At 36.0% G+C, this 69,834-nt stretch overlaps 5 protein-coding genes and 3 long non-coding RNA genes across 23 annotated transcripts; 4 read left to right on the top strand and 4 right to left on the bottom strand.

Annotated features, from left to right (window-relative positions):
* Positions 1–5,821: 5,821 nt before the first annotated feature.
* Positions 5,822–9,639, bottom strand: LOC139773079 (SCY1-like protein 2). 4 transcript variants are annotated; one of them, XM_071707304.1, is made up of 9 exons: positions 9,548–9,639; positions 9,048–9,115; positions 8,430–8,655; positions 8,175–8,286; positions 7,913–8,087; positions 7,591–7,832; positions 6,967–7,508; positions 6,494–6,872; positions 5,822–6,417 (listed from the first exon to the last, which is right to left on the bottom strand). In XM_071707304.1, the coding sequence occupies exons 7-9, from the start codon at positions 7,172–7,174 to the stop codon at positions 5,904–5,906; spliced, it is 1,101 nt and encodes a 366-aa protein (XP_071563405.1). In that variant the 5' UTR covers positions 7,175–7,508; positions 7,591–7,832; positions 7,913–8,087; positions 8,175–8,286; positions 8,430–8,655; positions 9,048–9,115; positions 9,548–9,639; the 3' UTR covers positions 5,822–5,903. The 4 variants fall into 4 exon arrangements, with proteins under 4 accessions (XP_071563405.1, XP_071563406.1, XP_071563404.1 ...); XM_071707305.1 differs by lacking the exon at positions 9,048–9,115 and having other exon boundaries at positions 8,430–8,584; positions 9,548–9,580; XM_071707303.1 differs by lacking the exon at positions 9,548–9,639 and having other exon boundaries at positions 9,048–9,385.
* LOC139773081 (uncharacterized) lies at positions 9,453–15,483 on the top strand. Of its 11 annotated transcripts, none has more exons than XR_011718262.1 (9): positions 9,456–9,597; positions 9,703–9,786; positions 9,929–10,178; positions 10,252–10,599; positions 10,736–11,038; positions 11,392–11,588; positions 11,671–11,775; positions 12,082–12,286; positions 12,472–15,483. It is a non-coding gene; the product is annotated as an uncharacterized lncRNA (long non-coding RNA). The 11 variants fall into 11 exon arrangements; XR_011718260.1 differs by having other exon boundaries at positions 9,923–10,178; XR_011718267.1 differs by lacking the exon at positions 9,703–9,786 and having other exon boundaries at positions 9,453–9,597; positions 10,108–10,178.
* Positions 15,484–20,309: 4,826 nt separating this feature from the next.
* LOC139773129 (inactive tyrosine-protein kinase 7-like) lies at positions 20,310–26,469 on the bottom strand. Its single transcript, XM_071707387.1, has 3 exons — positions 26,449–26,469; positions 26,333–26,366; positions 20,310–20,746 (listed from the first exon to the last, which is right to left on the bottom strand). Exons 1-3 carry the CDS (start codon positions 26,467–26,469, stop codon positions 20,310–20,312), a joined length of 492 nt encoding a protein of 163 aa, XP_071563488.1.
* Positions 26,470–32,695: 6,226 nt separating this feature from the next.
* On the top strand, positions 32,696–41,003 carry LOC139773135 (uncharacterized). The gene is made up of 6 exons (XM_071707388.1): positions 32,696–33,205; positions 35,678–35,875; positions 35,950–36,002; positions 36,080–36,157; positions 36,243–36,317; positions 39,433–41,003. The coding sequence occupies exons 2-6, from the start codon at positions 35,704–35,706 to the stop codon at positions 39,655–39,657; spliced, it is 603 nt and encodes a 200-aa protein (XP_071563489.1). The 5' UTR covers positions 32,696–33,205; positions 35,678–35,703; the 3' UTR covers positions 39,658–41,003.
* A 14,181-nt stretch (positions 41,004–55,184) lies between these two features.
* Positions 55,185–55,643, bottom strand: LOC139773078 (uncharacterized). The gene is made up of 2 exons (XR_011718256.1): positions 55,520–55,643; positions 55,185–55,350 (listed from the first exon to the last, which is right to left on the bottom strand). It is a non-coding gene; the product is annotated as an uncharacterized lncRNA (long non-coding RNA).
* A 127-nt stretch (positions 55,644–55,770) lies between these two features.
* LOC139773077 (uncharacterized) lies at positions 55,771–57,237 on the top strand. Its single transcript, XR_011718255.1, has 2 exons — positions 55,771–55,907; positions 56,087–57,237. It is a non-coding gene; the product is annotated as an uncharacterized lncRNA (long non-coding RNA).
* A 4,291-nt stretch (positions 57,238–61,528) lies between these two features.
* On the top strand, positions 61,529–67,378 carry Pitslre (cyclin dependent kinase 11B pitslre). 3 transcript variants are annotated; one of them, XM_071707299.1, is made up of 7 exons: positions 61,529–61,874; positions 62,702–63,076; positions 63,205–64,202; positions 64,492–64,818; positions 65,100–65,376; positions 66,137–66,367; positions 66,454–67,378. In XM_071707299.1, the coding sequence occupies exons 1-7, from the start codon at positions 61,783–61,785 to the stop codon at positions 66,746–66,748; spliced, it is 2,595 nt and encodes an 864-aa protein (XP_071563400.1). In that variant the 5' UTR covers positions 61,529–61,782; the 3' UTR covers positions 66,749–67,378. The 3 variants fall into 3 exon arrangements, with proteins under 3 accessions (XP_071563400.1, XP_071563402.1, XP_071563401.1); XM_071707301.1 differs by lacking the exon at positions 61,529–61,874 and adding an exon at positions 62,213–62,351; XM_071707300.1 differs by lacking the exon at positions 61,529–61,874 and adding an exon at positions 62,222–62,384.
* Positions 67,371–68,474, bottom strand: Pdf (Pigment-dispersing factor). Its single transcript, XM_071707302.1, has 3 exons — positions 68,366–68,474; positions 68,006–68,156; positions 67,371–67,701 (listed from the first exon to the last, which is right to left on the bottom strand). Exons 2-3 carry the CDS (start codon positions 68,135–68,137, stop codon positions 67,576–67,578), a joined length of 258 nt encoding a protein of 85 aa, XP_071563403.1. The 5' UTR covers positions 68,138–68,156; positions 68,366–68,474; the 3' UTR covers positions 67,371–67,575.
* Positions 68,475–69,834: the final 1,360 nt, after the last annotated feature.

Here is a 69,834-nt window from a genome sequence, read left to right as displayed (position 1 = left end):
CTGCATAGGGTTGAAATTAATTAATTAACTCATGGAGCGCGCGCGCAGCGCTCTATAATTCGTTACACAATCGTCAAAGAATTAGGTGCTCGCGTGATTATGGTCCCAAAATAATCCTGAGACATTCTACTTTAAGAAAATATCACGATTCGAATTTAGTGCTAGCTGCATAGCGTTGAAATTAATTAATTAATCCATGGAGCGCGAGCGCCGCGCTCTATAATTCGTTACAGGATCGTCAAAGAATTAGGTGCTCGCGTATTCTTGGTCCCAAAATTATTTTTTTATAGTTATTACTATTTATTTATTTTATTAATATATCTATTTATTTTATATATATTTATTTTTTTATTTATTAATATTTTATACATTCAATATTTATTAATATTTAATAAATTTCATACTTTTCCAAATATTTATTTTACTAATTTATTATTATTTATAATTATTAACATTTACGTTAATATAAAATAATTAGACTAATATAGGATTAATGTAAGAATAAAAAAGATTGTCTTGAAAACATGTAACTATAAATTCAATTCGTAAAAATTGTGGAAAATGAATAGAATAAAAAATATTTTATTCTTACCACTAAGTACTGGAGTAACTATATTCACAGTTTCACAGTTCAAGAATTACAACAATATGCTTGCCATCATCTGCTTACTCCTGTCCGTACAGGTAAAGGCGCAGAATGGTGAGTAACTTATTGTTTTGCAATCGTTTTTACTAATTTTTGTTTTAATTATTTTTTTGCTTTTTCATAGAGAAAGCTTTGTGATGGTGGAAAAATTTTTTTCCCAGATTTTTATGGAAATAGTGTTTTACGCTGTAGCTTTCTCAATATTTGAGATATCGGTCTATTTTTAATTCTATTACATTCTTCAGTCTTTTCTATCCCTATTCCATATATTATTTTTTAAGATTTGGTTGATTAGACCCAGCTTTATAAGGCTCCTATATTTGCACGGAATCCTCGAAATTTCAAACGTCTGTATTCCAAGAACTAATCAACCAAATCTTAAGGAATTCTATATGAAATAGGGGTAGAAAAGACTGAACAATATAATAGAATTATTAAAAAATTGCTAACTTCAAACGGTTATAGCTCAAGAACTAATCAACCAAATTTTAAAGAATTATATATGAAATAGGAGTAGAAAAGACTGAAGAATATAATAGAATTAGAAAAATTTCCAATAATTTTTATATAGGTATTTAAAAAATTATTTTAAAGTATAAATAAAAAATTAATGTATAAATAAAAAAATTAAAAACTTGCACATTGCTTCCTCATCATTACAGATCGCTACCATTGCTCTTATTTTATTTCGCTCACAAAGCTCCTCTTATGAGAAAGCTTGTATTTTATTTGATGCATAATTATTAGTATTTATTAGTTTGGCTTCCTCATAGAGGAAGCTTTATGAGCGAAATAAAATAGGAGCAATGGTAGCAATCTGTAATGATGAGGAAGCAATGTGCAAGTTTCTAATTTGCGCACTTTTTTTCATTTTAAATTTAACCTTTTTATGAATTGAAAAAGGGTCACCTTAGTAGCACAAGTGGGGTTTTACAATTTGTGTTACAGAATTCAACGGAACCTACAAAATAAATCTATGCTTATATTTAGTATGGTCCAGCATTGTATTGATATGTCTGATAGGCATATGGTTGTATGTCTGTTTTCGACGACGACGATTTTCGACAAACACCGGGGTTACGGAGACCCCGCCGGAGACCACGTCGGAGACCCCGCCGGAGACCCCGTCGGAGACCACGCCGGAGACCACGCCGGAGACCCCGCCGCAGACCCCGCCGGAGACCCCGCCGCCGCAATTATATCGATTAAAAGTACGTAAAATTTTGTCGGCCGTTAAAGGGTTAAAAAATAATCTCGATAAGTCAAAAACTATATATGAAATTTTTCGGAAATTGCAAAACAATTTTTTAGATTCCGCGTATAATATTTCAATTTTTTTATTAACAGGTGGTTGCGTTCGGCACTCTTCGGAAACACCATCACCGAGTGACAGATGCTATGTTGTACGATAAGCCCATGCAATTGATAGTATCTGATCTCCCGTTGCAAGATATCTGTTGTAACAATTAAAAACACAGTTAAATTATTTAAAGGTAAAATTTTATAGTACGGCCTATATTCGGATATTAAATGAGCTTCAGTTTGAAAAAATATCGTACCTAAGTGTTATAGCGAGACGTTCCTCCGGAACCAAAGCTCGGTGACTTCTTTTAATTAAGGATGGTCTCATTATTTCTAATAATTTATTGAAAATTGGAACTGTCATCCTTGTATATCGGAAGAACATTTGTGGATCATCTTTCATTTCTTGAAGTAGATGACAAAAATCGCCTTGATTAGGGCGCATACAATTAAGGGGATGCTGGAGACAGGTCTGTTTTACCGCGAAATTTTCAGACACACTAATCTTTTGATTGATGTCACCGAATTAAAAATTTTTTGTCCAGAATTAAAGTATCCCTTAAGAAAAAATGCAGTCAAAACTGATAAAAAAACTGGGCACTAACTGGTGGATAACTGATTATTGAAACTGATGACAGCACGATCAGTTTATTGAAACAAGTTACTGATAAAAGAAACAGTTATACTAGTTACTGATTAAAAAAACTGGGCATTAACTGGTGGATAACTGATTATTGTAACTGATGACAGCACGATCAGTATATTGAAACAAGTTACTGATAAAAGGAACAGTTGTACCAGTTACTGTTAAAAGAACTGGTCAATATTGGTCCAGTTTTATTCAGTTTTATATTGATCAGTAACTGATAGAACTTCCATGTTGTTCGGTTGATCAATTGAATCAATTGAACTTTCACCAGTTCTATAAACTTGCCTGAAGAACATAATCAGTATCTGACAAACCGTTAAAAAAAACTGAGGACCAGTCATTAGTTACTGATGGCAACACTCAGTGTCTAACCAGTTTTTTAGATTAATATAGAAACTGATTATTAAAACTGGGCGTCAACTGAAGAACATAATCAGCATCTGACAAACCGTTAAAAAAACTGAGGACCAGTCATCAGTTACTAATGGCAACACTCAGTGTCTAACCAGTTTTTAGAGTAATGTAGAAACTGATTATTAAAACTGGGTGTCAACTGAAGAATATAATCAGTATCTGACAAACCGTTAAAAAAAACTGAGGTCCAGTCATCAGTTACTGATGACAACACTCAGTGTCTAACCAGTATTGTAGAAACTGATTATTAAAACTGGACGTCAACTGAAAAGCATTACCAGTAACTGACTCTCGTATTCAGTCACTGATAGAACATCACAAGTTACTGATTCAACTTCATCAGTTACTGGTGCAACTGCTCAGTTCTTTTTCTTAAGGGAAGTTATAACGTTATAAGTTATAACGTCGCGTGAAGATTAGTCTAAACGCAAGAATATATAAGCTTAAATTTATATATTCTTGTCTCAAGATATTAAGTCAATCTTATTTTATTCGAGAGAAGAGAATAGTAATTATTGATTTAATCTCAATATTGTTTCATAACGCGCGATGTTAGAGCCATAATATTAGGCGCGATCCGCGCGACGGCCGCGCGCCGCGAAACGCCTGAGATGCATCTAAATATCCATTATTCAGATATTATTCCTGAAATAGGAAACTAAACTCACAAATACTTCGAAATCATAGCAGTCACGCAGATAATAATAGTAGAGTATTAAACTAACAAATAATATAGAATAAAAACTATGAGGAAACAATGTGCAAGTTTCTACTTGCACACTTTTTTATTATTTTAAAACATCATTTTTTGAAGTCTCAATTATTGAGACTTGAGATGTTCTAACTGTCCCCCTTAGAAAGAGATGAATAATGAGTAAACTAGGTTTTTTTTTTAAAGTTAACCGACGTTTGTAAAATCATAATAGATTTCTTCGTCACCCATGAGGTACTACTGTTAAATGAAATCAGTAACTTATACAGTCATTTATAAAATAAACGCTCGACACTCGGTCAGCTTCGCAAAGTTCAAACATCGATTTCATACCTTCTTAAAAGGGGATTAACATTTAACACTACACTGTGTTTTTTATATAACTAAAAAACTAATCAACCAAAACTTAAAGAATTATATATGGAATAGGGGTAGAAAAAATTGAAAAAAAAACTCAAAAAACAATCTTTTCTTTGGTTTCTTCTACCCCAATTTTATATATAATTCTTTTAAATTTGGTTGATTAGAACCAACTTTATACACAATCAAAAGTTCATATACGAATTTACGAAAACAAAGCTTCCTCTATGAGGAAGCAATATATAATTTACCTGTTCTGAGACCCAATCACAAAATCTTTCTCGACGGAGCAATTCTTGGGGGAGCAACATTTGAGTTGTGTGTCTCTTGTAAGGATGCATTCTTAAATTCGGTTAGTGGAGTGTCGGAGGTGCGAGAGAACTGCCGGAGAGGCCTATCATCCTTCTCTCCTTCCCCTTTTGATCCGTCACACGGCCCGGAGATATATATATTAATAATCTGAAATAAATGTTATTAGGCACGAGATCCGTTGATAACCGTTTCCATCGTTATTTATAACGATAAAAACGATTATCAGCGGATCTTATGTCTAACAACATTTATTTCAGATTATTAATATTTCATCATTAACATTAATAATTAATTCAATATACTGATGCTAATAAGCATCTTTATGTAAATAATGCTACTGAATCTCATTTAAATCTACAAGGAATTTATTACTGAAAAGTATTCATTAAATATTATGATAATTTGCCTTATATAAACTATTTATTAGCATCATATTTAAAATGTATATTTTATACTAATAAACCTCTTGTTTATGAGATTAAGATTAAGATTTTTAAGATGCAGCAGCATCATTTATATAAAGAATTATATAATGCTCATTAGTATTGATATATTAAATTGATTATCAATTTAATGATAAATTATTTATTAATTAAACAAAATGAATATTGTAAGATTTGTTAATGGTGATTTCTGCCATTATTTAAACTTACATTGAATGAAATTTATTAGCCGACTTATAATTTAAATTTGCACACATATACTAATTGCTGACTTTTGTCCTGTGCATAAACATTGTGTGCAAAAAATAATTTAAGTAATAAAATTATAATATATAATGATTATGATGGATTATGGTACGAACTTTTTTCGTAAGAGAGAAGATGTCTTTCGTTTTCTTAATAAAATTTATTTCATAACCTGTATTGTCATCTCGACTTCTGTTTTAATGTTACTGCTACGGAAATCCGTCACAATTGTATTGCAACTTCGGGCGCTACAAAGTCCATTTTATTGTAAAAAAGATATGCGAGTGGTTATACGTGATGCACCGAAGTCAACGCAATTGTGAACGACCATGCGCGCCTGCTCGAATGGGCAACCCGCCGTACCGCTCTGTATCGTCATGAAACTGTACGTATACACAAAAACCTGGCAGCTGTCTCGGAAATACAATAATACAATAAAGAAGAATCCTGTGCTTGCAGAAATGAACTGCGAGCTTTAGTATAAGAGAAAAGTGTGTTTGAAAATTTCATATGCACATGTTACGCGTCTCCCCGAATTCAGCCAAAAACATACGGATCAATATAACGGGTAGCCCTAGAGCAGGCGCTCTGTATGTATATGTAAGAATCGGTGAGCACTTCTTTATCGACGCTGATCGAGTTCGCCTGCGGCTCCAGCATCCCTTTAAGGGGACACACATATATATGTATATGTATATATATTTTTTTTATATAAATAAAACTACTTTTTTATGATAATTAGTGTAATGCATATTTATTGAACTATTTAGAAATAAATTGTACAAATATTTATTAATGTTTGTATTAGAATTAAATCTATTAACTAAGCAAATCCATGATATCTTGCGTGGGTGAATTAGGTTTGTTCGTATTGGTTTGTATATTAGTGGACGACAAAAGAAGTTGCAAAGTTCCAGGAAAGTTTAAGTTTGGTTTAACTTCTGGTTGTGCTGCAAAATTTACATTATTCTGGGGAATGATAGAGTTCCACATCAAGGTAGATTGTGGCGAGTTCCAGTTCATGGGCGCGTTTATTCCATTGGAATTCCAATTCATTGGCCTATTCAATGTTTGCGAATTAAGCGTTGGAGATGTTAAAAATTGTGATTGCGTTAGACCAATGTCGTTATATTTATATGCATTTTTAGTAGCCGAGTAATCCGGTTGTGACATGGTCGATCTTGACATAGACAGATTTAATTTGTCTAGATTGTTTTTTAACAAAGTCGCAGTTAAATCCTTTGGCTGCGACTTTACAGGTTGTGGCGCAGCTTTAGGAGTCAACATAGACTGAGACTGCAATCTTTGATGCGTTTCTTGCTGTTGAATTAATCTGGAAAGAAATCAATGTAAATAGCAATTAGTATGTCGAGTAAAATATGAAATTTTTGAAAATAGCTGAGACAAACCTGTACTTGTCTTCGATGGTTAATCCATTTTCAATATTTACTGTTTTAGTATTAGCGTTCAGGGATAGAATTTGAGGCGATAGATTAATGTCGCTTAGACTGTTGTTTTGCATAAAAGTGGGCGACGTCATTTGAGAAAGTGCCTGATCGAGTTGTTGCGTCTCACGGCGCACCGCATCCAATTGTCGTAATGCCTTTCGATGCTCGCTGGTTACTCGATTTATCATATCGACGACTAGCGTGGAAAGTGCCTCGTATTGTGTCATGCTAAGATTTTGTTCTATGCAGAAGAAAGGCAACAGAAACGGTAGTACTTTCGTTGGCAATATTTCTTTGCCCATACATAGCTTACCGTGAGTAAGCAACATTCTGTAAATACCTGGCAACATAAAAAAAATATATTTTTATCAATTTTTTTTCGGAACAAAATTGGACAAACTGCAATAAATGTAAAATTATCTTAAAAATATTACCTATAATAGCCATCAAAATTGCTGGTTCGCCAGAATGAGGAACTTCCTGAAGGAATATCCGCCTGCCAGGACAGTTCTTGGAAGAATGAGAGACAGCCAACAAAGCAGACACGGAGGACCTGATCACCAGACTACGACGGACAATGGAACAACTAAGTCCGAAACTCAAACGCCACGGCCACAACGCCACATTCATCTTCAAAGACATACAGACTACACCAAAAGTCTTCCTGCGACAGGATACACCAACCGGAGCTCTACAACCTCCGTATGACGGACCATACGAGGTACTCAACAGAGGCGAAAAAACCTTCAAAATACGAGTCAGAGGAAAGGCAATCAACGTCTCGATAGATCGACTGAAACCAGCATACACACTGACAGAAGAAGAGGACAAATCCCGAATCCAGCCATCTACGGAAGAACGAGCCAAACAAACCAGGGCAGGCAGAACAACGAAGCCTCCCGTCCGGTTCAGTTTCACCTAACCGGGGCTTTTCCACAACCAGGGGGGTCCTGTGGCGGTCAACAGACCACACACACTGTAGAAAAGATTTATAATTAAATTCACGCGGTAAAGGGCATTACAGTAACAAAAAAGAAAAGAAAAAATACAATAATTACCTTAGCGTCCAGCGCACTCGATATAGAAACTGATAATTCTGATCTCGTATCTCGTTCTAATAATCTTCTGCAAGCTGCTATCAATCTTGGGACTGTCACTGTAATTTTCAAAAACGGCAATTTGTCATTTCTCCGTATCCATACACCGATTGTTTATAGACCAATTCGACTGCTAGGATGGCGTCTTGTATGTTATCTGGATTTCATTTCATATCCCTCTTCACAGCTTGATTAAGAGCCTCCTGTATTGAGAAAATTCTTATGTCAATTACTTTTCAGATTAACGCGAAGAAAATAAATTTTTCTATTACAATAAACATACTTTAAATGGCCTACAGTGATTGTTCGTGAAATTCGATGGAGCCGATACAAACAGATATGGACAAAAGCCATGGACGTGTCACAACAGACGGAATTCCCTAGCTCCGTAACGTCAAACATCCTCATTATCGATACAGGTCCTACCTTACTGCCTGGCATTCCCGGAAGGGGTTTACCTACATACAAATTTTGCAATATTAGTATATTTCTAATTGACAGAGTTGCTGTTACTTTTAACACATATTTGAAAAATATATTATTACCTATATAATGGTCAATTTCAATTTGCTGGAATGTCAATGTATCAACTTGTGGATTCAAAGGTAGCGGAGGAGCCCTGCTCCATTTTGCAGATGTATTTTCTTGTTCAGGTCCCTGTGTGCATAAAAGAGAATTATTAATAAGTAATATAAACATATACAATTAACGTAGTATCATGAAAAACTGTTGTTAATAACTGGAAATATAATGAGGACAGAAGTGAGATGAACAAGTTCAATAGTGAAATGAATGATTACCTAAATTTGGGCTTCTTCTTGGGAAAACCGGTTTCCAATTTATTTCACTTATGTTTCTCGTGCATGTGAAGGTGTTAGAACCTAAAGCTGAACACAACTCTTGCTCCACCCTAGCAGAGGAAGGCTGACCCAGGAAGCTGCGTGCGCAGCGAGGGCTGCGAGGGGAGTTTCCACAGCAGTAAGTATGGCGTTCTCAATTCAGCAATTGAAGAAACAATGGCAGACACTAGAAAACAATAAAAACAATATATTTTAAAAACATTTTATATAAATAAATATGAATAAAGAAAAAAACAAGAAAATATATTCTTTTGGGCTTCATTTCTCTGCTGTTTTCTGCGTGAAGTTCGCGAATTGATTCAAATGCTATGAACACCAGTGCAAAACAAATTAAAGCAAACAAAGTATTCGTCGCATTCAACTTTTTCCATAATACTTTATTTGTTTATGCGGTCGCGACCATCATAACTCCACACTCTTGATTCACTCCGCATAAACAAATAAATTAATATGGACAAAGTTGAACCTCACTAATACTTTGTTTCCTTTAATTTGTTTTATTGTATGTACGTAATGGTAATTATACTAATTATTTAGTTTAGAGTTTAGGGGCCTTACCTCAAATATCGATGAAATTATGCTCAATCGACGCGTTTTTGCACGAAACGAAAGAAAAAAGTGACGCTCTGCCCCGCGACGCGAGATATTAAACGTTTTAAAGTTGACAGGAATCAGGTTACAGGTTATGAATGTTATGATTCTTGTCGCGTAGCAACACTGAACGACACATGCGCGCGCATTCATCGAAATATCAATGTTCGACCACATGGGTTGATATTTCGATGAATCGCTAGTAACCCGAGGCAGAACGTGTGACGTCATTAATCGATCTCGGGTCGATCAAATCCGCTTCAATCGAAAACGCTAGCCGGTTTCACCATCTCCGATTAAGGCCCAGTTTCACAGTGGCCAGTTAGCTTAACTAGTAGTTAATTCTCACTCTCCGTCTCTTTCTAACCTTTGAGGTTAGAAAGAGACAGAGAGTGAGAATTAACTACTAGTTAAGCTAACTGGCCACTGTGAAACTGGGCCTAACTGTAACCTTCGATTAAACTCACGCTTCATCTCTTTCTAACTGTCCCCCTTATGTCCATTTCTATCAACGCAGGTTAATTTTAATCTTGGTTTAACTTCCTGTCATCTTTTCCTAGTTCTAAAAGTTAGAAAAAGATAGAAAGTAAGTTAAACCGAGATTAAAGTTAATCTACATTAGGCGATTTTTGGCGATCGTTTGGTATGGCTTGGTACATATACCAAAGTCGCTATCCGTGGCTGCTATTGGTTCTGGTGCAGTTAGGTACCCGTTGGTTGCTTATACCAGAGTCACGCCAAAAATCGCCTATTGGTAGAAATGGGCATAATGCCCATTTCTACCAATGTAGATTAACTTTAATCTCGGTTTAACTTACTTTCTATCTTTTTCTAACTTTTAGAACTAGGAAAAGATGACAGGAAGTTAAACCAAGATCAAGAGACACGGTAGTGTCTCGTGCCAAGTACACGCGGAGCGAGACCGACCGTGACTCTTTTACGCGACGCGACGGGTTGCGAGTACCCAAGATGTTGAGATCTCGATAACGAGTGAACGGATCAAGTTCTAAGTAGGCTTGATCGATAGCTTGGGGTCGACTTTGGGGGGGTATCTCCTATAATATTTTCCGCTACGTGCCCTACGAGCGGATAACTTTGGCAAGTTATCAATGTAATTTTATTATATTCTTGATGATTATTAGTTAAACAAACGATGACGTTAAATTTCCAGCGCCAGCGCGAGAGTCACTGTCCTGGATAGACCAGCACCGCCGGAGAAGCCTTTGGACGTCAGCAATGTCACCAAAGAGGGTTGCCATTTGACCTGGGGGCATCCTCTCGACGATGGTGGCAGTCCCATTCTGCACTACGTCATCGAGAAGATGGACATGTCCCGTGGAACTTGGTCTGATGCCGGCATGAGCATGGTGTTGAGCCATGAGGTCAGCCGTCTGATTCATCTCAAGAAATATCTATTCCGCGTCAAGGCTGTCAACAACATCGGAGAGTCCGATCCGCTCGAGATCACGAGGAGCATCATCGCGAAGAACGAGTTTGGCGAGTGACTTGATAAAAAAAGGTACTTTAAATCTAAATAAAAATGACATTTAAAAGTTTTAAAATTCGTGCACATTGTAAAACCCTAAAACTAAAGATATATTTGACAAAAAAGAAACAATGATATTATTGTTAATAAATACGTCTGCGATTTTTAGATGAACCGGACGCGCCTGGCAAGCCGCAGATCACGAATTGGAACAAGGACCACGTGGATCTGCAATGGCCAGCATCGAAGAACGATGGTGGATCACCGATCACTGGCTATATCGTTCAGAAGAAGGAGAAAGGCAGCCCTTACTGGGTGAATGCTGTGCACGTGCCGGCTGGTTAAAACAGCACGACCGTTCCGGACCTGACAGAAGGTCAAGAATACGAATTCCGTGTGATCGCTGTCAACGCCGCCGGTCAATCCGAACCGTCGGAACCCAGCGATCTCGTCACTGCCAAACCTCGTTACAGTAAGTTGTGAATTTCCATAGTATTAGTTTAGAAAGCGACGATTTGATTAAAAATTATAATAAGAAGCAGTAAATTACATTTTCCAATTTTATAGATTTTATTAATTAATATTTTATATAGCTTTATATAATTTTTTATATTCAAAACTTCTAATATATTTTGTTCTATATATTGTCGCGTTTATATACATATAAAGGAGAAGAGGGGAAAGTATAGGGAACCAAGATTATTGATTTTTCCTGATCCAGTTGATCTTATACGGGGAGATATAAATTAGCGAAACTTCAGGGACGCAACACTATATTTATTTGCGTTGAACATCGTTGCATTCAATTTCCTTCAACTTTTTTAGTGGCCCTGAAGATCAAGACGCCCTTGCAGGACGTTCGTACCAAGGCTGGACTTATCTTCCACGTGGATATCGACTTCGTCGGCGAACCGACGCCGGAGGCAACATGGAGCGTAGGAAGCAACGAATTGACTTCCAACGACAGGACGACGATCACATCGATCGGCTATCACACGATCGTGCACATCGTCAACGCTAAGGTATCCGATTCGGGATTGTACCATTTATTGCTGAAGAACAGCAGCGGCATAGATGAAGGCAGCTTCCAAATGACCGTTCTAGATAAACCCGGACCGCCGGAAGTCCTTTACAGTACGAGGAAATCACCAGCCAGTCCGTCACGCTTTCGTGGAAGCCACCCAAGGATAATGGAGGCAGCGAATTTACGTAAATAAATTTTTAATATTTGGAAAACGTCATCCATGAAATAAATTTCGCGTCGCGAATAATTTTTGCGATACATATATTTTTATTTAATCTAGTTTTAGCTGTGTATATCTTCCATATATTTTTACTTTAATTTATAAATTCTCTTTGTGATTTCTCTTATTAGAATTATAACTATTAAATTACAATTTCACGTAGCAGATTTGTCGTATTAAAAATTATACGTTGTAAGATCCAAAAGTTTCTGGCCCAAGGATGTAGAAAAGCAGTAAAATGACACGACTATTTGCAATTTTTTATTTACAGTGGATACGTCATCGAAAAACGCGATCTCACGCATGGTGGCGGTGGACACCAGCTGTTACACACGTTAATCCCAAGTTTAATCATGCGACTGTGCCAAGGTTGCTTGAGGGAACCACGTACGAATTCTGTGTGTCCGCGGAAAATCTTCAGGGTCGCTCCGAGCCATTGACTACTGATCGATCTGTTGTTGCCAAAAATCAATTCGGTGAGTATTATTAATAAAATATTAACTTTATCTATCCTATTGTTTCTAGCTTTTTTAATATAATTACCATTTCAAAGATTAATATATTAATATAATAAAATTTCGAATTGCAAGTTTATAAACATATAAACAATAAACAACAATAAACAACATATAAACATATAAACAAGAGCGATCGAACGCAGCTACTGATCGAGAAATCCATCTGAGATGACGGCGGCACGTACACCATGACCGCGTCGAACGAGCATGAAAAGGATTCGGCTGAGATTGAAGTGATAGTTGTGGACAAGCCTGGACCACCGGTAACGATTGTCATAGATAAAAAAACATATGTTGATCAGATGACGTCGTTGCTTGAAGATCAAACAACGTATAAGAAATTAAAAAATGACCCAATTAAACGAATAACAACGAAACTTAACGAACTGGTCAAATCATGGCCCGCACTAATGGCATCGTCGATGATCGTACTTATAAATGCCTTAATTGTACTAACGGAAACCTCCCGAGATGCTACGGATTATTTAAGATACATAAACACGGTTTTCCACTGCGAATCATTGTCTCCGCCGTGGGTAGCCCTCTCTACAATGTGGCTCGTTTCCTCTACAACATCCTACATGACTCCATACCGAAACCTAATTAAGTCATACATTAAAGATAGCTGGACCTTCGTGACTGATTGTGAGATCAGCAATTTCAAGATTAATTCTGACGAATTGCTGGTTTCTCTTGATGAAACATATTTCCCGTAAGACAGATTTTAATTTAGAACAATTTTTATACGCGATTGGACCTCATTTTATCTTCTACGAGCTTTTAATTTAACGGACAATTTTATGGACAGGTTTATGGTAGCCCTATGGGGTCCCCTCTCTCTCCTATCCTTACTGACATTGTAATGGACGACTTGGAGACATTCTGTCTGAAACAATTAAATTTCGTGGTCCGGGTTTTTTATCGTTATGTCGATGATATTTTTGCTGTGATTCCTAAATCAAAAATCAATGAAATTTTAACTGTTTTTAACAATTATCATCCCCGACTGAAATTTACTTACGAGACGGAGGAAAATAACTCAATCAATTATTTAAATGCGAGTGTTATTAGAGATGGTGATACGTTACTTACTAATTGGTACACGAAACCTGAGAGAAATACTTTTTTAATTATTAATATACCATGAGTTTAGACTTGATATCTTTGTCAGAAATATACAAATGTCAATGTAAATTCGTAATATTTAATAATAATATACGTAACTGTATAGTAAAAATACCATCAATTTATATGAAATTGTATGTATATTAAATGTAATGTCTTTGTAATTAACAAATTTATATTAATTATTAATATAAGTATAATCAATAATCTCAAATAAATTATTTTATTTGTCGAAATTGATAAAATATTTTACGCAAACATACATTTATTTATGACAAAGAAAGTCAATGTTATATTATTACTTGTATACAAATTGTTTATGAATATATGTGGAGTTCAATGGAAACTTGAAGTTTTTAAGTATAAGTAAAACTATAATTTCTTATAAGTTTAACATTATTAAAGATAATAAAAATTTTGTGGATAATACTTGAAAAGCAAACGTAAATATACTCAAATTTATAAGCAATTTGCGTGATTTTGTAATAAAGCACGGACTGCGGTATGCAGTAATATTATTTTTATACTGATAAATGTAGTTATATTCAGTGATACGCAATATAGCATATATTAATTATGAAGAAATATTTATTAGGGACGGACATAAAAAATTCTTACATTAACGACAAAGCATGTATATTAACTATTAATATACTGTTCTCTCAGTGTACCTTCTCGGGTCGATACATTAATTATTTCTCTAGTCACCCGAAGAAATACAAATTGAACACCATAACAAGTTTGGTCGACCACGCAATTTTATCCGACAAGCGCTTTCACGACAGTAATATCGACAAAATAAAAGGAATACTGTTAAAAGGCAACAGTCGCCCCGGGAAATTGCATCGTCCCTTTGTATTTGACCTACGGATTTTGTAATGCTGACCTTATGGAAATGACAGCGTAGCTGGACTTTTATTGTTTAATGATGGCGTAACTGCATGTTAGGTATTAATTTTATTTCTGCGTCACTGAAGAAGGTCCAAACAAAGGACCGAAACGTATGTGTTCGGAGTTTAAATATACTATGTAATTGTCGCCTTGTAATCGGCGCTTCGGTTCTCATTTGCCCGTATTTCACGTGTTTGTTTATGCGAGAGCCTTAACCTTTTATATTTTATGTTAAATAATTGTTATCCCCCACATATTATCGACAAATGTATCAAGGACAGATTGAAAGTACTTAGGTACCGCGATAACACATCTGACTCGAACAGATACCGGAAAATTGTATAACAGTTCCTTACATTAAATGTTTCAGCGAGAGAGTTTTGCGCATTTTAAGAAATTGCGGTCTTCACGTTCTCTATACAGTCCCTAAAGCACTTGATTGCGTCATAAAGAAGGGGAAAGATAGACTTAACAGTTTCAAACAAACTAATGTAATTTACAAAATTAATTGCGCAAATTGTGATGCCACTTATATTGGCCAAACAAAAAGACATCTTGAGACACGCATCAAAGAGCATAAAGCGCACATCAAGAAGCATGTCAGCAATCATTCGGTTGTCAGATAAGCACCGCACTACTTACAATTACGAATTCGAATGGTCGAAAACAGAAATATTGCGTTGCGAAAAACAAATTAGAAAACGTGAGATCGCAGAAATGTTTTTCATCAAACAACACAATAATACAATCAATTTACAAAAAGACACGGATAACTTGACCGGGACATATGATATATAATAATAAAGAACACTTAACGTCGATCGTGATCAGTGTGCTTTTGTTAGTCGTGTGTTGCTGACATGCTTTTTCTTTTACATTACTTCTTTTACATATGACGCACCAACTAGTAAGTTCTCTAATTTTAGAATTTTTATACATATATATTTTTGTTTTTTGCTTTTCACTTGCATTTTATCTAACTTTATAATTTATTCTAATTTTAGTTCTTGACTTTTGACTTGTTGGCACAATGCCAGGACTAGAATTGTTTGTACGATACATGTAGCTGTAACACTTGATAAGGACCGAAATTTACGGTCGAAACGTCGTGAAACATAATAAATCTATATTGCCAGTTAGCGTCGAATATTGCTTTCCTTACAAATTTTCCAACTGTGTATGCGCAGAAATTCTGCTCTTACAGAAAAGTTGTAAAAGCAGAATTTACGCATATGTTTCTCTTTCGAATGAATTCAAGACTCGAGCCCCAAAATCGCTCATTGACCAGGACGCTTGGCCGTTCGACAGAATTTAGTCAATCCTAGGATTGCGCTAGGATTTCGGACTTTGATCATAACATTATATATCAAAATGCGAACCGAGCCAAGTTTTTATGCTTTATTTTAATTTTAGATCTGTTTTAATGACTTATTCTTAAAATTTGCCTGAAATCACAAAAAAAAATCACAGAAAAATAAAATAGAAGATTATTAATTAAACATATGTAGTTAAAAATGTTATTTTTTGAGATTTATATTTGTCTTATTGTTAGTAGTATTTGGCTAATTAAATTGATTTTATAACGTTGTTTAATTGTACCGTTATACCTGATCAGTTTATGCCTATTAGCATCGAAAAACTCAATCAACATCCGTTCTGGTAAGAGAGTGAAAGAGACGGTCGTGAATGTAATTAAACTTCGACTTCAAATAATTCAAGTGATGATTCAGATCTTTGATCTCTAAATTTAACATTGCTTTTTGATATCACTTTTTATGACTAATAAAATTACGTTTCGCGGTGGAACTTCTCAAATTAATGTTGGAGCGTAGATATAGAATGTGTGGAGGTAGCACGTCGTGTCGTCTACATCGGAGTAAAAAGATTAGTTGCTGTCTTGCTGTGCAGATCTTCCTCCTGTTATTAATCCAAGATTTCAACATAGTTACCGCATTCCTTCCAAATTGATTGTTAATGGTATGGAAAAATCCTTCGTTGTTAGACATCATTATTTAGGTCGATGATGTGTAATAAACCAAAAATGATAGAGTGTTCCGCCAATATAGATTAACAATAATAACAAGTTTTATTTCGACTCAATTGGCTAATATATAAAGTTAACAGTTGTTTAATTTAATCATATATTATAATTGTAGGTTTATCGACGAGGGAATTTATTTATCTATATGCACAAGGACAAGTCGATTGAGCGAATAGTTTTTGAGTTATCACGCCAGCCAGTTTGAAAAAAGTGGTTTTGAGAAAAACGCATTTAAAGTTTTGGATATCGAAAAGTTATAATTTTTGGAAACTTACAGCTGTTTCTTGCTAGTCTACTATTCCAGGCCCCTACAGCAAATTCTATACCTCGTAGAACTTGTTTAATTCAATTTGCTCTTGTCGGTGAGACATTCGAGTCTCCTTAGTGCTGCTTAGGCTGCGTTCCAATATTCACTGCCAGTACTAAAAATCTATAGTATACGTGACGTAAACTATAGATATTCAGTATTGGCAATGAATATCGGATCGCAGTCCTAGACTGCGGCGTTCCCGCCTCGTTACCCGCTCGGTGTCATACGTGTCGACAAAAAATTTCCGTTCCGTTTGATTTCTGATATCGTTCGACGTTCGTTCGTATGTGATATCTAACGGGCTGTTATTATGTTCACATCGTACTTGATTTTCGTGACAATCATAATTTAACGTTTCTAATCTATTTACGCGGTCTTGCAATATGCGGATCTCTTGTATTTCATTTAATATTGAATCTCTCTTGGCGGAATTTTGTTTATTCTGGTATTTTGCTACAATTATTCGTTGGGGTTCTATATTGAGATAATACTCTATAACCCAAGTAGCAAAGTGACGTCAGAAGACGACATAATGACGTCTATTTTTAGTCATTTTTGGTCTAAAGTCGATTATTCTCCTTGAGCTCGAAGAATAATCGAGTGTGATTGGCAATGGCCTTAACTCGGTTACATGTCTTCATATATCCTTTACATATGTCATGGTCATCGGCAACAATGTTGATTCCATTATTGTATAATTAGTTGGATGTGGTGTCAATAAGTCGGTAGAAGGAAGGAAGGATCTATCTTTGTCGTCCAAGACTGGAACACGCTGACTATCCGAGTGTCCTTAATTTCTCTCCAGGAATACGTATGTTCCAGTCGTTGGTCTAAAGTCTAACAGCAAGTGCTGCGTAATACCCGGCTAGTTCGCCAGCCCTTCTATCGAATATTGACTTATGTTAAATTTGAAAAAGATGGTGACTAACAACGACGGAACATGTGAAAGAATTTGATTTTCAATTCTAGCAACACACGATCGTAAGAAATATAAATGGTAGTTAATGTGTCACGAATTTCAAAGTTTAACAAGGCTCTGGAGTACCGTCTCTTAGATTTGTTAAAAATGTTATTTATACGGTGTTACTGTGAAAAGCGATGTTGAAGCGCATATTGTAGATGTGTTGTGGCAGAACATCATAACGTCTACATCGTAAAAGAAAGATAAGTTGTTGGCTTCATTCACATGTTTTCATGTTGATCCAAGACTTCAATAAACGAGTGTTCTTATATCCAAATTGTTCAGTAATCATTTTAAAAAAACTTCCGTTAGGACGTGACACCATTCTTCGGGTCAAAGGTGTGTAATAAAAAATGGAAAATTTGTGTTAAATATAACATAAATAACATGTCCAAACGGTCCACTCAAATTTTTGTATTAATTTAATATAATATAGATGTGTTAAATGGTAACATTGATACTATGTTAATATTTCAATTTAAAAAATGTAATTTTGATCGTAATTTGAAGTTAATTGTGTGTACAAATAACATAACTTTTATGTTGAAATTAACATATAAGAAATGTTCTTTTTACATTTTACAAATGTAACAACTCAAACTTTTGATTGGTATAATGTGTAAAAGTTACACTGTTTATTTGTTAAAAGTTTATTTTTTTACAAAAGATTTATGTTAACGTAACATTTTATTTTTGTTAATGTAAATATAAAAAAATGTTATTTTTACATTCTAGAAATGTTAATTTTTTATTAATATACATATATAGGGTGTTGGGTTTATAAATTATATACATATTAAATAATTGAAATACTTTTATTTCAATATGTTTTGCAATTGTTATATAAATTGTTACATTTGTTTTAATATGTAAATATAAACTGTTTAAGAGGCTACATCCACCTAAAGGCCCGAAAAATAGGTCGAAATTCAGATTTTTTTTTCAGAAACGATTAGTGAGAATAAAACGAATTTTTTTTGTACTTAAAGATACATATGTTTTGAGAGCTTTAAAAAAAATTTTTTATTAAAAAATTTCCAAAAACAAAAAAGTTATGGCCGCCGGCAGATGATAAGTTTTTTTTCGACACGTTCGGCGGTGGACACTGTCCAGTTGAAACGGTCGATCTGAAATAAAAAAACCAAAGAGGTTATTCAAGTTAACATCAGTAAAGACGAGTCGTTGACGATCGCCGATTTTTAAAATCGATTTTTTAAACAAAATGGCAACGAATTGAAACTCAGGTATGGAAAATCTGTGATAAAATGTCGTCATTTTTACGTAATTATTAAAAAATAAAGATCGATTTTAAAAAAGTAAGATCGTCAACGACCTCTAAATGTTTCTCAGCGTATTTTGTGTAAATTTCAAAACGATCCATCGAGCGGTTTTCCAGATATGATGTCCACCGGCTTCGAAAACAGTGTTTTGAGAAAAACGCGTTTAAAGTTTCAAGTATGGTTCTACTATTGTTAAGTAAAGAATTTTTAACTTTACCTCTAGTCGTCAATTCCAGGACCATATAGAGTACCCTCAGCAGCAATTGCAGCTTCATGGGAAGAGGATTGTTTTTGTCTGCGAGCAATTCTCCCTTCGCGCGTCGCCTCCTATACTCGAATTTCAACTAAATTGATGCGCGCTCGGTCTTGGCTCTCGCAGTATGTAGCGCAATTTCGGCCAACATCGATATTCAATGCTTGCATCATCATATGTAGCACCTTCGTTGAAAGTGCATGCGGCAATATTTGCAGCAATTTTAACAATCGATGCACTGCTGTTCTGGATTTTCGGAGCCACTCGCCAAATAATGTTGTCGCTCCCCTAGGCCCCTAAAAGGGACTCTTTTGCCATGAGCAACAATACACAATGAAGATTGAGAGGACAACTGAAACCCAAAATACCGCTAGAGCGTCCGTACCGCGCGCATTCCGCGACCCCCCTCGAGCAAACACGCATTTCGGGAGTTCAACGGATCGAGAAAAGAAAACATTGATTTGTGGTAACAAATTAATCTGCACAATTAATTAAAGTAATAAATATATCAAGCGTACACAATTGATTCGCTGCACTAACGAGGCTGGGAGAGAGAAACGCGGCTGTTTGAAGATAATCACCCCGGTCTTACATATTTCTCCCGTGGATTTTTCAAGTTGTCATGTAAAAAATTCAAGTAATTGTGCGACATAACGCGCATTACATATTAGTGCGATTAACAAATCATAAAGATTTACACATAGCCAAGAAAGCTCGCTGAGAAATATGCAGATCCTGTTGGTTTTGTCCTTCAACGACTTGCAAGATAATTAGCGTCCACGAGCGGAAAATTGCTATGCGTATGCCACGCATGCCTATCGAAACGTAGCGCGAACAAGAATTCTCTCTCTCTCTCTCTCTCTCTCTCTCTCTCTCTCTCTCTCTCTCTCTCTCTCTCTCGTCTTATGCTGATAATTATCGCTAATTACAATACGGTGAAACGGAAATTAAAATAAGTCTACGTAAGCCGCTCTTGTGTGTACAATTAGAATCTCCCTGTCGTAAAAAAATAAAATATTATTTGTATTTCGTCAATTAAGGTACAGCTTAGATAATTCAGGCAAGCGCATATGCTACAGACGCATTGAGGTATCTCGCTCAACCCTCGAAAACTGGCCGCTCACAGCTGTTCGTGTCTTTTGTTCTCGGAAACCGCTCTGTGTATGTGCAGCTTCTTCTTCTTGATGTCGACACGATCGCTTCGCGCTACGCTCATTGTATTCTTGAACCACTCGTATTTCATGTCGCCGGAACCGTCAACGTGACATCGTAGCTCGACCTCGCTGTCCACGCGGATCGCGGACGGTAATTTCGGCTGTTGCAGCTGCACGCTCGCCTCGCTGACCCATTGAACGTCGATTTTGGCGGGCGAGCTCTCGATCGAATAGTCGGTTTCCTCGCGTGTGGCCACGCAAACGAAGTTCCCGCTGTCCAAGATTCGATTGACCCTAGTGATATAAAGATCGCCCTCGACCTGATGCCTTCGCGGACTGGGCGCAAGCGGCTGTCCATCTATTTTCCACGAGTACTTGACGTGTGAGCTTGGCTGAGCCTCGCCTTATATACAACATTTATTTATTTATTTATCTATAATGTTGTTGAAGTAGCTGCACTCTAATCTGAGCTCCTTCTCCGCTGTTTACTCGAACAGTCGCACGGGGCTATTTATTGTGTTTCACTATTAAAAAGATGCTTGGTTTCACTCAAAATAATGAGAGTTTTAACGCTTTCGTTTGGAAATATGCTCCGAAAAACACTTCAAGCGAAGCTAAAATCGCTGAACTGACGTCTTATTTAGCTATAATCCAGTAACGAAGGGTGTACACTGGATTATTGAAAGTATTGGAAATTCTAAACAACTTTAAATGCACAGGAGGATGCTGAACATAATTTGAGAGACTTATTTTATGGTCCTGGAGTAGATGCGCTATGGTAAGTTAAAAAATTCCAACGTTATAAATAATTCGTTTTAAAACTTTAAATACGTTTTTCTCAAAACACGATTTTTTTTAACTGAGCGTATTCATAACTCAGTAAATTTTTAAAAAATACATTTGAAATTTTTTGTGAAGGCTTATAATTAGATTATCTTCAGTTGTACGTACGGAATTTTCGATTGAATAATTTGTTTTTTTTTGTAATGTTAAAAAACAAGTCAATTTTTCACCGATTTTTGAAACGTTTTTTTCAAGAGTTCGCCATTTTGTAACAAATTATTATTTTTTTTAATCCGTACCACAGTATAAGTAAGAACAATGAGTACACGTGAGAACGTGTCGGAGCCTTTGTTCTTTGCGGCAAATGTTTGCCTTGATGTTGATTGTGCGAGCGTGTTTTATTTAAACCGCTTACTAGAAACCGCTTGATAATTGTAAATTGTATAAGAGATAAAAAAAATATAAGAAATATATTAATTAAGGAGGTTCGGGAGGAGTAGTGGAACGCGGGGGTTCTAATGACAATTTGGCAACAGCGTACTAGCGTTTGAAGTAGTGGAAGTGAATTGACATTGCTCGCCCCGATTGCTCGCCGCGTGTAATAGTGCGTGCTGCTGCTTCTGTCAAACGTTAATTAACCTTAATTAAAAATGACTGATAAACAATACAAATGGAAAGAAATGTACGTGAGTGAAAAAAAATATAAATATATGGAAATTAGGATTGAAAATGGCAAAAAGAGGAAAAAACTTGAAGAAATTATTGAAGAATCTGAATCCTCGGCGATTCAAATTGTTCAAGGACATCGAATAATCGACATTGACCACATGGCGAAGAACATGCACTGCTCATTTTGTAAAGAACGTTTGCATCTTGAGGATATTACGAAGGAAATAGTAAAAGGAGCAGCATCAATTTTTGAAGTACAATGTAAAAATTGTCTAAAAAAGAATACCGTTAAAAGTGGAAAAGAATATATTGTTGCGCTCGTCGCGAAGCACTCTCTCACGCTCGCACTCTCACGCGCACTCACTCCCGTAACCCGCGGAAATGAAGGAAACACCGTTTAAAAAGGGAACTCGGTTAACGTTTATTAAAGCAGGCTCGATACAGAGAGCGTGAACACACGTTCAAAAGATCCCACGGCTCGAGAACAAATCTGACAGGCGATAATCAATCAATACGTGTCCCGTTGTCAAGGGACCGATTCGCGACTTCTGCGGCTTCATCGTTTCCTTACAGTGCCAGACTAGAGTCAAGCTCAACAGGGTCTTCTTTCCCCGCTAATTTTTCCAAGCTCGTTCCCTTGGCAGTGGTTTCGCTAGATAATAGATAGGGACAGTGGGAATCTTGTTAATCCATTCATGCGCGTCACTAATTAGATGACGAGGCATTTGGCTACTTTAAAGAGAGTCATAGTTACGACCGCACCGGGGGGGTCTAGGGGGGCGGTTAGCCCCCTCAGTACCCGGGCGTACCCAGGCATCCCCGGGGTGTCCGCGCTTGCTTGAATTTCTTCACGTTGACATTCAGAGCACTGGGCAGAAATCACATTACTATATATATATATATAGTAAAAATATAAAAATTATAAATACATAAAAAGTAAAAAAAAGCTTTTTTTTAAATATATTGAGACGTTTATTTATATTATTTCTCAATGTTTATAATATACTCTCTTCAGGAGTTGTACATGCTGGAGCAGGTCCAACTCAGCTAAACAAGATTTTCAACTGTATCGATTTGCCAAATATAGATGAAAAACTTTTCAAGAAGCATGAAAGAATAATCAAACCAATTGTTCAACTTGTAGCTAAGGAAAGCTGTTCAGAAGCAGCAATAACAGAACGCACGCTCACATTAGAAAATATTACAGAATTGAAAAAGTTATTGTAAGTTTAATGTATATGCTCATTGAAATTATGAGAAAGTAAAACGGGCTTACAGTACAATTACATAATAGTGTTTAACTTCTATATATACTTGTATACATTATTAATAAACTGAATATTAAATAGGAAAAGTCTATAAATATTTGTGTAATCAATAATTCTTATATATTACATATTTTTTTACTTCTACATATTTTATAGCATCTGTACTTCTCTAATTGTCTACACAAGAATGAATAAATTTACTACTTTTAAAATTCGAACATTGCACAGATTTTTTAATCGTTTTTTCCATTTTTTTTTCTTTTGTATTGCAATTGTATTTTTTTCACAGAAAAAATGCAAGAAGGTTTTTTAATTTTGAACGTAGAACCATCAGAAAGTAATCCAGAAGGAAAAATTGTTAGAATTTTCGCCTCATGTGACATGGGATGGAGTCAACGAAACAACGGATATTCATATGATAGTGTTGCGTGCGTGCCGCCCAGTATGCTTTTCGTATCTCCGAGCTGAAGCGTGCAGCGAGCAGTCTTTCCGTCAAGTCGCGAAGCGTCCCCTTGACAACAGACGGCTGTTTTAACAACGGGAGCCTTTTGAGAATAATCTCGGCTTTTAAACTGTACGGACGTGTATTTCTGGTGTTCCTTCTAATTAAAGAGATTCGTTCATTTAATTACGTGTCGTTATTTCCGTGAGTGCGCGAGTGTGTGTGAGTGCGAGAGAGTCATCCGAGGAGTCACGGGCTCAACGTCGGCCTGGGCGTAACAAAGCTTAAATAGATACTGTGCAATTATAGGATTAAAAACGGGAAAAATTCTTGATTTTTGCCTAAAAACAGAAAATGCAGAATTTGCGATGCAGGACTTATTAATGAAAAAATAAAAGAACATGATTGTAGATTGTAGATTGTATAGTAGTTATAGTAGTTGTTATAGTAGTTCGAAAGCTATGGAAGCTGATGGTGCAGTACAATTAGTGGTAAACATGGCGTTAAGGGGACCCACTTCCGATGACCTTGAATTTGACATATATTGTCAAGGACACCCTCCCGAGTAACATCCAAGTGATTTTAGTCGGGGGTCGCTTTTTATTAAAAAGTTATTAACAAATAAAGTTTGAGTATTGGAAGGCATAAATGACTAATATATATGTCGAAATAGTTCACGCATACACTTTTCACGCGAGACGAGTTGTCACAGGTTCGTGGCGCGCTTTACAAGCTTGTTTAAGTAGAGGTGGTATTAAACAAGATTAAACAAGAACTAACCTATGTAGATTAGTGACGCGCTTTAAAAGTATTTAAGTGTTTAAATACTTTTAAAGCGCGTCAACTAACCTATGTAGATTAGTGACGTGCTTTAAACAGTTAAATACTTTTAAAGCGCGTCACTAACCTACATAGGTTAGTTGACGCGCTTTAAACACTTAAATACTTTTAAAGCGCGTCACTAACCTACATAGGTTAGTTCTTCAGATTTACCAATGTTTCATTATGTATATATATGTGATTGAAGGTGGGAAGGTAAGGTGGGGGCGGGGGCGTGTGAGGGCATGTGGGGCGGAGGGGGGCGCGTGTGGGGGTGAAGGATTAAGCAGTGTGTGGAGGAGGGTTGCAGGGGGCGCAGCCCTCCCGCTCACACATATACTGTTCTCATTTCGCTAACTTTATTTGTTAATAACTTTTTAATAAAAAGCGACCCCCGACTAAAATCACTTGCATGTTACTCGGGAGGGTATCCTTGACAATACCCAGATAACACAAGCATTTTCTACGAATATTCTATAAATATTTTTCGAGAATATTAGAATATTCCCACAATATGCTAATAAGATGGAAATAATGTTTTATGAATATGTATAGAATGTCAAAATGGGACTAGTTTTAATATTAAAAAATAGATTGAAAGAATATTCTGTATTACATTCAAGGAATATGAAAAGAAGCTTTATAGAATGTCAAAATGGAACCAGTTTTAATATTAAAAAATAGATTGAAAGAATATTCTGTATTATATTCAAGGAATATGAAAAGAAGCTTTTTAAAACTATCTGAATAATGTTTATAGAATGTTCCAAAAATACGTCATCCAAATCGTACAGCAGATGTTTATGGAAATATATATTTTGATAGGAAAGAAAGTAAGGAAAGGTATAAAGTGAAAATTAAAATGTTTTATCATATATATATATATATACTAGCTGGTTACCCGGGCTTCGCCCCGGAGGACATATGTAATAAGACACGCAAATAGTCTCTCTCTCTCTCTCTCTCTCTCTCTCTTCTCTCTCTCTCTCTCTCTCGATTATTTCCCGAAAAATTGGAAAAATTAAAAAAACCGGTTTCCAAAAAAATCGGTAACAAAAACTGTACACATCATGACGCTCCTCGTAAAATTCTACCCCTACTTCATATACAATTCTTTAAGATTCGGTCAATTAATTCCCAAAAAATTGAAAAAATTTTGGTACCGGCTTCCAAAAAGATCGGTAACGAAAAATTATACACTTTATAGCACTCCCCGGAAAATTCTACCCCTGTTTGATCTATAATTCTTTGAGATTCGGTCAATTATTTCCCGAAAAATTAGAAAAATTAGAAAAACCGGTTTCCAGAAAATCGGTAACAAAAAACTATACACATAGTGGCACTTCCCGGAAAATTCTAGCCTTATTTCATATACTTTTGATAAAAATTCGGTTCAGGGGTTTGAGATTCGGTCAATTATTTCTCGAAAAATTAGAAAAATAAAAAAAAACCGGTTTCCAAAAAATCGGTAACGAAAAACTATACACATAGTGGCACTCCCCGGAAAATTCTACCCCTATTTCATATACTTTTGGTGAAAATTCGATTCAGGGGTTTGGGCTGGGCGTTGATGAGTGAGTGAGTGAGTGAGTGAGTCAGTCAGGACATCTTCCTTTATATATATAGATATGTGACATTCAAGTGGCCCCTCCCTCTGTCCAAAAATTGAAGCGACTTTAAATATTGAGTTTGGACTTAAAATGTTCGTATAAGCAAGGGCTTTCGAAATTTGAGTGGCCTTTTGGACAAACTCCATAACCCCATGACCCCATAAGCAAAATAACCCAAAAACCTGATGAAGTGATCTTACAATATGATTTATACGACTTGTCTCATCTCAATAATCGCTTTAATTAAGCTGTTTGGCCCTAAAACCCTCATAAACTATTAACCCCATGACCCCTTGATTTTATAACCCTCAAAACTTTATAACCCCATAACCATATAGCCCCATAAGCTTCTAAACCCCTATAATCGAAACCATCGCACTTTGATTATCTTTCTATACCTCCGTAATCCTGTAATCCCATAACCCCTTGACCCTAAAACACCAAAACCCCATAACCCCATAACCCCATTCTAGAATATGCCCAATTACAAATTTGAATACGCATCATGTCTTACCTGCACAATGTCACGACTCATTCCAAAAACTGCATTACCATGTCGTCAGTATCCAAAAACTCCATAAAAATCATAACTTAATGAGTCTGACCTTGTAATCCATTCAAAATTAGTGTTTTCTCAAAATTTGTACTGGTTTTAGCGTTACCCATTCTGACCACGTGGAGATACCAGTCATCCCAGTACAAATTTTGAGAAAACACTAATTTTGAATGGATTACAAGGTCAGACTCATTAAGTTATGATTTTTATGGAGTTTTTGGATACTGACGACATGGTAATGCAGTTTTTGGAATGAGTCGTGACATTGTGCAGGTAAGACATGATGCGTATTCAAATTTGTAATTGGGCATATTCTAGAATGGGGTTATGGGATTATGGGTTTTTGGTGTTTTAGGGTCAAGGGGTTATGGGATTACAGGATTACGGAGGTATAGAAAGATAATCAAAGTGCGATGGTTTCGATTATAGGGGTTTAGAAGCTTATGGGGCTATATGGTTATGGGGTTATGGGGTTTTGAGGGTTATAAGATCAAGGGGTCATGGGGTTAATAGTTTATGAGGGTTTTAGGGCCAAACAGCTTAATTAAAGCGATTATTGAGATGAGACAAGTCGTATAAATCATATTGTAAGATCACTTCATCAGGTTTTTGGGTTATTTTGCTTATGGGGTCATGGGGTTATGGAGTTTGTCCAAAAGGCCACTCAAATTTCGAAAGCCCTTGCTTATACGAACATTTTAAGTCCAAACTCAATATTTAAAGTCGCTTCAATTTTTGGACAGAGGGAGGGGCCACTTGACGTGGAATGTCACATATATATATATATATATATATATATATATATATATATAGGTATATATATATAGGTATATATATATATATATATATATATATATATATATATATAGGTATATATATATATATATATATATATATATATATATATATATATAGGTAGTCTTCTTTGATTTAGAGACCGGAGGCTTCGCCTTATCTCGTGAAATTTTACAAATATGTATGAAATGAGAAGAGCTACAATTTGATTCGTTTATTACTCCTACAAAAGCAATTGACAATCAAGCAACAAAAATTAATGGCTTGAGTAGAGTCAATAACCAATTATTCTATAATGGAGAAGAAGTTGTTACTTTCCCTCGGCAAATGGTATTTCTTAAATTATTAGAGTATTTTAAATATATAGAAAAGAAATGTATCCTGATAGCTCATAATTGTTCATTTGATTCTATTCGTTTTATTTTAGAAGTTAAAGAGTTGTCTCTCTTACAGGAATATAAAAATTATATTCTAGGATTTTCTGATATATTATCTCTGTTTCGAAAGAAATATCCTAATAAAAAAAATGGTTATAAATTAACCCCACTCTAGCAACAGAACTTCTTTCATTGTCAAATGATGGTGCACATGATGCACGATTCGATGTTGAATTATTAGAAAAATTTTCTATAATTTTTTTGGATATAGCTGAAATAATAGAGTCAAAAAAATCAATTGAAGAAGTTTTGATAAGGATAGAAAAAAATGCAAATACAAAGAAAATATTATTTTTGTTAAAGCCTATGAATAATGTTATAAGTGCTAGTATGCAAAAAAGATTAACCGAATCTGGCATAAGTTATGATATACTAGTTAATAAATATCGTAGTGAAGGCAAAGATAAAACAATACCTACATTTTTTAAGAAATGAGATTAATGGAAAACCTCAACTTATTAAATCTAATAAGATTTTGAACAATATTTTAGAATAATTAAATTCTTTCTCTTTTGCAAGTAATTCTGATGTGATTCTGATAAAAAATTTTATCTATTTATAAGTTATAATTAATCAAGAGTTATAATTAATATATAAGTTATGATACGAATATACTGCGATAAACGTAACCAAAAATGTTTCATACAAAATGATGTCAAAATGACGGCAAAAAACTTATGCCAAACACTATTTCCTTTTTATGCCAAGGAATGCTTGGCTATCTGGGTGTGCAATATGTCATTTCATATAAGAACCTATGTTAAAAAGTACAATTTTTGGAGTAGATTTTTTTCAAAACGTGACGGTGAAAAATTTCCAAAAAATTCACATAATTCTATTTTGCATTCCAGAACAACATATTAAAATTTCATGAAACTGGCTGCATTTTTTTGTAGCACCTGAACCTCCTTAAATATTCAAAGCAAAAATGTCACAACACATACACTGTTCGAAATCGAACTGCTCTCGGAGTTATGGCAGGATTTCTCTCGAGACGCACTCGGATTGTTTCAGGGAATTCTTAAATTGTAAAGCTAAATATATTCGCGCTTCAGAGAATAATCGCCGTGTTTCGGAGAGGACATCGCCGAGAAGTTTCGAGAGACCAAAACAGTGTCACGCGTTTTCCGCGTGTACCGATTCTCTCCCTTTGTCTCGGGAACCTCTGAGCGAGAGGTAAACACCCGGGACAAGGAGAGAGACGTATACGAAAACAGCTGATCGGTTACCGGCCCCGAGGGCAGCTGAACAGTTTGAAATGTCAAATTACGCACGGCTCGTGGTATCGGTGGCCGATTGGCCCAACGCAACTTTCGGAGCGCGAACGGGGGGTCGGAGTGCGAACTGATAAAGCCCCGGTCCCCCGCGCGCGGAGGAACATTCGTTTTCCGAGTCGCTTGGACGAGACAAGTAGGGATCGCTCTTGAACTGTACGTCGAATTAACTCGTACTACGATTCCGTACTTCGTATTCGGCACCTTCGATCGGTCTTAAAACGTTTTTTCCGCGGTTCTCCGGATTAGTCCGGATAAAGCTCGTGCTTCGAGTGACGGCCTTCTCCGCGCGCCTTCGCCCGCGAGAACAAGTTGGTAGCGATCCATTAAAAGCATTGTAAATAACTGTAAATTACATTTTAATTATAGACATTCCGTTACAAACTCACATCGACTTTTCAATAACCTCGAACGCAAGTGTCCTTCACCCATTCGCGCACATTTTTTGGTCCTTCGAGCCGGATTTCGCGACCGATATCCGCAGCGTGAGTGAGTGCATACGTGGAACGGGTGAGCTTCTCGCATTCGAGTGACCGCCTGACACGACGAGATGAGCAGAGCTGAGACGGAAGGACTGCTCCGTGCGCAAAGCGAGCTGTACGGCCGAATAACGAGAGCCTACGAAAACTTAAAAAAGGCAGGGCCCGCGAAGATCACCATGGGAATGGTGGAGGCTCGCCTGCAGGCTCTAGAAGCGAACTGGGCTAAGTTCGCCGAGCACCACGAAAGGCTGCTTACAATGTCGCCCGAGGCCCTAGCCGAGCTCGAGTATAAAAAGCAAGACGTGCCGACGCTGGCGGAGGAGGCCTTCCTGAACCAGAAGGCTTCTTTTCTGGATCTCCTCCGGTCCATGAAAACGAGGGAAGCCGCTAAGACCGAGACTCCAGAGGCGGCGGCAACCCCGCGTACCACACTACCACGGATTCAACTGCCGCACTTCTCGGGCAGATACGAGGACTGGCCGTCATTCCGCGACCTCTTCCACTCCATCATCGGCCGGGACACGACCACGACGCAAGTAGAGAAGCTGCACTACCTCAAAACTTGCTTAAAAGGTGAGGCTGAATTACTAGTCCGAAATATCGCGACAACGGCTGAGAATTATGATAGTGCGTGGGACATATTGAGCGCGTACTACGAGAACAAGCGACTTCTGACCCGCGCGTATTTGTCTAACTTCATCGCGCTAACAAAAATGAAGAGTGAATCGGCGGTCGAGCTTCGCAAGATTTTCCACGGCGTCAAGGCGACGCCGCGACGGCCAGATCCGAGTCGTCAAGGTTCGGACGGCTGCATCTACACTCACGCGGCCCGTGAGCAAGCTCGTCCTCCTCCCGGACTGCGACGCACCGGGGAGCGAGGAATAATCGCGAAATCTTTCCCGATTTGTCGTGGTTGATGTATATCGCGTAGAAGAAAATAAAGCCGCGTATATCTTCCGCGTACAACCGTCAGCGTTTTTGTTTTTGCCATCGCGTCAAAGGCCTAGCTTCAAGCGAAACATTCCTGCTCTGCGAGTTCGTAGCTCGCCGCTGCGGTAACGCGACGCGAGTTGACCTTTCGCCGACGAGTTGACACCCGCCTTCAAAGCGCATACGTGTCCGCGAAAATTAATCGTAGGATGCACCATACACGAGGCGGGCGGAATGTTCGAAATCGAACTGCTCTCGGAGTTATGGCAGGATTTCTCTCGAGACGCACTCGGATTGTTTTAGGGAATTCTTAAATTGTAAAGCTAAATATATTCGCGCTTCTCGGAGAATAATCGCCGTGTTTCCGAGGGGACATTGCCGAGAAGTTTCGAGAGACCAAAACAGTGTCACGCGTTTTCCGCGTGTACCGATTCTCTCCCTTTGTCTCGGGAACCTCTGAGCGAGAGGTAAACACCCGGGACAAGGAGAGAGACGTATACGAAAACAGCTGATCGGTTACCGGCCCCGAGGGCGGCTGAACAGTTTGAAATGTCAAATTACGCACGGCTCGGGGTATCGGTGGCCGATTGGCCCAACGCAACTTTCGGAGCGCGAACGGGGGGTCGGAGTGCGAACTGATAAAGCCCCGGTCTCCCGCGCGCGGAGGAACATTCGTTTTCCGAGTCGCTTGGACGAGACAAGTAGGGATCGCTCTTGAACTGTACGTCGAATTAACTCGTACTACGATTCCGTACTTCGTATTCGGCACCTTCGATCGGTCTTAAAACGTTTTTTCCGCGGTTCTCCGGATAAAGCTCGTGCTTCGAGTGACGGCCTTCTCCGCGCGCCTTCGCCCGCGAGAACAAGTTGGTAGCGATCCATTAAAAGCATTGTAAATAACTGTAAATTACATTTTAATTATAGACATTCCGTTACAAACTCACATCGAATTTTCAATAACCTCGAACGCAAGTGTCCTTCACCCATTCGCGCACATACACATAAGTAAAAAATACATGCGCGCTTTATTTGAATAATAAAAACCGCTTGTGATAATTATATAAGAAATAAAAAAAAATATAAGAAATATATTAATTAAATATTCGAAGCAAAAATGTCACGACACATCTAAAAAAAGGCATGTTAAATCGATAGCATCTCTCGAAGTTTTCTCAAAAGTCTCGAAGTTATTGTTGACTCTTTTCCGCGATGCTGATTGGTTTTGTTACTGCACTAATTTCGTGAGCGGCTGTTATAGCATATATTTTGACAGTTGTGTGTAATGTTAAACAAACGTTGATTTTTTTATTGACGCGCAAAGTTAAGCGTTATCCGACCTGTGCGCAATATTGGATAACTTTGCGTGTCAATAAAAAAATCAGCGTTCGTCGTACGAAAAAAATACAAGGGTCCTTTTTTGTTGCAAATTTCGTCTACAACAATAAGATGCATACGATAAAATTCGTCTCAAATAAATTCTAAGGCCTGAAAACAGCGAAAAACTAAGACTATTCCAAAAAATCAAAATTTTTTGCTTACATAGCTACAAACTAAAGAAAAAGGGTCTAAAAAATCGGTTGCATCATAAAAAGTATTTTTTGTAGTTCTCAGATAATGTGTGATTTTTTGGAGATTTTTAATTCCATTTTAAATGACGAAAAAAAATCACCGGCGCAACATCAAAAAAACGATGAAATCGAGGATTTTCGGGATCCGAGTTTCGGACTTTGACGGCGCATGCAAGCTAAACGACTGACTTGACGATAAATGTTGTTCAGATCATTATTGTAAATAATTTTAAGCTGTACAAAAAAGGTACGTATAGTTAGTTACCCTATCTTGCTTAGTTTTCGAAATATTTGAGAAAAAATGAAAATAATCATGTTTTTTGTTCATAATATTGTTAATAACTTTTTATTCCGCGTTAATTTTGCGAAGCAAAATAAATCCCACTTATAGCACCTCAAATCAAAGCGATTCATGGTGGTTGCAACCTGGGAAGATTAATTGGACGATTCGATGTCTAATATGACTGGCCTATATATTAAATTGATATTTTTGAATAGATTAAAATCACATTGACTTATTTTTGGCTGCGGGAGTTTGCCAGGATACATACATCCAAATCGTTATAGTCAGCACTTTCCAACGGTCCTGAAAACAATTAAGGCAAGAATATTATTGTATAGCGATACATATTTCGATACGTATAAAGTTATTATTATCGTCAAAAAAAAATAAACGGTAGGAAAAATATTATCTTTTATTATTGCTTTGTATTAAAAATTTTAGATGTGGCTCGGTCGTTAACACGCGCTTTTCCTCACTCCAGGCTACGTTCGGATTCCTCATCACTCGAGTGCTGAAAATCTATAGTACACGTAACATATACTATAGGATTTTTAGGGTACCTTCCATTTATGCTCGCGACGCTCATGGAATCATTTCATCCTTGTTGTTTGTCAAATGTTAAACAAGGACGAATGATGCTCGCAAGCGTACGTTGGTTGTGAGCGTTAAGTGGAAACACACCCTTAGCAGTCGGGTGGACGGGGTGGAAAATCCGAACGCGACCCGAAGTAGGGAGAAAACAGCTCCACGCAACCGTGATCTGGATCTGAGCAGGTAGTTCGAATTTAGATTTCGAAGTGAGATTAGAAAGAAGTGTAGTCCGGAAGTGTGGTTCGGTGTGGTAAAGAAGTTCGGAGTGCAAACGGAGCTTGCCCGGAGTTTGCCAGGATACATACATCCAAATCGTTATAGTCAGCACTTTCCAACAGTCCTGAAAACAATTAAGGTAAGAATTAATATTATTCTATAGCGATACATATTTCGATATGTGCAAAGTTATTATTATCCCGTGAAACACTCATTTATATAAATATGAACTGCGTTAATTTAATTGTACGACACTGAGGATGGTCCTATATGTGACCGAAACGTTTGTAATGTTTAATTAATATAGAATTCGTGAACATTAACACCTTATTACGGCTCGATGCTCTTTTTTCGGTAATTGATATTTATTACAATTTCTTAACATATACTGCTATATGATATAAGAATCGTTTATTATATAATTATTTGCCAATCCTAAATTATTGATACGTATATATCACACCATATTTATACCAGTGAGTATTAATTAGGTTTATTAGAAACGTTTAAAAAATTTATATTTATTACAATTTCTTATAACGTATACTGCTATACGGTATAATAATCGTCTATTACTTATACCTATACCAATTCTAAACTATTGATACGTGTATCAAACCATTAAACAATTCTTATACTGTATAATAGTATACGTTAAGAAATTGTTATAAATATACATTTTTTAAACGTTTGTAATAAACACTCACTGATATAAATGTCATCCGTAGTTTAGAATTGATATAAATATAAATAATAAATGCGATTCTTATATTATATTTTATGTTATATAATATACGCTTAAAAGCTATTTTTTAATATGGCAGACTAGTGCAATGGATTTAAAATCCTCTTATAAAGATTAATTCTTTTATTAAAAATTAATACTGTTTATACGTCCTATTTCCTCCTCGCGCAAAAAGTTTTTATGAATAAACTCTCATGCAGGAAGCGATAGTAGTGCATTCCTCGAACGGACACACACCCCCGCGTTCTAAAAAGATTTTTTGAAAAGCCATGTACGCGCGTCGAAGGATATCTACGTCGTTACGGCAATACCGTATTATCTCGCGTTGAAAATCAAAAACGTAGTTTTCACGCGTCAGCTCCGCGTGTTATGTTATTTGAAACCGCTCGCGTTTCTCAGGTTTCATTTGTTTGAGCGATTGATCAGTGCGCGTCGGGTATCAGACCGATATATGTTTAATTGATTCTCGCGAGTGTTGAATAAATGCGGAAAATTACTCTTATCCGATGTACCCTGTAGCCCGAAAGCTTTAGGCAAATCGGATAATCGCATCGGCATGTAATTCACGCTATCGATGAATTTAGTATACCCGACCGTCATTACGATGATTTTCGTCGTTCACAAAAGTTACATATTTCATATATATATGTATAATTATGTATAAAAGCGATATTACCACAGTGGTTTCTTCATTACTTGATTGTCGACAGTTGATAAAATGGAGAACATCCTTATCAACTGTCGACAATCCAGTGATGAAGAAACCACTGTGGTAATATCGCTTTTTCGCCATACATATCATCAGGGCCATGAAAAAGCGATATTACCATAGTGGTAATATCGTTTCTTCATTACTGGATTTTCAATAGTTGATAAAATAAGGAACATCCTTATATGGTTATCTGGGTGCATTTCGACACTTTATCTCCCATATAATTCTTTTTCCCATTTTATCAACTATCGACAATCCAGTGACAAAGAAACGATATTTCAAAGTATATATTACGAGTATTTCAAAATTTCTAAAGTGCCGCGAGTTTTCCGATTGTAAATCTATAAAATTAAACGTATCTCCAACCTCGTGACGTCGTTGCTGATGCTGCTGCTACTGCTGCTCCTGCTGCTGATGATGACGATAATGCCGATGTTTGTCATCCTCGGCGGCGGTCGTGACGGTGGCGGAAATTCTTCTCCCGCGGGGTCGTTTCCTTCCCCCGTATTTCGTAATGTTAAAGCGTCATATTTTAAATACGAGAAACAAGTTCCATCGGACGATTCGATATTTGCATCCCATAGGTAAAAAAATCGTGACTAAACTGTATGGGCTATAGTTGGACATGGTTAAATTAAAACGAAAGAAAACATTGATGACCTAATCAGATCCGAGATAAACTCTATACAAATCAAAACATTCAATCATAGCAATTTAAAAAAAACTAAGTTCTAAAAGGGCTTCCTTACTTTATTTAAGGCCCAAGTTAGAAGTCCACCTTGGCCCAAGTTCGCATTGTTTACTATTACAAAGAAAAGAATCTCTTTTCTAATAAAAGTTAATGAAAATCGAAACTGTGCAGATATCTCGTTTTATAAAGTTGATTAAAGTTATAAAAGACAGTTATATTACGTTGTGTAACTTTTATTATGTAATATTTTTCTCACGCGTTTAGATAACATCTTTTTCCGTATTTTTTATAATGGCTTTAATTTATAAATTAATGAAGTTAATGAACTTTACAGAATTATTACCACATTTTCCCCCTTATGTATACGTGCACCATTTTTATTACACTTCGATCAATTTGAAGCATATCTCTGTTTTTTGAAATTAAACTTTTCTGATTTAATGTATTTTCATTGTAACTTCAGATTCCGAGGCATCGACGATCCTAGGCATGGACCCATGCGACCCTATTTGGTTCGTTATCGCCGTTGTTTTTCTGATACTCAGCATGGGCGGCCTGGTAACGGCGGCGGTTCTCTGCTTTTGCAGGCAGCGTGTTCCAACCCCGAGGCACCCCCATAACACGCACAATGCTCAGTCTCAAACCCCAGTCAGCTTCCCATGTGAGTCACAAAAAACCTCCCTTATACACGTACACGATAAGGCCCTAGATAATTAGGAATTCTTTTCTTTACAGCAACGATGCAAGAACTCAAACGCGAGATCCGGGTGACATACCCGCAGGATGCGGTAAGCGGTCGCATAACGTGTGCAGTACTCAGTGACCACAACCAATTTTTTCATTGCAGTTTTCATTGCTGTTTTAGGTGATTATGGTAGGAGATATCCCTATGGAGCTGGTAGAACTGAGACGAGAAATAAGATACACACTCATGGCCGAACGAGTAAGTACAAAACGTCCCTTTATATAAAGTATACGCTTGGTTTAAACCAATTTTTTCATTGCTGTTTTCATTGCTGTTTTAACAGGTGATTGGGATACAAGTAGATCCCCCTGAGATCCAGCTGAGTCGTGAGTTAAGAGTCGTGTTCCTGCCCGAAGAAGTAAGTACAAAACGTTCCTTTATATAAGTGTATTCTTGGTTTCCATGCGTTGCCACGCGCGCGAGTTTTTACGCGGCTTATTAATTATTCATGCGTGCTTTTTTGACGCGTGCAATGGTGCGTTATAATGACGTTAAATAATAATTTAATAATTAAAGCGCTCACTAGCACCTTCACGGAAACCAAGGACTATAATTAAGTTTGTTTACAATTACACTGAAAAAAAATTTGTTTATATTAAGTAAATATATTTATTTTAGTATTATTTCCTTGATTTAAAGAAATATTTTGTAACTTTATAAAGAATTTATTTTATACTTGCAAATATTTATTTAAATATTGGAAATATTTGTTTAACATTTTATTTTTTTGTTTTTAAGTACACAAATTTTTTATTTAAATATTATTTTCTTAAAAACAGCAATTTATTTTTTAACATGAAAAGCATTGTTTTTTTTAATATTAATAAAACAAGTTAAATAAATATTTTATTAAATTTACGAACTAAATTTCTTAATTTAAAAAAATTAGATACTTTGCTTTACTAAACATGCAATTATATTAAAATAAATAAATGAAAGCTTAATGGAAAGAATAAGTTATTTCAAATAAAATAATGACTTATCTGAATATATTTAATTATTTTTTTCAAATAAGTAAATAAATTACTTGCACGTGAAATAAATATATTTTTAATGCAGACAAATAATTATAAAAATTTGTAATAATAAAAAATATAAAAATATATTTTCTTCAATGAAAGAAATAAAAGTATTTTGATTTTAGTAACTAATTTTCTTCAAATAAAATTTTTAATTTAAATAATATTTTCTCAAAAACAGCAATTTATTTTTTAACATGAAAAAGATTGCCTTTTTAAATATTAATATCATAAATTAAATAAATATTTTATTAAATTTACGAACTGAATTTCTTTATTTGAAAAAATAGATACTTTGGTTTACTAAACATGCAATTATATTAAAATAAATAAATCAAAGCTTAATGGAAAGAATAAGTTATTTCAAATAAAATAATGACTTATCTGAATATATTAAATTATTTTTTCAAGTAAGTAAATTAATTACTTGCATATAAAATAAATATATTTTTAATGTAGACAAATAATTATAAAAATCTGTAATAATAAAAAATATAAAAATATATTTTCTTCAATGAAAGAAATAAAAATATTATGATTTAGTAATCTACGGCCGAGAGTCGGCTCAGTACTGGGCATGTATTGGGTCGACTTAGAAAATTTTCGCTCGAGCGGCGCCCGAGGTAACGACCGCGGCACAAAAGCAATACGTCGCGAGGGGACTTAGAAAGCTTTTTGCTCGAGCGGCGCCGGAGGTAACGACCGCGGCACAAAAGCAATACGTCGCGAGGGGACTTAGAAAGCTTTTTGCTCGAGCGGCGCCGGAGGTAACGACCGCGGCGCGGAAGCAACACGTCGCGAGAGGACTTTTCGCTAGAGCCCACGCCGGAGGTAACAACCGCGTTTGTGCCTCTCGGTTACAAGTACCCCGAATTATGGTGTCATTCGTCTCGCTTTACGTCAACGTGGCGTATCGTCGACCCCCGAGACCGGCTGCCGGATATCCCGTACGATAATCGAATTCGCGTCGTCGTCGCTCTCAGCGGTCAAGCCCCGATGGTCTCGATATTTCGCCTCCGGCGCCCGTAAGCGACCGTGCGTAAGACCGTGCGTCGCCGATCGCTCGGCCGGCTGGTTGGGTACTATAAGAGGTGCGGTGCGCTCGGCGAGCCGAGCGACACGAGCGATACGTACGGACGTGCAAACGCGTTTCGCTTGGTCTGTACGAATGTGTAAAACGTTTGTGGAATACGTACACGAAAGGGGCACGTACGACGAAGTCGATGCGGGGAGCATCGTTTCCCGTTTGCTCGCGCTCGTAGTCGATCGCCACCGTCGTGTAACTTATACGAACACAGCACTGCCACGAGTCGGTGTCGAAAGACCGAATTGGACTTGGAGAAATTCTCGCTCGAGCGGCGCCGGAGGTAACGACCGCGGCACGAAAGCAACACGTCGCGAGTATGATATGGCAATCAGTGTTGTCCCCGTACTAGTACTCTGTGTCGATGATATTGTTTTTCAAATTTAATAAACATGGTTTTTATTTAAAATGTATTTTTTTATTTTGAAAATATATTTTGTTACTTTGAAAAATGAGTTTCTTTATTTAAAAATATATTTTGTTACTGTAGATTTATAAATTAACTTTCTTATTATACAGAAAAAAATAATTTACTTAAAAAATGATATCGTTTTTCAAATTTAGTAATTATGGTTTCCATTTAAAAATGAATTTTTTTATTTTGAAAATATATTTTCTTTTTTTGAAAAATGAGTTTTTTTATTTGAAAATATATTTTGTTATTGAAGGTTTATAAAATGTATTGCTTATTTAATTCAACTAACAATTTACTTAAAACAAAAAATGATTTTTTTTGTTCAAAATAGCAGTTTTTTGGTTTAAAAATATATTTTCTTATTACTACTGCAGAAATCAAACCTTTTGATTCATTAAAAAAAAGATTTACTTATTTTAAAAATTTGCATATTTATTTGAAAAACAAAATTTCTTTTGTTTTGTAATGCGTTTTATAGTTTAAAATATTAGTTATTCAATTGAAGTATATTGAAGTATTTAATAAATAACTCAGCGACTGGAGTCGCTCTCCGGGCTCTGTACGCTACGGTCATGTTTCTCGGACCACATTACAACGATGATTGTTAGATTTATAATTTGACGCGCAATTATCATTGCTATATTGTAACTTGATAAGGACCCAAAGCACGGGTCGAAACGTCGTTTTAATACATTGAATTGATTGCCAGTCAGGCCGACAAAATCTCGTTTTTATTAATAAATAACATTTACTTACTTTAAAGAAATAATTTTTCTACATTAATAAATGTTTTTTTTTCTTTCTAAAAATACAAATGTTTCAAATTATAAAAATAATTTTCTTGCAAATAGTCAAAACAATGGTTTTCTTAATTCAAATTAAATTTTCTTGAATCTAGCAATTTTTTTTTTCAGTGTACATATTTTTATACTTTTTATATTTTTTATATTTTTAGCCAATAACATACGACGACAACCTGGTGATGGAAGATCTTTTGAACTTCGAAAGATCAGTCCAGCGGAAAAGGTCAGAACGCCAAGCCCGTCGCCGCTATCTATTGGAAGTTTGGCAAGAGACTCGAGAGAATAAATTGGAGATGTATCTTAGGGCGATAGGTCTGGATCGTAACTATGAGGAACCATACGATATTTTTGATATGACCCTCCTTTTTGGTCTCTAATCCAACATGTTCTAAAACGTCGGAAAATCGTAATTTTAAAAAATGTCCGTATGTGTGTATGTGTGTATGTGTGTATGTGTGTGTGTGCCAAATTTACCGAAATTTCTATAACTCAAGAACTGATTAACCAAATCTTAAAGAATTATATATGAAATAGGGGTAGAAAAAACTGAAGAATATAATAGAATTAATAAAAATTGCTAATAATAGAGGGGTTACCGATTTCTATCTTAAAAAATCTACATGATTACTCTAATTTCCGCAAATTTTGAGACATCGAGTTTAATTTTTTTTTATGGATAGACCCAGATAACACACAATATTGTATAAATATGTTATGCTGCGTCAAATATTCTGTTAAGAGAATATTCTCAACGAAATCATCTATAAATGTTAATAGAATATTTTCGTTTTAAAGAATGTTCTATAAATGTACTGGAAATATTATAAAATTGTCAGTAGAAATATTCTGTTAGTATATTCTATAAATATTATAGAATGTAGCAAAACTAATCAAATTAAGGGGATGCTAAAGCCGTCTGTAATCCCGACACTTTTAACCTCAACTTGCGAAAACATTCGCTTTATATAAAAATTCTACAATGTATTGTTATAAAAAGACTGTGGCATGCCCTGCGGATTACATCCAAAAATACGATACCGTTGTCAGAATTAGGTTTAGACTCTAAACAAAAAAATTTACTGTGAAAAAGCATTATTGCAAACTTACACTTTAAGTAAAAATACGATACCGTTGTCAGAATTAGGTTTAGACTCTAAACAAAAAAATTTACTGTGAAAAAGCATTATTGCATTATCGCCGCGCCACTCCGCGAGCACGTACCACGTACTAGAAACAATAATAAAGAACGCGCGCGCGCTGTGGAACGCTGGTCGTTGGGCGCCGTGGCGTGAACAGGCCTGTTGTAACGTAAAGTAGGTATAATTTGCATCTTATGCATTTTTCTTGTCTCTTGGCGTTTTTGACCGAGGTGGGTTTCAATCCGGGTTTCAACGAAATCGAGCATTTATTCGTCAACACGGGCGAATTGACCAGTAGATGCTCGATTTCGCTTGTAACTGGTTGAAACCCGGATTGAAACCCACCTCGGTCGAAAACGCTATCTCTGAGAAAATAATATACTTTTTATATTATAATAATTTTATATTTTTATTCAGATTCAGATCGAGTGATAAAAGTGTGCAATTAGGCGTCTGCGACTACACAATCATTTACAGAGGTTATAAATTTTTTTTTTAGATAGAGTTTATATATATTTACGTTCATGTATTACTATAACATAATAAAAATATGTGTTATAATAAACGTACAGAATTTACAATTATATATAATGTTATTTGTATAATTTTCCATCATATAATCCATATTTATATACAATCTAAATTGTACAGCAAATTTTAATAATGAAAAATAGATTGAAAGAATATTCTGTATTATATTCAAGGAATATGAAAAGAAGCTTTTTAAAACTACTAGCACCACAGACGCGCGCTTCGCGCGCGCTATTTAGCTTTAACATTATGCTATTACTATTACACTATTAATTTCTTGATACACACAACTGTCAAAATATACGATGACAGCTGCAAATGAAGTAAGCGCAGCGAGAAAAACCAATCAGCATCGCGGAAAAGCGGCAACAATAAATTCGACTATCGACTTAACATGCCTTTTTTTATATAGGATCTGAATAATGTTTATAGAATGTTCCAGAAATATGTCATCCAAATCGTACAGCAGATGTTTATGCAAATATATATTTTAGGAAAAAAAGTAAGAAAAGGTAAAAGTGAGAATTAAAATGTTTTATCATATATATAAATATATATATATATTTATATATATGATAAAACATTTTAATTCTCACTTTATACCTTTCCTTACTCTCTCTCTCTCTCTCTCTCTCTCTCTCTCTCTCTCTCTCTCTCTCTCTCTCTCTCTCTCTCTCTCTCTCTCTCTCTGCATTCCACTACGCATGACACTATGCATGACACTATACATGACTCTACCAATGATCTTTTGCGTGGATTGATTGCGAAGTTTTCCGCTTTTATGGACGGTCAGCAACGTACTAACAAAGAACTAAGTGATAAACTTAATCACTTGAATCGGCTTGCTGACACCGTTAGTCAGAATAGTCAGCGCATTGCCAAATTGGAGCAGGATAACGCTGAACTTATTCGCGAAATTCACGACTTAAAATCTGCTCAGTCATTTCAGGGAACTCATGGGGGAAATGAGTTAATCATTTCAGGGTTTACCATTGGCGTTATCTGTTGCTCCATCTGAGCTTGCCAGGAATGTGCTAAAGGCATTGGACGTTCCTGACTTGTCTTGCCATATTCTCGGTGTCAGAACTGTTAAGAAGGCACTGTCGGCGACTTCCACTGTTGCTGCATCTTCCGGCTCGGTCGTTGTTACCTTGGCCTCGAGTGCCGTGCGCGATATGGTTATTTCAAAATAGCGGGCAAAGGGTGTTCTCAAATGTAAGGACGTATGCGGTGGTAACTCAGATCGTTACATTTATGTAAACGAGTTGTTATCCAAGAGCACTTACGACATGTTACAACGGGCTAAGAGTGTTGCTAAAGAGAGGTCGTATAAGTATGTCTGGGTAAGGAATGGTCAAATATGTGTTAGGTCTTCTGATGGTCAACCTGTTATTTATATTGATTCCGACACTGATCTAGCTAAGCTTATCTGACTGGTCCGACCGGCTCGTTCCTTGTTCTTTGATCGTTCGGCTTAATCAACATGTAATTCTTCTGGGATACGTTTTGCTGAACTCAACGCTTATTCCTTTCGTGGACATATCGACTTGCTTACACGTGAAATAGGATAACATTGTTTCTGGTATAGAACTTCTAGTGCTTTCATTCCTTATTATTAGTTCATAAATTGCGCTGCGCCTTAGTTCTTAGTTTTATATACACTATTTAGTTCTCTTTGGTAATACTGCTCCTTATCTTATTCCTTTTCACTGTACTTATTATTAGTTAAGTTGCGTTAGTTCTTAGTTTTTTTACATGGTATATTATTGAGATTGCTGCTGCTTGCCTTATGAGAGAGAGCATGCACATCATACTAACTTCTGACCGCTATATTTCGCTTTTGTTTACATCTTATTGTATCTCTGCATCTTGTAACTGCTATATTATTGTAATTGCGATATTATTGTAACTGCTATATTACTTTTTTGCCCTTTAGCCTTTGCTTGGGCATAATAAATTATATCTATCTATCTATCTATCTCTCTCTCTTTCTCTCTCTCTCTCTCTCTCTCTCTCTTCTCTCTCTCTCTCTCTCTCTCTCTCTCTCTCTCTCTCTCTCTCTCTTTCTTTCCTATCAAAATATATATTTCTATAAACATCTGCTGTACGATTTGGATGACGTATTTTTGGAACATTCTATAAACACTATTCAGATAGTTTTAAAAAGCTTCTTTTCATATTCCTTGAATATAATACAGAATATTCTTTCAATCTATTTTTCAATATTAAAACTGGTTCCTTTTTGACATTCTATAAAGCTTCTTTTCATATTCCTTGAATGTAATACAGAATATCCTTTCAATCTATTTTTTAATATTAAAACTAGTCCCATTTTGACATTCTATACATATTCATAAAACATTATTTCCATCTTATTAGCATATTGTGGGAATATTCTAATATTCTCGAAAAATATTTATAGAATATTCGTAGAAAATGCATGTGTTATCTGGGGAGTATCATTAAAGGTAGGTTGGTGTTGAATTTGGCAATGATCGGTGAAGGGGTTACCGATTTTTGCATAAAAAGTGTACAAGTTATACATTCAATCTTATATAAAGTATCATTAAAGGAAGGTTGTTTTGAATTTGGCGAAGATTGGTGAAAGGGTTACCGATTTCTGCCTAAAAAATGTATAGGGTAGACCGAGGCGAATCGGATTACTAATTAGCACGATAAAACAGCTTGTTTGAAACAAAACACCAATGAAAACTATCTTAAAATTTATATTGATCCGATTCGCCTCGGTCTACCCTAAGTTATTTGAAGAATAGAGTATCATTAAAGAAAGATTGTTATTGAATTTGGCGAGGATCGGTGAAGGAATTACCGATTTCTGCTTAAAAAGTGTATAAGATATACATGTAATTTTATACAGAGTATCATTAAAGGAAGGTTGTTTTGAATTTTGCGAGGATCGGTGAAAGGGTTACCGATTTCTGCTTAAAAAATGTGTAAGTTATTTGATGGATAAAATATCATTTAAGGAAAGTATTGAATTTAGTGAGGATCGGTGAAGGAGTTACCGATTTTTGCTTAAAAAGTTACATGTATAAGTTATACATGTAATTTTATATAGAGTATCATTAAAAGAAGGTTGGTATTGAATTTGATGATAATCGGTAAAAAGGTTCTTTCTTTATAAAATTTTGAATTTTTTGAGAAATGTTTGTGGTTGCTCTAACTTCCGCCAATTTTGAGATATCGGGCTATTTATAATGCTATTATATTCTTCAGTCTTTTCTACCCCTATTTTATATATAATTCTTTAAGATTTGGTTGATTAGATCCAGCTTTATACGCGATCAAAGGTCCATATGCGAAGTCCATATATGGACCATGTAGCCTAAACTCCCAAAGTCAACATCGATTTGACTTTACGTCAATTGTAAAACCCCACTTGTGCTACTAAGCTGACCCCTTTTTAATTCATAAAAAGGTTAAATTTAAAATTTAAAAAAGTTTGTAAATTAGAAACTTGCACATTGCTTCCTCATCATTACAGATCGCTACCATTGCTCCTATTTTATTTTGCTCATAAAGCTTCCTCTATGAGAAAGCCAAACTAATAAATACTAATAATTATGCATCAAATAAAATACAAGCTTTCTCATAGAGGAGCTTGTGAGCAAAATAAAATAGGAGCAATGGTAGCGATCTGTAATAATGAGGAAGCAATGTGCAAGTTTCTAATTTTTTTATTTTCGTTGATTTCTAATATTTCATGAGCGATGAAACTTAAAATCTGTGTCCGAGGCGAAGTCGTCACCAAGCCATATCATGGAGGCTTCGGGCGAAAATCAAAGTCAAAGAAGCAGCAGTGGTCGGATTCCGGCGAGAACTTGGATAATATGTGCTGCGTGTGCTCAGAGATGACAGAATAGAGCTGACGAGAAACAGTGGATTTCGTGCGAACGTAGGGCACATAAGTGTGCGCTTTTCTTGTAATTATTTTCCGCCATCGTGTTTTTAATTAATGTTTCCATTTTTCTATTAAAAAATAATTAATAAAATGTATCCTATCATTTTTCATGATCGGAATTATACATTTTTATTTAAAATTCAGTCCAAGAATGGAGTGACGACTCCGCCCCGGTAATTTTGACATTTCAGTTTTTGCACCTTTGTCGTTTTCACTCTATACCAGTTGAACAAAGCGACGTAGATCAAAAATGTCCTTATAAATTTTGTAGCCAAGGGTTCACTCTTTATAACGGTATATCAGATTTTACTAAAATTATTATTATACAATATATATATATATAATTTTATTATATTGAAAGTATAATTTTATTATATTGAATATTAATATAACCTATAACATATATATATATATATATATATATATATACCTATATGTTATAGGTTATATTCATATTCAATATAATAAAATTATACTTTTGCTTACATATATTTTTAAATACATTTATATATATTTTTTTTCCATAGGGGAGGGTGGCACCCTGGTGGGGTGAACAATTAGTGATGTTTAATATAATAATGGTAATTGAATTGGAATATATAGGGGAGACCGGGACCTAACCGTCAGTTTTTTTTCGGTGCCGATTTTTAACAAGAAAATAAATAATTTTAGTTAAATGTGGTATACCACTGTAAAGAGTGAACCTTTAGCTACAAAATTTATATAGGAAATTTTTATCTACGTCGCTTTGTTTAACCGGTATAGAGCAAAAACGACAACGGTGGAAAAATTAAAATCTCAAAAATGCCGGGGTTTAACCGTCACACTGCATTTTTAATACATATACGTACATCTAATCCTGAAAAATGATAGGATACATCTTAATAATTGTTTTTTAAAAGAAAAATATAAAAATTTATTTAAAATTTTTATGCGAAACATTATTAAAAAATAGTTACGAGGGTTCCTCTTTCCGCAGAAGTCACTCGCCCGACTTGTTTCACTCCTCGACGTCCGATGACTCTATTCGGTGTCTGAACGGTTGTAATTCCCGTCTCATCCATATTCCATATGCAGTGAGCCTGGAAATGCCCGGAAATGCCTTGGAAATGCACCCGGACTGCTTACTGACGGATTAACCCCAAACACAAGTTTCAGGTTTGATCGCCCACGAAATATTAGACATCAACGATAATGAAAAAACTACACTAGATTCGTGTTCAGCATGCATTACTCTTTATAATCACGTACCTCGAGATTTGGAGAGCAAATATTATTGCAGATATTACAAAATTTCCACGCGCAGAAAATGTAACTTTCACTTTCCGAAAACACGTTTGCCCTCGTAAAAATCATAACACGGCAGGTAACCTACCGAAACTCCGTTGGTCACATGGGTACCATAAGCAGCGTTTACAATGTTAATAGCGAGTTCGCACAATATACAGGTTCCGAGATATTTGATTTGACGGTTCAACCCCGGCGACGGTTAGGCCCCGGTCTCCCCTATATAATCACGTGTACAGGTATACATTACAAACATACAGATTACGTGTATGTACATAGGGTAACTCGGGGGAATATGCCAGTGTGGGGAATATGCCACTCGTTATGTTTAACAAAGCTACGGCTAGGAGCGTTGTTGTAAATACCGTGAAATTATTAAAAGTGTTATATCTGACGTTTTGCCCAAGTTTTGTTTAGTTAGTCAGTATTATAGTTTTTATGGGGTAAGTACATACGACAACGTTGCTTTTTAGAACTTTCTTAGTGCTTTATGTAAGATATTCTTCAAGTGTTACACTATTTTTAACTCAATCAGCTTGTCGTTCTATTAATATTGGTTAGAATAAAAGTATTTAGTACGTCGCTGATTTGTTTTACTAGCAACCGTATTGTACCCTGGTAAAAATTACCGTTAGAAACGGATAGAACGTGCATTCTATCCGTTTCTGACTGTTTTACTATGCGTTTCTTTCCCTGCAATTACGGATAGAAGCAGATGAAAAGTGTTGCAGATTCTATAAGACTGTGTACGCAAATACGGTGAGGAAGGCTAACTGCATCTAACTGATTCCTAACGGAACGGAACTTCTATCTGAACCTATGCGCAGACGAATTATGAATCCTATTCGTTTTTATACGTAGCCAATTTTGAATGTCTATCCGCATCTGATTGCAAAACCAGGCAGGATATCTATCTGCATTTGCATGCAATTATGATTTGCCCGCTCTATCCGTTTCTAACTGCAAATGCATTTTATTCATTTCTTATTACTGCAAATACATGTACATTGTGGGAGGTTTGTAGTTATCAGGTAGATTCTACCTTTAAACGCCAGGAGAAGGGATTCCTTTAGTTACGACACTGTAATTTTTCTGGTTGTCGCCTGACAGAACGCCTGCTTATATATTATGGCTGGTTGTATTTTAAATGTCAGAAACGCTTTCCATCATGCGCCGCCTAGCGGCGTCGTCGCGAAGATGCAGATGGATGCGGTATCCGCAATTACGGATAGATACCGTCAGCATTTGATGCGTACAGAATGCGGACAGAAACATACAGGATTCGTATCCGTAGTTGCAGACAAATTCCTATAGGTCGACATTGCGTACAGATGCAGATGGATGCGGTATCCGCAATTACGGATAGATACCGTCAGCATCTGATGCGTACAGACTGCGGATAGAAACAGACAGGATTCGTATCCGTAGTTGCAGATAAATTCCTGTAGGTCGACATTGCGTACAGATGCAGATGGATGCGGTATCCGCAATTACGGATAGATACCGTCAGCATATGATGCGTACAGAATGCGGACAAAAACAGACAGGATTCGCATCCGTAGTTGCAGACAAATTCCTATAAGTCGACATTGCGTACAGATGCAGATGGATGCGGTATCCGCAATTACGGATAGATACCGTCAGCATCTGATGCGTACAGAATGCGGACAGAAACAGACAGGATTCGTATTCGTAGCTGCAGACAAATTCTTGTAGGTCGACATTGCGTACAGATGCAGATGGATGCGGTATCCGCAATTACGGATAGATACCGTCAGCATCTGATGCGTACAGAATGCGGACAGAAACAGACAAGTTTTTCTATTGCAAAAGCTTATAGATGCTGTATGCCGATAGATTTCCATTAGATACAGTTATACGTCGTTACATTTTCTGTCTGTATTTGCAGATACAATAGTGCTGCTTACAGAAACGGATAGAGCTAGACAAGCTTGCAGTTACAGCGGATAGGATTCCGTTACATACCATCAGAAATTCTATCTGTTTCTAACTGTTTCTAACGGTAATTTTTACCAGGGTATAAACTCATTACAATATAAAACTGCATCTTAATATGCCACTATTTAGGTAAGGGTAAAATGCCTACTACTAGTAGGTTAGGAAGTTGTAAACAGTATAGACAAATATTTTGCCGTATAAATATTGAAAAAATGTTGAAGAAATATTGAAAAATGTTGAATAAACTTAATCTTAACATTTATTTCATGCGCTATGAATATTATACTTAATATTTTGCAAAATTGTATTCCAAATAATTTATACTACTTAGTAAAGTTTTAAAGTTTAAAAGGCTCGATAACTAACTGTTTGATAAACTAGTGATAGATTTCTATCTATTTGTAGGTATATCACCTTCGATGCTTAGATACAACATTCTGAACACATTGGCATCAAAAACTAAAAAAACAACTTTTTTATGAAAACAAAGCTATGAGAAAGCAAAAACTTTACTGGATTCGTGTTCAGCATGCATTAAGGCTGATTTATAGAGGCCGTAACCGTTAATTTAAGCCGTAATCTTTAAGAAATTGACCAATCACAGTCGATTGTTCTTCTCACATTCGACTGTGATTGGTCAATTCCTTAAAGATTACGGCTTAAATCAACGGTTACGGCCTCTATAAATCAGCCTTTACTCTTCACTTATTCCGAGATTTGGAGAGAAAATAATAGGGGAGACCGGGGCTAAAACGTCTACGGGGTAAATACGTCTAATCAAATATCTCGGAACCTGTATATTGTGCGAACTCGCTATTAACATTGTAAACGCTGCTTATAGTACCCATGTGACCAACGGAGTTTCGGCAGGTTACCTGCCGTGTTATGATTTTTACGAGGGCAAACGTGTTTTCGGAAGGTGAAAGTTACATTTTCTGCGCGTGGAAACTTTGTAATATCTGCAATAATATTTGTTCCCCAAATCTCGAGGTACGTGATTATAAAGAGTAATGCATGCTGAACACGAATCCAGTGTAGTTTTTTCATTATCGTTGATGTCTAATATTTCGTGGGCGATCAAACCTGAAACTTGTGTTTGGGGCTAATCGGTCAGTAAGCAGTCCGGGTGCATTTTCAAGGGAATTTCGGGCTCACTGCATATGAAATATGGATGAGACGGGAATTACAACCGTTCAGACACCGAATAGAGTCATCGGACGTCGAGGAGTGAAACAAGTCGGGCGAGTGACTTCTGCGGAAAGAGGAACCCTCGTAACTATTTTTTAATAATGTTTCGCATAAAAATTTTATATAAATTTTTATATTTTTCTCTTAAAAAACAATTATTAAAACGTATCCTATTATTTTTTAGGATTAGATGTACGTATATGTATTGAAAATGCAGTGCAGACTGTTATACCCCGGCATTTTTTAGATTTCAATTTTTCCACCGTTGTCGTTTTTGCTCTATACCGGTTAAACAAAGCGACGTAGACAAAAATTTCCTATATAAATTTTGTAGCTAAAGGTTCACTCTTTACAGTGGTATACCACATTTAACTACAATTATTTATTTTCTTGTTAAAAATCGGCACCGAAAAAAAACGGACTGTTTAGCCCCGGTCTCCCCTACTTAAAATATTAAAAATTTTCAATGCGCAAAAAATTTTACTTTTGACCTCCGAAAACACGTTTGCCTTAATGAAAATCACAACATGGCATATAATCTCACTAAACTCCGTTGGTCATATGGGCACCATAAGTAGTGTTTACAATATTAATGGCGAGTTCACACAACATACAGATTTCGAGATAATTGTAGTAACGACTCCGCCCCGGTCTCTCCTACACACCTTCGTTGAGATTTAAGAGTTGGTTGAAGGAGCTGCTACAGAATGTGTGGAGAAGACGATGGTGCTATTCTTGATCGGCAACAAGTTCGACCTGGTACAACAGCGTAAGGGGGTTGAGAGATGATTAGGAGGGTCGGAGTTACGCCATTTCGTGTTATATATTATGACAGAGACCTCAGTGCCGCAAAAGGTCAAGGAAAACCATCTTTTTGGAGATCGCTACGTGTCTGTGGAGAATGACGTCGGATAATAACAATATGGAGCATACTCAAAAGTTCCGACGTAGCGGCGATATGCTGTCTTCATTTTCCGTCGAGGAGAACTCGCAGAACATCAGTATTGCATATACACGCGTGCGAGACGCCATATACCTGCTGCTAGTTGTAGTTTATTTAAAAAAAAGTTTGAATAATTAAATGAAAGTCGCATCTTGCTTAGGAATTCACGTCAATTAATTACTTCAAAATAATGAAAGTAATAATAGAAGGACCACAAAACCTAGAAGAACAAGTTTCCAGCAGATAGCTCAAGTAATACTTTAAATGTTAGATCGGTTACTATGTTGCGCACAATAGTACGCAATTATATATAGTAAACAACGACTATTAATTAATATTACACGTAATTTTAATGCATAAGATTTTAATGTAGATAGTATGAAATACGTTAAAATATATAAAATTCTCTTTCATTCTATTACTCATGCTATTCGATTTTTCGTTCTAATTTTCGTGCTGAATTGGTCGTATAGATAAGAAACTCATTTATGTACTTCATATTTTTTAATATCTTTCTAAATATAAAATTAAGTTAGTTTTATTCTGTTAATTATTTTCTTATTTAAAGTATTGTGGAGTATAAAATATAAAGATGTATTCACTCTGTTCTGTGTTGATTTAACTTAACTCTGCGCTGTGTATATCATACGTCTTTTTTACTAATAAATTTTGTACGTAATTTATAAACATATAAACTAATACCACGTTTACGCGAGCGTTACTTCTGTAGTAACTTACGATAATTCACTCGTTTACGTGGAGTAAATTATCGTAAGTTACTACAAAATCCTGTTTACGCGAAGGAATTATCGTAAGTTACTACAAAAGTAACGCTCGCATAAACGTAGTATATGACTGATTTATTACACACAAATAGTAAATAATAATGACTCAGCGATGGTACTTAATATCAACGTCAATACTAAGCAAATCGAAATTATGCTGTAAATAAAATATTTTTCAATATTTCATTATATTGAAGAATATTTCAGTTATAGCATAATTTCGATTTGTTTAATATTGACGTTGATATTATATGTACCATCGCTGACTCATTATTATTTGCCATTCTTGAGCCCTGCACGGAGAGAATTTTTTGTTATATTTTACCGTTAAATTCACTACAAACATGGGACAACTAAAGAATTTTTGAAATATACAAAAGACATTTTACAAATAACGTGGTAAAAATTACCCAGCAGATTAGTAATGTTTGAAAAATTATTGAAATTTCCTAGATATATTTTAGTAAAATTAATCAAACATATTTTATATTTTAATGTAATAGATATTAATATTTTTTATTATGATAGATATTAATCAGAATAGCTCGCATAAAATTCTTGGTGGTACATGTTGTCCCACAACTACCATGATTTCAGGGTAAATTCTAAGAGAAAATTCGTAATTTATTCAAAATATAATCGCAATCAAAAGATTACATAGATATTATACCTATCAGAAGAGTGCTCTCAGTGTATACATACCTTTGTATGTAGGTTTCGTTCATGAGATTTTAATTAATACTAGACGTGCAAACAACTTTTAAAGCTTGAATAGGAAGTTCAGTAAAATTTAAATCAGGATTGATAAAATTTTGACATTAATTTGTATAAAACATTGAGTCGACTTGTCAAACACGATTCTTTCTCGGTGTTGCTAATCTTATATAACTTTCGCTCGTAAAGTTTTCATCACGGATGTGCTTGATAAATATTAAAGAGTCGGACCTCGATGAAAATAACGATTTTCACTTACATTGCGGCCCTATCCATCCAGTGAACTTACGACAGCATGTGCATATACACTTTATTTTTTTCAAATATTTTATACGAAAGATTATTTCAATACATATATGTTTCTTTGGAAAATAATTCTCTAGAAAATAATTGGAATAAATAGAAAATATATGTATTACGGCTCGTATCTATTTATTTATATCATAAGTATAACGTATGTCTTTTCTCCAACTGTTTCGGTTGATCTCATATAAATGCTAAAGTTTGACTGTGTTATCGAGAAGTGCCTCTCATTGATAGAAATCTTGACATTGGTAGGTACATATATGTGTCAAGTACGCATTTTTATAATTATTTCATTAGTTTATTTTAATCTCATTTTGGACAAGCAATTATAATTCTGTATATATCATTTCATTCGGCGAACACTTTTGATATAAATGTTGTGATGACTTGAGCAGTTGTTGTTACTGTACCACATATTTATTATGAAATCAAATGTCGTTAGCTTCAGTTCTCGATGATCACTTGAGGTATAATCCCGACTAGAATCAAATAGAATAGATTGTACATCTCTAGCATTAAGAACTTGTGATGAGATACATTAACCATAATTAATTTCTACGAAGAATTGCAGCTAATATATAAGGTGAGTCATTAGAAATAGAATACACTTATATATATTTTTTTTTCTCGCTTTTAAAATGTAGCACAGTGCCTAAAAACATGCAAAGAGCATGACGAACATATTTATGTTTCGTCGATAATATCTTTCGAAGTTATCGAGGTCAACAGTATATACTTTTCTTTAAATCAAACTAGATATTACCATTGTTATTACTTTAGTCATATTCTTAATTAATACAAAGAGAATTTCAAGTTTACATTATATCACGATTTTAGTTTTTTGTAATCGAAAACTCGAATATTTTTAATCGAAATGAAACACACGCATATTTTGTTGATTCCGTATGGTGATTGCTCGGAATACAATTTGGGGGTATTCTGTGGTCTGTAGACTCAATAAAAAATTTTCAATTCTAATTTTTTTAATAATAATTGTCAAGTTGTCGAAATAATGATTAGGGAATGATTTTTTAGGTTCTTTACGATCGCCACAAGAGTGAATTGGATCGGAATATATTCTCACAGATATGTATTGCCTGACAGGGTCACCATAAATATAATTCTAAGTCACATGGTACAAGAATATCTGTCAGGTTTTAGAAATGTTGATTAGGGGATGATTTTTGAGGGTTTGTTACGATCATCATGAGGTTGAATTGGATCAAAATATTCTGATAGAATTTTATGGCCTTCAGTTACCATAAATACAATTTGTAGTTAAGTAGTATAAGAATAATTACAAATTTTCCAGCATAATAGTTAAGGGTTGATTCATTAGGGTTGTATTTCATTGGCTTGGAGGTGAATTTATTCGGCATATATTCTGCAAGAATTCCAGAATGTCTGAATCTTAGTAAAAAAAATATAACATGACTTATTGTCTAAAAAGAATTCCAAAGTTGTTGATATGATTTTTAGGGGATGATTTTTAAGGGCTGATTTTGATCATCATGGGTGTGAATTTGATCAAAATACATTCTGATAGAATTCTATGGCCTGTAGACTTAATAAAAAAGTTTTATATTTAATTGCCTGTGAATAATTGCCCAGTTGTCTAAATGATGTGTAGGGGATGATTTTTATTGATTGGTTATGATCCTTATGGAGGTGAATTTGATTGAAATATATTCTGAAAGAATTTCACGGCCCGTGAACTCTATTTAAATTTTTTTACTCTGTTTTAGAATAATTGTCAATTTGTCGAAATGATGATTCAGGGGTGGTTTTGAAGGGTTGATTTTGATTATAATGGGGGGTAACGTCTGAAAACTATTTAATTGGATGTCATAAACCATTTTGTTTCAAAGTTGCATCGAATTTGATAGAAACTGCTAAGATTTTAGATGTTATTTGCATACTTTCCTATTTTTTAGGGTGGTTTGAGCGATATTTTGGTCATACTGCCCCACCCTTGAATGTAAATGAAAATCGCCATACGGCATCCAAAAATTGAGTTTTCGACGGAAATTTTGAGATCTCGCAAAGCATTTTATCTTCAAAAATAAAATGTGCAGAGGGGTGGCTATTTTGAGAAAAAAAGAATGCCCCATATACCCAGATAGCCAAATCTGTTCGAACAAATAATGCCAAATACTTGCTACAAATTTTGGTTTCAGAAATGGTACAAATTTGCATCAAAATTTGTTTTATCAAATGTTGTCGACAAACTGCTAGCAAATACGTATCAAAACATGCGTACACAATTGACGCCAAATTGATACCAAATATCGAGCAAAGCTTAGTAGTACCTGATAACAAATTGGCATCAAATTGCCGCTAAAATTAGTTGACAAAACCTAACACCAAATTGATGCCAAATATTGAGCAAATTTTGGTAACAAAACTTAAGAACAAATTGACGCCAAATACCAAGCGATGTTTAGGGCGTTTCATTCAGATGGCGCGACACGTGAGTCGCCACTTTCAACGCGCCCCCACCTCCTTTCTCGCTCTTGTTCAGTGTCATGGCCGCTGCGCTCTTGCTGCGTTTCTTCGGACGAGACGAGTACGTTTTCCTTCTTTCGTAACTGATTGAACTAAGCGGCACGTATTCTGGAGACCAACCGAGCGAGATTCGACTTCCCAAGGAGAGCTCACCGCCAGGAAAAGGAGAGCTTGAGGGAGGATTGAGGCGAGGAGTCCGGTCCAGCGAGCAGGGCCCTTCCGATATTCTCATTTGGGACGCCATATTGGAAGATCGACATTGATCGTGGTAGTACAAGGGGCTCTGCAAGGTTAATTCTCGTCTTAAGATCTGGAATTGCTCTCATTCTTGTGGCTCTGGTTTATATTCTAGCCCTAGAATTGATCTCGTAGACAAAAGCAGAGGCCCCCCTCTCTTTTCTTTTCTTTTTTTTCTTTTCTTTTCTTACTTTGATTTCAATCAGTAATCCAGACTCCTTAATTCCGCCCTGTAAGATCTGGTTAATTCTCGTCTTGAGATCTTGGAATTGCTCTCATTCTTGTGGGTCTGGTTTATATTCTAGCCCTAATATAATTTTAATATATGCATTACAATTTTACACTGTCAAATAATAAATAATATCGTTTTATAATAATAACAACAGTATAGATAATAGTAACAATTTTATTACTTGACTTATTTCATTCTATTTTTGACAACTCGTATATACATTAATTGTGGCTAAGGTCTATACTATGTCATAGTGTAGATCTTAGCTACATTTCTGGCAAGTCAGTCCAAAGTATGCGGCTTTGTTCTCTATCCTTTTTATCTGTAGCAATTTTATTTCTTTTTATTTTTTAATTATTTTTTATGTATTATCTCTTATGTATCAGGTTTCTGAAGAAGACTAAGTATATAAAGTCGAAACGTAAAACGTTAATTGTATTTAAAATTTGTTTAATTAAACGAGATTTTGTTTTTAAATTTAAATTGATGACCTTTTTATAACTCGAGAAAATCAGCCAGCCTTCCATCCTATAAGTTTATTTTGTACTGTTAGTTTAATTAATTTAGTTATATTTTTTTCCATTAACATTCCATTTGTTATAGTGATTGTGCAGTAGAAAATCTGAAAAAATAAATGTTTTTAAAGAGTAAAGATAGTATATATTTTGAAATCTATGTATTTTATGTAAACATAACATTTAAATTTATTTGCAGTTTATTTTAGAACATGCCAAAAAACACCGTTTCATAAGCTTTCTAAGAAAGTTAAAAGGCAGAAAGTGAATGTTGAAGTTGTAGAAGAACTCAATTCAACAGATTCTTTAATTGAATTCGATCAGTCGCATATTCAGCAAGCACATGCTTCCGTTAAAAGCCAAAGTTCCGTAATACCAGATTTTCTTCATAATCAAAAAGAATCTGAACTTTCTCATTATTCTTAACTTTTTCATCATTCTGAACTTCCTCACCATTCTGAATTTTTCTGATCATTTTGAGTACTCTGAACACTTTGATTTCGAAAATAACGATAATTATAGAGATATATTTAACATTAACAGACACACCGGCAACAATAACGAGGCTCATTCAGATGACAACGATGATAATTCTGAAAACTGCGAGAATAGTGATGAGAATAAAAAATATTCGAAATGTTTCGTGAAAACAAGAGTTATAAAGAAGAGTTATAAGAGTATAAAGAGTTATACTCTTATAGTCTTAAAGAAGAGTTATAAGAGTATAAAGAATATGTAATATTATGTAATAAAATGTTTCATTCTACTTGCCGTTTGAATCTGATTAAGGCAAAATTGTAATATTAGTTTGAAATAGAAACAATTTAAAACAATTTAAAATACAAGGGAAATGCTTTAGTTTTATAACTATCATATTCTTGCAATATTAAAAATTTTACATATTCTTTCTTTGATTAAAATATTTCTCAAAATAATCTTGGAACTGTTGATGAAATATCGTGTATTTTTTTATCTGTAAAAGTTTAAAGTTTTGTTTGAATAGTTTAAAAGTTTTGTTTGAACGGTTTAAAAGTTTTGTTTGAACAGTTTTTTTCTGCTGTATATTAATTTCTATTACATCAAACACTACAAAATTCACTTCGGTTGCTTGCACCTAAATGATGTATATTATTCTTTTGTTATTTCTTTCTGACAACAGTACTGCATTATTCCATCGTAATCGACGAACTATGCACATTGTGAACATTTGTTTATTTCAATTTTGCATTCTTGCAAATAATAAATCGTGTTTCAAGTTTGAACTAGTTGTTTAAATATGCACGGTAGTTATTATTGTATGATTAAAGAAAGGAAAGTTAGTAGTATTAGGCTTATAAGAATATTGTTTTAGATGCATTTTCATAGAAATTATACTCGTGTTTTCAGTAAGATTCTATAAATCCTCCTTATACCGGCCAATGCATTATCTGCGCACGGAGTATGTGTTCCAGGCATTATATAAGAATCTCGAGTGTTTACAAATATTGTATGTGCTGTTGACAAAGTTAAATGTTTGCATGTCAGTAAATTCACATTGTATAACATTTACTGTAATTAATATATAATTAATTATTTTATTGCCACCGTTAGATTTTATAAATGTCTTATAATGTTTTATAAATATAAAGATTTCTTTTAACATATGTATAAAATAATTTATTGTAAATCAATAAAAAATTATATGCTTTTTATAATTTAATGCTTTTAATTTTCCCTAAAAAAATATATTTTAGTATTTATTAATGGCTACGTAACAAGGCTTGCTGCAATTTGGCGTCAAGCTGTGTCATCAAGATTTGCTCTGTATTTGGTGCCAATTTGGCGTCAAGTTCTTTTGTCAAGGTTTGCTCGCAATTTGGCACAAATTTGCTGTCGAGCTTTTGTTGGCAAGCCTTGTTCACAATATGGCGCAAATTTGCCGTTGAACTTTTGCTGTCCTGTTTTGCTCGATATTTGGCGTCAATTTGGTGTCAAGTCATGTACACAAGCTTTGCTAGCAAAACACAAGCGTATTGCAGACACAGATCGCACCGAATTTGTCGACAAGTTTTGCGCGTATTTGGTGTCAAATTGGTTACAATTTGCTGACAAATTGTTTACTGGGTATATACCTATATATATATATATATATATATATATATAATACGGGCCTGAACGCGAATATAGATAAAATTATGTTCAATCGACGCGTTTTTGCACGAAATGAAAGAATCTGGCAGATAAACGCGGCGGTCTGCCTCGCGAAGCGAAATATTAATCGTTAAAGTTGACGACTATTCGGGTTAGAAAATCTGACATATCGACGAAATGCAGCGATACGAGCATGCGCTTTGGCCACTTGCGCATGCGCTGTGAAATTATTTAACATGTTATGTAAAGCGCGCCACTAACCTATATAGGTTAGTGACGCGCTTTAAACGGTTAAATACTTTTAAATCACAACTTCTATAAAGCAGGGCACACACACGTGTGTATACCCTGCTTTATAGAAGTTGTGATTTTCGTTAAAGCAGGGCACATACACGTGTGTGTGCCCTGATTATAGAAGTTATGATTTTCGTTAAAGCAGGGCACACCACGTGTGTATGCCCTGCTTTATAGAAGTTGTGATTTTCGTTAAAGCAGGGCACACACACGTGTGTATGCCCTGCTTTATAGAAGTTGTGATTTTCGTTAAAGCAGGGCACATACACGTGTGTGTGCCCTGCTTTATAGAAGTTGTGATTTTCGTTAAGCATGGTTTTTTTGCCATTAGTTGGATAAAATCAAACAACAACATGTTAAATAATGTTTGTCTTTGACAGCTACGAGTACGTAATAGGATACATTAGGTCTGTTCTTTGCAGCTTATCTGGCTGCACTAGTTCAGAGTTTATCTTTTTTACACCACATTGGAAGGAAAAGGATGAACTCTGAACTAGTGCAGCCAGTTCAGTTGTAAAGAACAGACCTATTGGCGCGCTTCATTTCTTTAAAATTACGTGATTGTGGCCACAGCGCATGCGCAAGTGGCCAAAGCGCATGCTCGTATCGCTGCTTTCGTCGATATGTCAGATTTTCTAACCCGAATAGTCGTCAACTTTAACGATTAATATCTCGCTTCGCGAGGCAGACCAGCTGTGTGAAGTTGGCCCCCCACTACTGAAAATCCAATAATAACTATTACCATTTGTTTGGTGGTCGTTTGGTGGTGTTTGGTAGTCCATTCCCGATGATTGGTAGTCAAAACTGTAACTAATAATGCGAAAAAAAGACATATGCGCGTGAAGTTAGCCCCCCCCCCCCCTCTTGTAAAACTCGGCTTTCCAGACTGCGTATATCGTTATAACTGTAAGCATTCGTTTGGTGGTCGCGTGCTGACGTTTGGTAGTCCATTCCCGATGATTGGTAGTCAAAACTGTAACTAATAATGCGAAAAAAAGACATATGCGCGTGAAGTTAGCCCCCCCCCCTCCCTCTTGTAAAACTCGGCTTTCCGGACTGCGTATATCATTATAAGGCCCGGTCTACAATGGATGTCGTAACTGTCGTAAGTCGTGAGTCGTAAGAAATTGACCAATCATTAGTTGATTATTCTCTTCAAATTCGATTGTGATTGGTCAATTTCTTACGACTAACGACTTACGACAGTTACGACACCCATTGTAGACCTGGCCTAAGCATTCGTTTGGTGGTCGTGTGCTGACGTTTGGTAGTCCATTCCCGTTGATTGTTAATCAAAACTGTAATCAATAATACGAAAAAAAGACATACGTGCGTGAAAATAGCCCCCTTTCTTGTAAAACTCGGCTTTCCAGACTGCGTATATCGTTATAATTGTAAGCATTCGTTTGGTGGTCGCGTGCTGACGTTTGGTAGTCTATTCCTATTTATTGTTAGCTAAAACTGTAATTAATAATACAAAAAAAGACATACGCGCGTAAAGTTAGACCCGCCTTTTTTTTATTTGGCTTTCCAGACTGCATATATTATCAAACCAAACAAGTAACATTTACTTTACCAATAAATAATTAACCTGCATATATTATTATAACTATAAGAATTCGTTTGATGCATTTAGTAATTAAAAATATAATTGTTAAAGAAGACAATAAAATATATATGTGTGTAACTATGCGTTTCATAGAAATATTCTTGTACGATTGCATGTTTAATTATAATCATTAATATTTATTTAACAAGCATTTTATGATGTTTGGTAGTTAATTTTCAATAATTAATAATTAATAATTAAATACATATGGATCAAATTGGTGTAATCCACTTCTAACATCAAAACATTTTTTCAATCTTTTTCTATAATAAATCGATACAATAAAATAATATAAAAAGTTTTTTTAATTTTTCTTGTAGTCATATTTCATAGTTATTTTTCGAAATGTCAAGTAATATATAATCTTTTAATTTTTAGAATTGTAGAGCGTAATTAAAATAACGACTAATTATGTTTTGTAATTTTTACGACTATGCACATTTAATAATTACAAAAAATATATAATCATAAAATACTCGTGAAATAAATATTAATGATTATAATTAAACATGCAATCGTACAAGAATATTTCTATAAAACGCATGGTTACACACATATATATTTTATTGTCTTCTTTAACAATTATATTTTTAATTACTAAATGCACCAAACGAATTCTTATAGTTATAATAATATATGCAGATTAATTATTTATTGGTAAAGTAAATGTTCGGTTTGATAATATATGCAGTCTGGAAAGCCAAATTTTATAAAAAGAGGGTCTAACTTCAGGCGCGTATGTCTTTTTTTTGTATTATTAATTACAGTTTTAGCTAACAATAAATGGGAATAAACTATCAAACGTCAGCACGCGACCACCAAACGAATGCTTACAATTATAACGATATACGCAGTCTGGAAAGCCGAGTTTTACAAGAGAGGGGGCTATTTTCACGCGCGTATGTCTTTTTTTTGTATTATCGATTACAGTTTTGATTAACAATCAACGGGAATGGACTACCAAACGTCAGCACGCGACCACCAAACGAATGCTTACAATTATAACGATATACGCAGTCTGGAAAGCCGAGTTTTACGAGAAGGGGGGCTAACTTCACGCGCATATGTCTTTTTTTCGCATTATATTAGTTACAGTTTTTACTACCAATCATCGGGAATGGACTACCAAACGTCAGCACGCGACCACCAAACGAATGCTTACAATTATAACGATATACGCAGTCTGGAAAGCCGAGTTTTACGAGAAGGGGGGCTAACTTCACGCGCATATGTCTTTTTTTCGCATTATTAGTTACAGTTTTGACCAATCATCGGGAATGGACTACCAAACACCACCAAACGACCACCAAACGAATGGTAATAGTTATTATTGGGTTTTCAGTAGTGGGGGGGGGGGGGCCAACTTCACACAGCTAGGCAGACCGCCGCGTTTATTTGCCAGATTCTTTCATTTCGTGCAAAAACGCGTCGATTGAACATAATTTTATCTATATTTGCGTTCAGGCCCGTATTCTAAATAAATACCATATATATATATACACTTTTCTAAACCAATTATTCACTGCTGGCAGAGATGAGATCTCATATCTCATAGCAGACGCATATATTATTCCGTATAATGTATGTTTGGTCTTTCAACCTTATACTACCACATCATTTCCTGGTTCTAGCATAGTGTATAAATAGTTATAAATTAACATTTATTCCAATATTATCTGCATTTTTATCAGCATAAAATATATAATGCAATGTATTTTACATGTAAAATACATAACCTAACCTGTCAGCTTTCTCGACGTGCGAAGAAAAATGTGTTTATAGATCATCTGGATTGACCTTTAAATTATCCTGTCGGGCGGGCGTTCCGAAAATTATTGTACAATTTCTCCTGGCGTCCCAAACTTCATCGAAAGGAGGCCCTTTAATTTCTCCGTGTTCCGAAACTTCAGAAAAAGGCGTTTCCGGCTCCTGACGCGTTGCGTTCCAAAACCCATTGAAAAAAAGCTACAATGGTGAACGGTGAAGTAGGCGTATTGTGAGATAATTCGCGAGTGGTAGCGTGAAAAACACGTTTTATTACATCTTTTTTTTATATTTACAATCTAAAATCTGTAATCAAACGTCACGCTGATTGTTTTGTCATCTTCTGCGAGCCACAATTCACCGAAAATGGGAACGCATTCGAACGCAACGAGCGACATCCCAATGAGTTAGGTTAAAAATCGCGTTAGCTATTCGCGTGAATATGTCCACGGATATGTCAGATATGGATATCGATAATCAGAGTGAAGACGGAGAAATTAAGAAGAGTCCATCGAAGGATATGGCTGATTACAGGTATTGTTTATCGCTATATCGTCTTTCTCTTAATTATCGTCGCAATTTGATTAAGATTAGGTCTAAAAGACGGGACGGGCTACGAGCCAAGAACGATCACTGGATTACGCCTACAACGCGTACTTTTGATCCCCGCGTTAATCCGTTGCTCCTCGTCCGAGCTACGTGAGAGTCGTCTAGGTTAGCCTAAAATGACATTTGAAAGCGCATGTGCGCGCTTGCGCGACAAATTTTTGTCTTTTTGCATTTGGGGTTTGTTGGTACTGCTTGATAGCACCGCAGTTGACCGCAGTGGCGGTGTTCGATACGCTCGCGAATGGCGGACTTTGCGTCCAAAGGTTTTTTCCATTGATCTCTTTAACACCAATTGGCAATTTGACACTCAGCATTCGGCAAGTCAGTCCGTCCCTTTTTGCGAATAAGTGAAAACATATCGCACGAAGCATAATGACGAGCGATGCTGCCCAGAATTTTTAGGTATTCAAAATCTCCGCGAGACAACGCACGTTTGTACGCAGCACTTCGATTCCTCGAGTTATTTTCCTTTTTATTTATTCCTAAGTACATAGGAATATCATCCTTACTCCGGTCCCGTCAATGGCACATGTATTTGTTTTATTCGTTAAAAAATTTATAACGTTAATTGGCGCATCACTTCTTAATTTTTATTCTGAATGTATTCATAAATATTCGTAAACTACTGAAACGAAAAGTGATAATATTATTGATGGTACAAATATTTATGAGTTTATATCTCAAACATTCGCTTCACGAATCTCACGAAAGAATAAGTAATGTCATTGATTCAACCTAATTACCTATTCCAGCTTTTCAGAGGAAGAGGGTGGCGACACGGCCGACTCCTTAGATATCAAACCACCGCAGGCAGTTGTACGCCATCATAAGTCTAGCTCGTCCCATCGAAGGGAGAAGCACAGCGACAGGAGAAATCGTAGGGATGAGAAAGAGCGGAAGTCGCGTCAGCACGAACGCGAAGACAGACATAGGGACAAGCACAGGCATCGTAGACATGTGGAAGAACCTCTGGAAAGACCCGAGCGTTTGGAAAGCTCCAAGAGGAATCGCGAGAGAATGGAGCGACTAGACAGGATGGAGAGCCATTCCAGAGACAGAGAATCTTCCAGGCACGATCGCAAGGAAAGAAGTACAGGAGACCGCGTCCTAGAAGATTTGAGGGAAAGGTATATTGTATTTCGTACCTTGGAATTTTTCGCTGTCTGTCTATCTGACAAAATATAGAAATATTAATATTATTTGTATTTATCGTTTCTTTTAAAAATCTAATTACATGAAAATATTTATGTTCTAGATTGTTGGACAAGAGAAGGGAGAGACGGGAGGATCCGCGTGATACTCGTAATTATAAAATCGAGTCGTCTCGACACGAGGTGCGATTGGAGGATCTGCGAGAGATACGCGAGTCGCGCGATCGGCGAGAAGTACGGATGGACGACCTGCGGGAACGTCGTGAAATGCGTACCGTGGACGACGGTAGAGAACGTCGCGAGATTCGCATGGAGGATCAGAGGCACGTACGCGTGATCATGGACGACCAGTTCTCGGAGAGCGAGCTGATGGAACGATCCGAGAAACGTCGCAAGAGATCTCACAAGCACGATAGAGCTCGCGAGAGAGACCAAGAGAAGATGGAGCGCGAGAAGGAGCACAGGGACAAACAGCTGCGGGAAGCGATGGAGATCGTAACCGATGATATTAACGAGATGGATGTGCAAAATGACATCTCTATGCAGATTAAAGATCCAAAGGAGATGACGGAACAGGAACTTAGGAAAGAAAGGCTGTTGGAAGCCGACAGAGAAATGGCCAGGCGCAAAGAGGTATCTAGAATGGAGTTGGAAGCGAGAAGAATGAAGAGAGGCGAGAAACGGCCTATGAGTCCGGATAACAATCCGGATCCTTCGATTGTAGAGCTGTCGGATGAAAGCGTCAGTCCTGCTCGTTCCGAGGGCGCGCGATCGAAATCAGCCGAGTCTAGACACTCGTCCGAGGGTGAGAGAAGTCCGCACGAGAGGTCCTCGGAGCGACATTCGTCCGACTCTTCGGAATCGAGCAGCGACGACGACGATGAATCTAACGAATCGAATAAAGGTTCTGGGGGCGATTCCAATGATGGCTCAGAATACAACAATCCAAGTCCATTGTCCGTCGATCGATTAGCCAAATCCGATCATTCGGATGGAGACTCTCCGGGACATGTCGAGTCCAACAATGCTCCGAAAAACATAGAAGAGGAGGAAAAGAAAGAGAAGGAACCAGAGTTACCGCCATATCTACCGGCTATTCAAGGTACAGCGAGAAATGCTATACAAATAAATGTAAAAGAAGTTTAAAAATAAAATTGAAGGAATAAAAGCATCCCAAATACACGAGTTAGTCACAGGTTACTCTCAGGTTAGTCTCAGGCTTAAATTTTTATCGTAAATAATCTTCAACTTGATTAATTCAAATTTGCTTTTATTCCTTCAAACTGTTTTTTTTTTATTTTTGCCTTTATTTTATCATTAATTTTTAGACGCTCTATGATTCATTATTTTTTGTTTATATTTACATATATTGTAAATTTTCTGCTCTTTAGGTTGTAGAAGCGTCGAAGAATTTCAATGTCTAAATCGAATCGAAGAAGGTACATATGGAGTCGTGTACAGAGCACGCGACAAACGCACAGATGAGATAGTCGCGTTGAAACGACTGAAAATGGAAAAGGAGAAGGAAGGGTTTCCGATTACGAGTCTGAGAGAGATCAATACATTATTGAAAGCGCAGCATCCCAATATTGTTACCGTGCGTGAGATAGTCGTTGGCAGCAACATGGATAAGATATTTATTGTCATGGATTACGTAGAGCACGATCTGAAATCCCTAATAGAAACCATGAAACAGAAGAAACAAGTTTTTATACCCGGTGAGTGTATTGTATTACACAAGGTAGAAAACTGATCGAAGAGTTGGGCGTAATAGTGTAATAACAGCACAAGTCAAAAAATAAAAAAACAATTTTGATACAATTTAAAAATAACAATTATATACAAGTAATCTAAGATGTCATTAAGGATTAAATATAAAATAATTGTATTGTTTTATGGATCACATATATTGAACTTTACGCTGCTGTTGCACCCAATTTCTAAATTTATAACAGAATATGCGAATGTAAGAAAAAATTGGTATTTCCTTCTATTGTAGGAGAAGTTAAATGTCTTATGCAACAATTGTTACGCGCGGTCGCGCATCTACACGATAATTGGATATTGCATCGCGATCTAAAGACGTCCAATTTGCTGTTAAGTCACAGGGGCATTTTGAAAGTCGGCGATTTTGGCTTAGCTCGTGAATATGGCTCTCCCTTGAGGCAATACACGCCTATCGTCGTAACGCTTTGGTATAGAGCTCCTGAATTATTGCTGTGTGACAAAGAATATGCAGGAATATATAGTACACCTATAGATATGTGGTCCGTAGGGTAAGTGTGATTTTTTCAGTATCATTTAATATAATTGTTTCTATATCAATGGAATCTAGCTCGTATGCTTAAAACAATAATAAATTATACTGGGCTAAAAACAAGCAACGCATAGATGTCACAAATAGTTTAATCTCTCAATATATAATAGCGTAGATAAGGATATATCTACGCTATTATGTATTGAGAGATTAACCCGTAGTGGACACACTGGGTCCAGTGGACCCCAGGCTAACTTTGCGTCTACGTACTTTCGAAGAGACAGTTTTTTCACTTTATTTTACACGTTCAAAACTGACCTATTTGATTTTACAAGTTTCATGAAAATTGACAATTTCAAACTGTGCTGTTTTTTCTCGCGTTTTTTCAACATAAAAAAATTTTAAAAAGGAGAAAAGAATTATTGGATTATAAAGAGGAAGTCTTAAACTAAATTCCAGTTCAAGGTTTAAGTCGATACATCAAAAAGAACGCAAATGGCAACTGTTTTTCTGCGTGGGGTCCATTGGACCCAGTGTGACCACTACGTTATTTTTAGGAGGTGTGACCCCTACGGGTTAAACTATTTTTAATTTGTGACATCCATGCGTTGCTCGTTTTTGGCCTAGTATCATTTATTATTATGATTGTTTTTAATCGGCGATATTAACTTGACTATGGCTGACTTGATTATGGATTATAGTATTAAATATAAATATAATTTTAGCATGTATGTATATATAAATATAGACTATATATGATATTTATGATTCTTTCTTAGGTGCATTTTCGCTGAGCTTTTAAGAATGGAACCATTGTTCCCAGGAAAGTCGGATATAGATCAATTGAATAAAATATTTAAGGAGCTGGGTACACCGAGTGAAAGAATCTGGCCAGGATATGCTAAATTACCCATAGTACAAAAGATTCCGTTCGCGCATTACCCTGTAAATAATCTCAGACAAAGATTTAGTTTATCGTTATCCGATTTAGGTATCGAGTTGCTGAACAAGTAAGTTATTCCACATAGAGAGCGATATATGCAAGCGTCTAATATTTAAATAAGTTTTATTACAAGCGTAATTGTTCCGTTTTCAGATTTCTAACGTATGATCCTCGCCAACGTATAACCGCCGAAGACGCCAGTAATCATGGCTATTTTACTGAAGCGCCTTTGCCAATCGACCCACAAATGTTTCCCACGTGGCCCGCCAAGTCGGAGCAAGGAATTAGAATTACGAACGCGTCCCCGAAACCACCGAGCGGCGGCAGAGAATATAAGCAATTGGGCGACGGTGACGACGCCGATTTGAGCAACTCCGGTTTCCACATGGGCATGATGGAGGGTGGCAGGGCGCCGCCGGTTGGCGGTGGCTTTCACTTGAAATTCTAGTTGAAAAAATTTTATACTCTGAATTATAACAAAGAATTTTTATCCGAATAGATTTATACAAAATATACTACGTTTCTTTATATATGTATGTATGAAGAAATATATAATCCGCATTATATGTACGTATTCTACTTCTGTTATAAAAGAAAAAAAGAACAGGAAGAATATTCATATATATAATTGAATTACAGTGTCTCGTTTTTATAAAATGAAGATGTTTGCGATTGCTCTTGTCGCATATGATTTAATAGTATAAAATAATATATCTACCTATTTATGTATCAATTTCTGGAATGGGTTACAATTTAAATCCTTCAAATCCTCTTATCTCCTTTTGAAATTAATCGACCTCTTATAAAATGAAGGTCGAGGTATTAAACCTAAGATCTGCCAACTTTGAGTTGCCTTTCAACTCCGTTGGAATAATACGATAGAATAATACTATCCTAGTATGGAATAATAGAAATATCTGTTATAAAAATCAAAACAACATTTACGTGATTAATGTTCGTAATTTATATTAGTCCGCACTTTACAATCATGAATTATAAAGAGAACGTGAGAGCAAAAAAAATAGTACAAGGAATTATGTAATAGAAAGATGCAATAAAATAGAAAGAAATATATGTATATGAGTTTCTACATTTATTAGTATCGATTTATTTTGTACACGGGGTCCATGTTTCTGGCAACAGCGCTGACATTTTTCATTTGATTTTCCAAATGCTCTGTTCTAATATATATTTGACGGATAAACTATGAGGTGTATATTCTTGTATATGTAATATGTATCTTTGAATATCTTGTACAACCAAGCGATGTCACTTTCATTTCCCCGCATTGTGCATATTTTTTGGTAGGCCCAACAGCGAGTTTATAAGCTCGGAGTTACGCTTCGGATGAGAGGGACGTGGAGCCACCAGTATCAATCTGGCCAGCTGCAATTCGCTATCCTATGAAAGAAACAAATAATAAAAATAATAAAATAAGAAATGTGTACAACATTTCTTATGTACATAAATATTTGCCTAATGAATCTATTTAATAGTATTATGTTACAACATCGCTATTTCCTTTTCCAAACTGTGTCGACCGCTTAAGTAGAATTCCGAGTCCGAATTGACGTGTAAATTAATCCTCGTATCTCATCTTGCCGAAGCGCTCGATATAATTTCGAAATATGATAAATGCGACGTTATTAGCAAAGTTTTACGCGTCTCTTAATTGCCACTTGGATTGATGGGTATATACACTTACCAATCCTCTACCGTACGGAAGATTCAACCCGAGAATATTCCTGTCGACATCCTCGAGCTCGCTGAACTCCTCTCCGCAAACGACGCCGACGATAACGGCAATAACGACTGCGAGCTTCGCGTAATTAGCCATTGACGGATGCTGCTCCGTTCTTGAGACAAGATAAGAAAAGGTAAACACGTGTAGAAAAAGACTTGTCAATTATTAAATTACATATTGAATATAATAATTGAATATTAATTTAATAAAACTTAATATTAATTCAATTTGATAAAATAAATATTAATATTAATTTAAAAAAAATTGTATTATACGAAAATTTTATTTAAATTAAGTAATTTGAATAAACGTGATAATTACTCGCAATAGTCGTAAGTCGCCAATTTGCAGCAGACTGCGAAGTAGCAGCGGACGCCGTTCAATGCAGTTCAATGTACCGCACGAATACGACGTGGATCCGAAAGCGCTGTTTCTTTTATACCGAGCATCTACTATCGTCGCGAGATCTGTTCCTGACAGACAGATCGTAAGGGCGTAGGCCGACTCTGCGAACGACAGGTGTCCTCCTCCGACGAAATCATCGTGGAAATTATGTTTCGTCTCCTTTATTAAGTTATGTAAAAGAAATCTTATCGAAGCGTGCAATCCTGCGTTTGATTACTCGCGGCTGATCGGTATACGTAATAAAATTGCGTCTCGATAAAGCTCACGGATCAATAAAATATATCCGAGAGAAGGATTGAAATTGGAAATGGAAATGCGATCCTGAGGGGAGGAATTTAAATCGGAGTCGAAAACATAATAGAAGCTCGATCGGCGCCGATCCCGCCGAATTCCTGTCGGGTGCCGGAACTCCTCTCACTCCTGAAAAACATTTTATTATTGACCTTTTCATATAATGTCGCGGAATTCGCGCGACGTCCTTTTAAAGACTACACGATGCGGAGGATCCGCGAATTACGTCTTTCATTCTCATTTTAATATTAATTGCAGAGCGACATTTTTGCATCGAGAGCGAGAGCCGCCGAAAGACGCCCCGTCGCCCTCGCCGACAGTCGGGAGTACGGTCTTTTAATCTTCTCCGCAGAAACTTCTTCTCTTATCAAGGCCCGCGATCTCGCGGCGCGCGTGCCCGAAGCGCCCGTCGGCGACAAGAGCTATCATTATAGGAAGAGCCCACGACGAGCATTACGAGCACTCGTCTCGTTGCGGTCGCTCGCGAATGCGAGTCTCGTCAGGGTCAGTGTCGTATTTAATCTCGGGGAACGCTTATCCGCACGAGGAAACCCGACCTCGCGAAGGCTGGCAGCGGCGGCGGCGACGGCTCCCGTCCTTTCGATATACTCGAGAAGATATAAATCAGCCGGCTCGCCCGCATTACTCATTCGCCGAACGATACGTCGCGTGCACGACGAATGGTGAATCGCGACATTGTCATTCTTCGGGGAAGATGGGGAGGAGACAAAAGGAGAGATAAATGGCATAATTATCTCGGGACAAACGCTCGTCGGGCGTACACAATGGGAGTACGGCGCGAGAAGTGATACCGAGCGCTCCTCCGGAGCAACGCGTCGCATAAATACCTGACCTGAGCATCATAAATGCCTTAGTATTCATTATAGATAACTACTTGGCCAATCTCATGTGGAAAATGGATCGCAATGAACGACTGACGATATTTTCACTGACGATCTTGCAGATCTTATCTCAAGCAAAATATTAATTACATGGTCTATCAAACGCAGTCTCATTATTTCGCCTATTTCTTTGCTACAAAAATAGTACAAATTAATAGTAACATTAATAGCAATAGCATAATAATTAATAGT

This window comes from Temnothorax nylanderi, unplaced genomic scaffold (assembly GCF_030848795.1).
Source record: "Temnothorax nylanderi isolate EJ_2023f unplaced genomic scaffold, tnyl_v1.0 TNYL_tig0057_pilon, whole genome shotgun sequence".
Lineage (NCBI taxonomy): Eukaryota > Metazoa > Arthropoda > Insecta > Hymenoptera > Formicidae > Temnothorax > Temnothorax nylanderi.
Note: the sequence above shows the minus strand (reverse complement) of the source record. Positions and strands in the feature narration are given on the sequence as shown.

Bases quoted from the DNA above. Each gene is read 5' to 3' on its own strand.
- LOC139773079 (XM_071707304.1), bottom strand. From the start codon at position 7,174: ATGTCTTTGAAGATGAATGTGGCGTTGTGGCCGTGGCGTTTGAGTTTC. The intron at 6,873-6,966 runs GTAATATTTTTA...TTATGTTGCCAG, and splicing joins AATTTTGATGGCTATTATAG to GTATTTACAGAATGTTGCTT. The intron at 6,418-6,493 runs GTTTGTCTCAGC...ATTTCTTTCCAG, and splicing joins ACCATCGAAGACAAGTACAG to ATTAATTCAACAGCAAGAAA.
- LOC139773129 (XM_071707387.1), bottom strand. From the start codon at position 26,469: ATGAGTCGTGACATTGTGCAG. The intron at 26,367-26,448 runs GTAAGACATGAT...TTGGTGTTTTAG, and splicing joins TGAGTCGTGACATTGTGCAG to GGTCAAGGGGTTATGGGATT. The intron at 20,747-26,332 runs GTATAGAAAGAT...GTTGTATATAAG, and splicing joins GGGATTACAGGATTACGGAG to GCGAGGCTCAGCCAAGCTCA.
- LOC139773135 (XM_071707388.1), top strand. From the start codon at position 35,704: ATGGACCCATGCGACCCTATTTGGTTCGTTATCGCCGTTGTTTTTCTG. The intron at 36,003-36,079 runs GTAAGCGGTCGC...TTGCTGTTTTAG, and splicing joins TGACATACCCGCAGGATGCG to GTGATTATGGTAGGAGATAT. The intron at 36,158-36,242 runs GTAAGTACAAAA...CTGTTTTAACAG, and splicing joins ACACACTCATGGCCGAACGA to GTGATTGGGATACAAGTAGA.
- Pitslre (XM_071707299.1), top strand. From the start codon at position 61,783: ATGTCCACGGATATGTCAGATATGGATATCGATAATCAGAGTGAAGAC. The intron at 65,377-66,136 runs GTAAGTGTGATT...ATTCTTTCTTAG, and splicing joins ATAGATATGTGGTCCGTAGG to GTGCATTTTCGCTGAGCTTT. The intron at 66,368-66,453 runs GTAAGTTATTCC...TTCCGTTTTCAG, and splicing joins GGTATCGAGTTGCTGAACAA to ATTTCTAACGTATGATCCTC.
- Pdf (XM_071707302.1), bottom strand. From the start codon at position 68,137: ATGGCTAATTACGCGAAGCTCGCAGTCGTTATTGCCGTTATCGTCGGC. The intron at 67,702-68,005 runs GTAAGTGTATAT...TTTCTTTCATAG, and splicing joins TTCCGTACGGTAGAGGATTG to GATAGCGAATTGCAGCTGGC.